The sequence below is a fragment of the Musa acuminata genome, chromosome BXJ2-5 (genome assembly GCF_036884655.1).
Source record: "Musa acuminata AAA Group cultivar baxijiao chromosome BXJ2-5, Cavendish_Baxijiao_AAA, whole genome shotgun sequence".
NCBI lineage: Eukaryota > Viridiplantae > Streptophyta > Magnoliopsida > Zingiberales > Musaceae > Musa > Musa acuminata.
Genome location: NC_088342.1, coordinates 29,044,738 through 29,116,826, shown reverse-complemented (window position 1 = coordinate 29,116,826; position 72,089 = coordinate 29,044,738). Strand labels below are relative to the sequence as shown.

The 72,089-nt window shown below is 36.3% G+C and overlaps 6 protein-coding genes across 14 annotated transcripts in view; 1 reads left to right on the top strand and 5 right to left on the bottom strand.

Annotated features, from left to right (window-relative positions):
• The window catches only part of LOC103985239 (uncharacterized), a 1,323-nt gene extending 1,168 nt beyond the window's left edge, over positions 1-155 (bottom strand). The window contains exon 1 of the mRNA XM_009402882.3: positions 1-155. This exon is cut by the window's left edge and continues 484 nt beyond it. Within this exon, the coding sequence (XP_009401157.3) occupies positions 1-137 (137 nt within the window). The 5' untranslated portion in view covers positions 138-155.
• A 1,124-nt stretch (positions 156-1,279) lies between these two features.
• On the bottom strand, positions 1,280-5,180 carry LOC135583984 (uncharacterized). The gene is made up of 8 exons (XM_009402870.3): positions 4,960-5,180; positions 4,421-4,589; positions 4,075-4,137; positions 3,671-3,737; positions 3,466-3,566; positions 2,985-3,029; positions 2,347-2,796; positions 1,280-1,734 (listed from the first exon to the last, which is right to left on the bottom strand). The coding sequence occupies exons 2-8, from the start codon at positions 4,556-4,558 to the stop codon at positions 1,564-1,566; spliced, it is 1,035 nt and encodes a 344-aa protein (XP_009401145.2). The 5' UTR covers positions 4,559-4,589; positions 4,960-5,180; the 3' UTR covers positions 1,280-1,563.
• A 1,321-nt stretch (positions 5,181-6,501) lies between these two features.
• Positions 6,502-9,711, bottom strand: LOC103985231 (uncharacterized). Of its 3 annotated transcripts, XM_018826018.2 has the most exons (4): positions 9,644-9,711; positions 9,437-9,571; positions 8,435-8,646; positions 6,502-8,327 (listed from the first exon to the last, which is right to left on the bottom strand). In XM_018826018.2, the coding sequence occupies exon 4, from the start codon at positions 8,271-8,273 to the stop codon at positions 7,149-7,151; it is 1,125 nt and encodes a 374-aa protein (XP_018681563.2). In that variant the 5' UTR covers positions 8,274-8,327; positions 8,435-8,646; positions 9,437-9,571; positions 9,644-9,711; the 3' UTR covers positions 6,502-7,148. The 3 variants fall into 3 exon arrangements, with proteins under 3 accessions (XP_018681563.2, XP_064965158.1, XP_009401146.2); XM_065109086.1 differs by having other exon boundaries at positions 8,435-9,571; XM_009402871.3 differs by lacking the exon at positions 9,437-9,571 and having other exon boundaries at positions 9,644-9,708.
• Positions 9,712-17,756: 8,045 nt separating this feature from the next.
• On the top strand, positions 17,757-21,491 carry LOC135612605 (uncharacterized). Of its 5 annotated transcripts, XR_010487014.1 has the most exons (4): positions 17,757-18,356; positions 20,212-20,605; positions 20,840-20,947; positions 21,242-21,491. XR_010487014.1 is itself a non-coding variant. In XM_065109085.1 (2 exons), the coding sequence occupies exons 1-2, from the start codon at positions 17,806-17,808 to the stop codon at positions 20,883-20,885; spliced, it is 597 nt and encodes a 198-aa protein (XP_064965157.1). In that variant the 5' UTR covers positions 17,757-17,805; the 3' UTR covers positions 20,886-21,491. The 5 variants fall into 5 exon arrangements, 2 of the variants coding, with proteins under 2 accessions (XP_064965157.1, XP_064965156.1); XR_010487015.1 differs by lacking the exon at positions 20,212-20,605; XR_010487013.1 differs by having other exon boundaries at positions 20,840-21,491.
• A 13,517-nt stretch (positions 21,492-35,008) lies between these two features.
• On the bottom strand, positions 35,009-40,458 carry LOC103985234 (pentatricopeptide repeat-containing protein At1g06710, mitochondrial). Of its 2 annotated transcripts, XM_018825892.2 has the most exons (4): positions 37,242-40,458; positions 35,967-36,163; positions 35,775-35,882; positions 35,009-35,445 (listed from the first exon to the last, which is right to left on the bottom strand). In XM_018825892.2, exons 1-2 carry the CDS (start codon positions 40,254-40,256, stop codon positions 36,122-36,124), a joined length of 3,057 nt encoding a protein of 1,018 aa, XP_018681437.2. In that variant the 5' UTR covers positions 40,257-40,458; the 3' UTR covers positions 35,009-35,445; positions 35,775-35,882; positions 35,967-36,121. The 2 variants fall into 2 exon arrangements, with proteins under 2 accessions (XP_018681437.2, XP_009401150.2); XM_009402875.3 differs by having other exon boundaries at positions 35,775-36,163.
• A 4,023-nt stretch (positions 40,459-44,481) lies between these two features.
• Positions 44,482-49,104, bottom strand: LOC103985235 (dolichol-phosphate mannose synthase subunit 3). 2 transcript variants are annotated; one of them, XM_065109083.1, is made up of 4 exons: positions 48,999-49,104; positions 47,273-47,408; positions 47,074-47,181; positions 44,482-44,882 (listed from the first exon to the last, which is right to left on the bottom strand). In XM_065109083.1, the coding sequence occupies exons 2-4, from the start codon at positions 47,372-47,374 to the stop codon at positions 44,823-44,825; spliced, it is 270 nt and encodes an 89-aa protein (XP_064965155.1). In that variant the 5' UTR covers positions 47,375-47,408; positions 48,999-49,104; the 3' UTR covers positions 44,482-44,822. The 2 variants fall into 2 exon arrangements, with proteins under 2 accessions (XP_064965155.1, XP_064965154.1); XM_065109082.1 differs by lacking the exon at positions 44,482-44,882 and adding an exon at positions 44,910-46,048 and having other exon boundaries at positions 47,273-47,406; positions 48,999-49,092.
• Positions 49,105-72,089: the final 22,985 nt, after the last annotated feature.

Below are 72,089 nucleotides of genomic sequence, written 5' to 3'. Positions count from 1 at the left end.
AGCCCAACAAAGGAGCAACTGCTCCCGTAAGTGGAGAGATTGGGAACACCGGGGTTGCTTCTCCTACTGCTCTCGCGACAATGAGGCAAAGGAGCTGAAGCATCCATGTGCTGCTGCTTCTCTTCGTCTGCAGTCATGCATACTTCGACGCCTGCGTCCATGGCCTGATATCTTTCTCGAACGGGAAGCAAAGCTAAAATTTAGTGGTAGAAGAAGAAAGGATTGGGGAGTTGGACCCCGAGGAACACGGCAACGTCAAATCCCCCGCGCCATATCCCGAGCAGGATATCCTCACTGTTCACGTAAGAGGAGAGGAGGGCGCACGAGGCTTCGTGCGGACGAGTCATCAGACGTCCGTACGGGGAGAGGGGATCTTTGTGTGGCGGCGAAAGGAAAAGATTTCGCGGCGGCGGCGAATCCGGGTCGGATCCTGCCGCGGCCGCACGGACGATGCCGTCGGAGGTCCTTTTGACGTCCTCCCCACCCTGAAAACGAGACCGCGGAGGACAGTGAGCCGGCGATCAGGCGGACGTTGATTCTGACCGTGGCCTCACACCGTTGACCAATTTTTCTAATCTTTTTTCTTTCTTCTAATGATTATTAATTTTTATTTAACGAAATACAAAGATCAATACAAGCTTAAAACTTGAATGGGAATAAATGCATTTGATGAGGTGATGGCACAAATTATGCACAGGAGAATGCCCACTCCACTGAAAGACTTTTTAGAATAGCTTATCCATGGATGTTGGAGAGGTGTGGGAAGAACACAAGACAGACTCTCTCTCTCTCTCTCTCTCTCTCTCTCTCTCTCTCCCCAAAAGTAGGGAAGTTTTAGAATGGAAGGGGAAGGGTTCTGATTGATCCTAATTCGGTAGAAGTGGTCTTTCCTTGCTTGAAAGATAATGCGCAAGTAAAATAAAAAAAATAACAACTTTATTGGCACTGTAGATTGGATAATTAATAGGAAATTTTGACCACATAAATCAACATAAGCATCATCTAATGCGAGACTAATTGGAATGCAAACACAAAGATACAATCACGACTTAGTAACTTTATACTGGAAAAGTAGATGGGTGCCTCATTGCCTCCCAAACAACACCAAAATTGTGATGCTGGTCGGAGAATGCATGATGCAAACAGAGATTTGGCCGAGGGAATCATGACAGGGAATAGATGAATAGCGGAAAAAAATCTATGTTCTGATCATTGATGAAAACAACTGCAATGTTGATATGGACGGCTCATCATGAAAGACATTACATACGCAGATGAATGGCGTAGTTACGTTGGACTGATTCGACAGTAGATTTCATCAGACAATACAGAAAAGAAGTCTTGCATACAAATACTGAACTTGAATGACAAAAAAATCCCTGTATACTACGTACCATCTACAAAATAGCAGCACTCCAAGCTCAGGTCCCATACTTTTGGACCTTTATTTTGGTGATGAAGCAAAAGAAGAATACGCTCAGTTCGATGTACATAAGTGACAGGCGGTGCCAAACAACGGATACCTTACTATGAAGAACAAGATCTTTATCTTCTCGAGCACGCTCACTTGAAAAAGAATTTCCATATCTCCCGATCCACCAATTCTGTAACCATGTGGACACCATAAACACCCTCCTCGTCCACCATGGCCCTTAGCTGCCGTGCTCCACCACTCGAACCTACAAAGTTCTTCTTCACAGCCAAATACATAACTCCGTATGGTGGCCGTAGACACTGCATTATAAAGAATCCAATCAGATTTGGTTGTCAATTCTCGGTCATAGTATCGAAGCAAAAGGCAAGTATATGTGGTAATCTCTGAAGCTAGGCCAACTGAGAGATTCTTCAAAGCCATCTTTCAAGTGAAGACTTAAACTGGTAATGGTTCTGTCATACCATGGTCCGTATTGGTTGGACTACTGCTCTTACACAATATAACAACAATAACAGAACACCCACATAATCGGATAAAAAAATGGAAAAATAACTTTCACACTCACAATATAGAATGCGGTCAAAGAAGATCTACATATTAAGTTTGAGAAGTCAGGCCTTTAATTGAGTCAGCATTGACATAGAATGGTCCTGGGGAACACATTTGCGACCTTCTTCATAAAGCAGAAAGATCAAGATCTAACAGAGTAGTGAAAGCATGGTTTAAAAGCTGTTAACAAATTTCAAATAAGAGATTAACTAGGGAGGACTGGCAAGTTTATGAGGTTCTTCATCATAATGGTTTACAATCAATCTTTATTTGTATACAATATCAATAAATATTTTGTTGGGCAAATATCAAAAATATCAATGAGTAATTTAAAGAATATAGAGAATAAAAATCCAGCTAACCTTTGATATCAGGTCATATAGCTTCCTCAGAGAATTCATTGAGTGCGGAATTTCAGTAATCAAAATGACATCATAGCCACCATCTCCAGCGTCTCCGTCGCTGGCCCTTTCCCAGGCACGGCTTCCAGAGAGCTTCCTTGACTGCCTCGAACAAGTTTCATGAGCAATAATACTTCCATCGTGACTGCTACATCCATCCATAAAATCATCCTCGGAGAAGCTGAGGCTAGCATCCATCCTCACCACAGATAGGACAGTACAAAGCTCCTCCCAGTCTCCAGCATAAAAATGGACATCAGAAGCAGACTGCTGCCGAGATGGAGTGAAGGGACTCTCTGGTTGGTGACTCTGCTTGTCCCGAGCCTGCTCAAGATTTGCAAGGACATTGGGCATGGTTGTGCATCTAATTGTTTCTGCATTCAGATCATGGAAATGAACTGTGGAAGCACCCTAGAACAAAATTGCATGGAAAATTAAGCAAGAACCACACGATGAAAAATGATATGGTTTTGGATCAATGGTGACAATTTACGTACTGTTAAAATTAAGCAAAATAACAATTATTCAATGAGTTCATGTTGAATTTGAATATCCCCACTAAGAAATGGAGCTTTTTGCAAACAAAGACAAATGAATACCTTCAGACAAGCAAAAGTCCCTGCTAGACCATAACCGCAACCAAGCTGCAGCAATTATCAAACAAATTAAAACAAATATATTGTTTCATCTGCACAAAAAAAAAAAAAATCAAACATCATACATTTTCTATCTACAGAGAAAAGTCAACAATGTATATCTTATGATAGAATTTTTTTTACAGCAAGAAGAAATTACACCTGAAGACAGAAATACAGAAATACATTCAGATATAATTGGAAAGAGGAAAAAATTCAAAAGAAGTGGCAAGCAAGAAGGAGGCAGTGACAGATGAAGAAGCTTAACACCATTAAGCAAAGTTCAGTCATAAGTTTAGCATTAATCAGATTCAACTGAATACAATATGCTATGAACTATTAATCCAACTAAGTCCACACATGCCAAGAGTGGAAAGAAAAGAAATATAGTGTAGGAACTGACAAACGGAAAATAAAAAGGAAAGGGCTTTGAGAATGTAGGTACCTCAAGAATCCTTTTTCCCCTAAAACTCAGCTGCCCATCACGAATCTCAAGCTTAAGAGCACTTAATAGATCAGCTGAACTCTCCCAAGATTTCAATGATCCTACAAGTTGAGAAAGTAAACCTAAAAGGTAAACTTCTTTTCTACAAAGCAACCCAATTTACATGACCAACCATTAAAGAAATTCTTATCTCTTATATGCTCACCATCAAACTTGGATGACAGCATCTCTGAATTTGAAAACCCGATTATGTCAGCCATGCTAACCCTTCCCTGGGAATCAAATAATAAAAATAGACATAGATAAGTTGAAAAAGGAAAATGTAGATACATATATGTATATGTATATACATATATGTATATGTATATACATATATATATATATATATACATATATATATGTACATATGAATATATAAATAGATATGCATATATACACATATCTATAGACATATACATATGTATATGTATATGTACATTTGTATATATAAATAGATATGTATATACATACATATCTATATGCATATACATATGTTCATACATGTTCATATGTACATATGTATATGTATGTATGTGTGTGCGCGCAGGCGTGCGCTAAGTAACTTGGTACCTTAAAAATTTTGAGACCTTGCAGGTCAACATTTTCTCCAGCATACTTGTATGGGTGAGCATTCTGTAAAACAGCCAAAGAAGAAAAGAGCACTTGGTGGTCACAAGAACAAAATATGAGCTAGTCAATCAAATCATTTAGACATAATCTCTTCATGTCCACAGCAGCAAATTTTCCAAATTGCGATTCTTTGGTATAAGAAAACCAAAAAACTAATGGTCCATCGCAGCAACTGAAGCACTTGACACTACAGGTGCACGTAATAACTTGCGTGATTTTTTCAAACATAAACAAGGCTTAGCACCCAAACAGGTAAAGATATGAGCTCAAAAGTTGGAAGACGTACCTTGGAAGGAACAATCTCGACAGCCGGTGAGGGAAGATGCAAATCCCTTTCGGATGCTATGGAAACACCAGCATGACTGTCCTTGTCATGGGGCATCAACCCCAGCCAGCATTGAACAAGAAGCGACGGTGCCCTCATCTGTCCCGTCTCTCAAAGTCTAGTAAGAGCTCTGCCACCGTCAGCAAACACATCAGAAGCGGAAGATGATCATATTCGCAAAAAACCAATACTTATGAAACCTTCAATTTCACATACACATGATATGACGCATCAGATTCCAGGGTTTTATCTGAAATAAACGCATGCTTCGATACGTTGAAGTATCAAAAACAAGCTCAAAAAGAATTTTGATTCGAATCACAGGATAAAAAACCCTAGTGCCTAAACAAACAATTTCCCAGAAAAATCCCATCTTTCACACACAAAAGTCATCTTCCAAGACAAAGGTACGATCTTTCGAACTCCCACGACGAAAGCAACCGAACTATAATCCAGAAAAGCCAAATCAATAAAGGAGCAAGAGGAGTCGAAAACGGCACCTCGAAGAAGAAGACGTCAGAAGAGTCGCGATCCTGGGGAGGGAAGTCGGGAATCCGAACTCTTTGGGGCCATCGATTAAACCCCGAGACGCGACCAAGTAATGGCAACAGCTTCGACGAAGAATCCTAAACCCTAGTCAGAAGAGCGTAACGTCCGGAATCGCAGCCATCCGAGCCGGAAACCGCGTGGGAAGGGTTTCTAATGTTCCGAGAATATCCCGTCCCTTGTGATTTCGAATATGGCCCCCTTACATCAAATAATATATATATATATATATATATATTTATCTCTTTTTCTGACTTGTATAAGATATGGGACATGCGTTTGGGTTTGAGTCATTTGGACATATCAGTCCTTCCATAGGGTCAGTCATATTGACGATTGTGTGGTTGAAAATAACTACTGCTCGGTGGGGCAAAAGACAAAAATTAGTTTATTGTCCCCACCTGGTCACAATGTCCGCTTTCATACACCAAAGTCGTGGTTCCATGGTCAACATCCATGCTGAATAATTTCAAGGCCCGACTTTGCCTTGGAACTTAAGTCTGGGTGGGTGGATCACTGGATCAAATTTGAAAATGGATCATATCTCCATTGGAAGGGATAAGAGGAAGAATTTATTGTGAAAGTTTTAAGGATTTTATAAAGAGAAGACAAAGAACGGAAGAAGTTTCTTTTCTCTTTTGAAGTAAAAACCGAAAAGTTTGTGCTAAGATTTTGCCTTCATGCAATAGATAAAGCGAATCACCCCATACATGGTTCTAAGCTGTGTATGATCAAACTCATAGCAACCGATATCACATCACAGCACACATTCTGTGAAGAATGAATGGGTCAGAGACAAGGGTGTAGTAACCACGGTGCGAAACAAGGCTGCCACTAGGAGAAGTTCAGCTTCCCATCACAACCAATGCTGTATTATCAATTTAGTATGTATATTGGATCAACATTCATTAGTCAGACATGTTCTGAGTTGATTCATATATGTATGCTGTTCTTGTTCGGAATTGTCCAGAGTCTATAACCAGAGTTGGATTGAAATTTCTAAAACATTGAGAATTTCTATAATGCATCATGCTTTGGTCGGTCACTGCCAGCTTCAAGCCAATGAGTGAGTTGTGGATCAGTTGTGCACCTTCACTGTGTCAGACCAACATTTCTCTCCACACAAGCAAGTCTTGGGAACATGATATCAAGTGTTTGCAACTTTCAAGGATTCAAATTGACCTAGAAATGAGTTTTCTCAAAGCAACATAAAATGCAACAGAGTTCTCTTAAAGTATGTCTTATGGAATGAAAACCTAATCATCAAAGATATTGTGAGTTGAAACATCTTAGGAGAAATTCTGGATAGTTTGAGAGGGAACCATGACCAAGTTTTCCTATGTTCAGATGAAAATATCTAATGCCAAGCAGCTTATAGTTATGTGCATTATCTGTATTCAACCACCAATTCTCCTTTTGCATGGAGTTTAAGGGTAAAAAATTAGCTTAACCATCAAGGATGAATCGCAATAACATACACATATTGTACATCTAAATTCATATAAAGTAATGTATAACTCCAGAGATTAAAATGTTTGTAAAATACATCTACGATGCCGGTCGAGAGACTTGCACACCTCACTAGAGCACAACAGGGCCACATAGACACTGCTCATCTGAGAAAAGCCATATCGACTTAGAAATCACTATTGTTTCAGATGATGCTTTTCTTTCAAAACAAGCATCAAACTCATGCTCAATGGTGGTAAGAGACATGGGAAGCAGATTACACTATTAGACTGTGGACTTATGAATGTAATAATGACTAATTAATGCACCGCTCCTTCGCTACATACAGGAAAGTTGCCTTTTGACTTTACTAACTGAGAGTTTGACTACTGCCGTTCTTTTGTTTAACTATTACTTAAAATGATGAGTAATCACCTCAAATGCTGTTCCTGTGTGATCAATCACCGACACATTCAATGCACCAGTGTGTTGCTCCAAATTTCAGTGATGTACTGAAGCAAAATAAACTAGAACGGCTGTTGCTATCCAGAATGCTTCATAGAATCGTGTGAAGGAGACCATTACATCTGTTATTGAATGCAGTTTTCACAAACTTCAACATGCTTAATGAAAACACCATCTAGAATAAGGTCGATCTTACACGGCTCAGAACCTAAAAGTTGCACCCTTGTAATCAACACTGTCCTCTGACACACTCGATGGTTTTCAAAGGAATTAATCCCCTATAAGGAGATGATTGAAGAATAAACTGTTCCTCGCAATCCACATTGATGCCTTCATGGCCATCAAATTCATTCAGGCCAACAATTTTTTCAATTGAATTCCCTTCAAAGACTGAATCATGTAATTCAAGTTCCTTCAGAGGTTGATTCAACAACTCAGTGCTGCTACCACCATGTTTCCCGACACTTATCTTTAACTGAGGCCTTCCTCTTCTCTTGGAGATATTCCATGGATGCTGATAGGAAGGAGTTTTGAATGATCTGCTCAACCTTGATGACATCAGAGCCGACCTCTGAGCACCGTTGCCCGCATCTCTTGTTTCATGTTCAGCGGTAACAGCCTTTGGTTTCGGGCTAATTGTAATCCTTCTTCCAATTCTTTGACTGTCCTTCCTGTCAACTTGTAGTCTGTTCTGATGGAGTCTCAACCTGGTTAATTTTGAACCAGGAAATCCTGCAATGCCAATGTTCCTTGCATCCTTACAAGGTGATGGGCATAAAAATTTCTCAAAATCCAGACCATTGTACAAGTTGTGGTTAAATGGCCAATAAAGAGGTTCATCTGAATCCGTAGTAGTGTTTTTGAATTTTTCTTCTTGACCACCAGAAATTAGAGATCTAGAACCCAAAGACCAAATTTGCAGATGTCCCATTGCACCGAAAGAAGGGCTGGGAAAATCAGAAATAAAAATGTCAAACTCTTCTTCTCTATCCTTTAGTAGCTCAGAGTCTTCTCTCTCCAGATCCAATGAAGATACCCATATGTCTGTTCTATCAAGATCCCATGGTGTATCCACATATGTACTAGGAAATGCACATAAACTGTTGCTGATTGATGTGTCCTCACGTAGAGGACAGTGAGAAGTAAGGCACTCTGGATGGGCAACTGAAGAATCTTTTTCTTGGCTTCCAACATCTCCTTGTATTAATTCCTCCACATCTTTTACCTCGATGGCCAATTGTCTGCCGAGAACTAAGGAAATTTCATTTATAGGGATAGACTTTGACCCATTATAAACAAAAGCTTCATTGCTCTTGTCTGAAGTAACATCAGAACTTCCAGGCAATGATGACATTGAAGATAACTGACCTTTCAGAGACCAATTCAAGCAATCAGACTCCCAGATATCCTGCAAGTCGTCAGAGCTTATCAAAAAGCTATCCAAAGATAACCACATGTAATCACTATCCTCAGACAATGTATCAACAAAACTAATTTGATCCTCTGCATCAACACCTTTTTATTTCTGAATCTGGGAAACTAGAAGCTGCTTGATCCAAGCCTGCCTGATTGACTCCCAAATCAGTTTCATTTTGGAGAGCTTGAACCACACCTGCCTGCTTAAATCTCAAATCATTTTTCAACTGATTTTTTGATTGATTATGGATGATGCTTGTTGAGAATAGCAATTGCTGAATCTCATTTCATAAAGTCAGACACCAAGCTATCTGCGTATATAAAGATTATTCATTAAGAGGAAAAGGAAGAAACTCAAATCATATATCAATCCAATAGGTCTGTTAAGACTAGAAAACTTAAGGGAGAAAAACCAAGCTATATGCTAGAAATATACAAAAAGAGACTGTTTCATGAATACAGATGAGATCTCTAAACAAAAACAAGAAACAGAATGGTTCTAATAGCATTAAATAAACCAAATCTGCAGACTTGGAGTTCAGTAAACCACTAAGCTTGTCGATTATTAGGGTTGTGAGATGAAGTCCACAGGAAATCTGTAAAAATTTAGAGCTCAATCAGCACAATGATCATCTAGTTGGTCAATCTAACAGTTGAACCTCTGGTAAATCAACCATAAGCCAATGCATAACCACCTCAGAATCTTCTTTTTCTTTTTTTTCGGAAAGTAACCAATTCAGAACCTCCTAAATCCAAATTCATCTAAAAATTAAATTCTCCAGAAGTAAAATGCAAGTAGGAACACTAGAAAACACAGCTTTCTATTTATTATCTCAGAATAGAATCTACTACTTAGCTTTAACCACGTTGTGCAAAAGCAAGATTTTCTCATGTAAATCGCAAAAAAAAAAAAAAAAGCCAGAAAAGAAGGATTTGTCAGCCAATAGCCACGAACATAAGTAAATTCAACCTAGAAAACAGAACTAAAGAGAAAATATAACAAATTTCCTGCAAGTCGATATTTAACCACAATCGACGCCAACATAAAACCAAAGATATTAGCCAAATCTCGATGGCTCCAAAGTCACAACACGGACACACCCACGCATGCACATAAATTACAAGAAAAGACATCGATTTCCTTCAGCTGCTGTGGCAGACTGTCTTCCTTTCCCATAGAAACTAAAAAAGACCACCTTTTTCTCCCAAAAAATCGAGTACAAAACATAGAGAAACCTGGATCAAACCAAATGAATATAATCAAAATCGATCTTAATGAGTAATACTATCCACAAAAAGAATTACTACCCGGGAGGAGGATTCCTCCAGAAGCGATGTGTCGAGACGACACCGAGAGAGGGTTACGGTTCCTCCGCCGGTTAGAGTTCGTGCGTGAAAGACGGAGACGTATAAAATAGACTTGGTCGGAACGAGAACATATAATTACATAAATACCCTTTCGCGGCAATATTTTGATGCGCCTCATCACAATCTGATCGCTCCGATGCTGATCGGGCGGTGGAAAATGGTATTAGCGCAGTGGTGGAATGGTCATTCTGGAGGCCTCGGAAGAGGAAAGAGCAAACCGCGGAGTGCCAAGTTTTCAGCGTTAGATCTTGATCCGACGTACGATAGGTGTTAACAGGACCAGGTCTCGCATTAATTGCTGAAGTGCCACCAGAGAGCAGCGCTTGTGACGTGGGAGTCGACTTTCTGCTGCGTCCCGACTCGAGCCATACTTCTTTTACGTGTTCGAACCTGCCCGCTAAATTACCTGTCTTATAAAAGAAGAAACTGTGGGGCTCACGTGGGGTCCACGTAGAGGAAAGTTTTCTCCCATTAGAGCGGGGAAAATCATTTCTTAGCGTTGGGTATGTTTCGACCCAAACCACGCATTTGTGGCACATTCCGCTGGGGTCCATCGAATTAGAAGTTACAGATTGATCGGAGCCATAAATGGGCGTTTGATCACGTTCCTAGCCACCGTGATAGATGGCGTTCGTTGCCTGGGCTTGGTTGAATGGTTGGCTTCTAATGTGACCGTCTGAATGCGTCGTCGGCTAAGGTCAACATTTCTGGGTTGACTAGTAAAAATATATATCAACATAGCTTAACATGATTTAAATCTTCATATAAGTCAAGGTAATATAAAGGTGTGTCATCCAAATTTTGGTCCTCTGAAGGCAAAATGTCTCGACGAAGTTGATGATGCATAAGGCAATCATTGAATTCTCGATGAACTCGCGATACATCGTCTAAATCTTCATAATATCGTTCGATTTTGACTCCGACCCAATATCTACTTTATATCTTATCTATTATCATAATTAATCTTGTAACATTTATCTCAACACATGAATTAAATCATTAATTTATCAATTGATTTCATTATCAAATTTCGATATTCAACAATCTTCTAAATTTTTTTATTATGACGACTAATTGATGACGGAGTTAACCTTAACTCCATTTATATACATCCCACATATTGAGATAATGCAAATTTGAATTTATAAGGAATCACGAATTCAAGTTAAACACTTTCGATCATAGTGATTAAATGCAACAACATGCATTGTTGCTTCACAATTCAAATAGTTTTATCTATAAAAAAAAATTAAGTGATTTTGCTTCAAGAATAATTAAAAAAATTAAGATATTAGTCTGATGAAGATGAAAAATAGTCTCATCCGTTTAAGCCTGAACAATGTTAAGACTTGGAATAGTTATTGTTGCTTAATAAACTCAATGTGAAAAAATCTCAAGTTGCTTAAGTGATTTTTCTTTAAAAATATTTGTAAAAGAAAATAAAATATTTGTAAGGCGGAGATTTGAACTCATTTCTTTTGTTTTACACGGATGTTGCAAATATTACTTTCTGAAACCAAAGTAGAGAAAGAAGTCTGCAACTAAGAAGTTGTTGCAGAAAGAAGTTGTTGAAAAGATATTACCTTCTCTAAAAAGAAAGCACTAAACGATGGGATATAAAGCGGAATAACTTTTGTATATAAACAAATACTAATAGGTCATGATATGCAGTGGAATTAAATAAAATCATAATCAAATAGAACACTAAGATATACGTGGAAAACCCCTCCAATATGAATAGTAAAAATCACGGGATAAACTAGAGATAATCCACTATGAGAATAATGAATATACAAATCTCAATCTCTTACTCTAAACCCTAGCAACAATCACAAGAGAATAACTAGGATACAAGGATCACGTCCACAATATCTTAAACCTCCCCAAGTAATCACAGCAAGAGTCTACTGTAGATTTGATCTAACCTGAGATGAGAACACTGCTATATGATTGAGAACAGTCTCTCTACGTTGTCCTTGTTTTCTTCCCTCTCTTTTTCTTATTTTTCTACCTTTTTCTTCACATCTTTTCTACTGCGAAGATCTCTAATATTGTTGCCCTCGTTGCTACCCTATTTATAGAGTTTTTGATAGCCACCATACCTCCTAATGTTAATTAGGGTTAGGTTAAGAAAGAGTGAGATGTGGGCTGATAAATCTCACATTGGGCTAAATATGGGCTGTCAGCCCAACAACCTCCCCCTTCAGCCCATAAGGGAGGCTATCCCATAACTCCTCAATGTGAAGACATGCCGACCAGCTGTCAGCATGTCTTTGTCAACATGTCTGCTCCATTGTCATCTGTGTGAATTTTCTGAAGCTGCAACTACTTCTCTTCAAATACATTTCGAATCTAGTGGTATTTGACATCTATATGCTTTGACTTGGAATGAAACATCAGGTTCTTACACAAATGGATGACACTCTAGCTGTTACAATGCACCACATAATTTTTCTATTTTAGCCTAAATTCTTGTAAGAATTTTTCATCCATAATATTTCTTTGCATACCTCTGTAGCAGCAATATATTCTGCTTCTGTGGTGGAGAGAGTAATACACCTTTGCAACCTGGATTGCCATGACACAACTCCCCTTGTAAAAGTAAGTACATAACCTGAAGTAGACTTTCTCGTATCTATATCTCTTGTCATATTTGTATCTATGTAACCTGTCAATACATATGGTCCACCTCCAAAGCTTAAACAAACCTTAGAGCTCCCTATGAGATATCTAAAAATCCACTTCACTACTGTCTAGTGCTCTTTGCCTTGGATTTGTAAGAAATCTGTTAGTAACACCAACTGCATATGCGATGTCTAGCCTCATACATATCATTGCATATATTAAACTTCCAACTACTGAAGCATAAGGACCAAGAGAAGAACCAACTGGTTTTGCGTTGCTCATACAGAATCTTTCCAATACCTTCTCGATGTATTTCTCCTGTGATAACCAAATTTTCTTATTTTTCCTATCACGAAAAATCTTCATATCCAGTATTTGCTTTGCTGGTCCCATGTCCTTCATTGCAAAAGACTCACTCAATTCCTTCTTCAATCTGTCAATTTTAGATATATCTTTCCCAAGAATAAATATGTCATCAACATAAAGTAAGAGAATAATAAAATCCTCACCAAATCATTTGATATACACACAATGATCTGAAGTCGTTCTTTTGTATCTATTTTCTGTCATAAATGAATCAAACTTTTTGTACCACTATCTTGGAGCTTGCTTTAACTCATACAAGCTCTTCTTCAATTTGCAGACAAAGTTCTCTTTACCTTTGACTTTGAAGCCTTCTGGTTGCTCTATATAAATTTCCTCCTCCAAATCTCCATAAAGGAAAGCTGTCTTCACATCTAACAGCTCAACCTCCAAGTCTTGGCTAGCAGCAATACCAAGAGCAACACGAATATAAGACATTTTAACAACGGGAGAAAAAATCTCTTCAAAGTCAATACATTTCTTTTGATCAAAGCCTTTCACAACTAATCTAGCTTTGTACTTTGGTTGAGAACAATATTCTTGAGTCTTCAACTTGAAAACTCACTTGTTCTTTAAGGCCTTCATTCCATTTGGTAGTAGCACCAAATCATAAGTGTGGTTCTTTTGAAGAGTATTCATCTCTTTCTGCATAGTAACTAACATCTTCTCTTTCTGTTCACTTTCAACTGCTTTCTGGTAACTCTCTGGTTTACTTGCATCAGTAAGTATCACATACTCATTCGTAGAGTATTTTCTATAAGGTTGACGTTGTCTAGAATATCTTCTCAATTGAGGTTCTGCGGGAAGTTGCTCTCCAACTTCTTCTTGCTCAACATGTCTTGTAGGTAGATCAACATCAGACTCTACACTATCTTCCTGCACATCTCCCCCATCACCCTGGAGGAGTAACTAGGTCACAATCTGCTAATCCTTCTATAGAAGTATTGGCTGATGCCTTCTTCTTCAAATCTTCAAAAGTTTGATCCTCAAAAAAGACTGTCTCTGCTTCTAAACACCTTCTGCTTTTTTGAATCTCAAAGCCTGTAACCAAAATGATCATGTGAGTAGCTAAGAAAAATACATTCTTTAGTCTTACCATCCAGCTTGGACCTCTCATTGTCTAGAATATATGCAAATGCACGACAACCAAACACTCTCAAATGCCTGTAGGAAATATTTTTCCCTGACCATACATGCTCTGCAACATCACCATTTAGGGTTATACATAGTGATAAGTTGATCACATTAACTGCAGTCCTCAAAGTCTTATCCCCAAACCTTTTGAGTAGCTTGGCATGTGAAAGCATACATCTGATCTTTTCCATGATTGTGCGGTTCATCCTCTCTGCAATTGCATTATGCTGAGGTGTACCAAGAACTGTCATCTCATGTTGGATCTCATGTGACCTACAATAATCATTAAATAATCCTGTATACTCACCACATCTTATGCATTTCAATTGCCTTTCTGTCTCCCTTTCAACCCTAGCATAAAACTCTTTAAAGATATTAATAACCTGATCTTTGGTCTTCGAAGCATAGGCTCAAACTTTTTTAGAAAAATCATCTATAAAAGTGACAAAATAAAGTGCACCACTTATACCAAGAACATCAATAGATCCACTAGGAGTTTTTGTCCTCAAAGGACCACATACAACTGTATAAACACGGTCTAAGGCATGTATTTTTCTAGACAAAACAGGACTATCAAATGAAACTCTGTGTTGTTTACTAGCCAAACAATCAATATAATAGTTCATATGTATACCTCTGAGGTCTAGCAATACCTCTCTCTTGGAAAGAGCTTGCAACCCCTTCTCGCTCATGTGTCCCAATCGCCTATGCCACAACTCCATGCTGAAGTATTTTTTCTGTAGCATTTAATTGCTCACTATAAGCTTTAGCCTACAACCTGAACAAAATATGACATTTCTTTCCATTAGCTATAACAAGAGAACCTTTATTGAGCTTCCATTGCCCTATGTGAAATCTGCTATCATAGTCTTCATTATCTAGTCTTCCAACTGAAATTAAATTCAGCCTCAAGTCAACCACATGCCTCACATCCTTAAGCACCAACTTGCAGCCAAGGTTGGTCTTTAAATGGATATCACCCATGCCTATGATGTCTGCTGTGTCATAGTTGCCCATCTTGACAACACCAAAATTTCTAGACCAGTATATAGCAAAAAACTCCCTTCATAGTGTAGCATGATAAGAAGCACCTGTGTCAATCACCCACTCAAGATCTTGACACACACAAGAAAAAATATTATTAAAATGAGATAAAATCAAATAATCACCACCCTGTACTGTAGTTGTGATATTATCCTTTGACTCTATAAACTCCACTTCTTTCCCCTTTTTCTTGCTCTTCTTAGGTTGTTTATATTGGTTTTTGTAATATCCTTTCTCACCACAGTTATAGCAAACAATATCTTTCTTGATCTTGACTTACTTCTACCCATGCATGAACTGCTTCTAGACTTTGACATTCCTCTGTTCTCTGAGATAAGTGCTTGTGAATCATTCTGAGATATTACTGAACTCTTTCTTCTCAACTCCTCATTCAACAAACTGCTTGTTACTTGACTCATAGTGATAACACCATCTGGTGTAGAATTATTGAGGGAAACCACTAGTGTCTCCCAACTTTCTGATAATAAACTGAAAAGTAACAATGCCTGCAACTCATCATCAAGAGACATTTTTATAGAGGATAATTGGTTAGTAATACTTTGCATTTCATTCAAATGCTCAGCAATAGAAGCACCCTCTCTGTATTTTAGGTTCACAAGTTTTCTGATCAAAAAAGCTTTGTTGCTAGTTGTTTTTCTTTCATAGAGACTTTCTAACTTTTTCCAAAGAGAATATACAGAAATTTCAATAGAAACATGGTGAAAGACATTATTATCAAGCCACTGTCGAATAAACCTAATTGTTTTTCGATTTAACCTCTTTCACTCATCATCTGTCATAGTTGTGGGTTTTGCACTATCCGCCTGCAAAGGTCCATACAAATCTTTGCAATACAAGAGATCTTCCATTCTTGGTTTCCATATCATCCAATTATTTTCATTTAAACTAATCATGCGAGAAATATTACTGGCCTCCATGTTGATACCAGTTGATGGGATATAACGCGGAATAACCTTTGTATATGAACAAATACTAGTAGGCCATGATATACAGTGGAATTAAATGAAATCACAATCAAATAGAACACCAAGATATACATGGAAAACCCCTCCAATGTGAAGGGTAAAAACCACGGGGCAAACTAGAGATAATCCACTATGAGAATAATGAATATACAAATCTCAATCTCTTGCTCTAAACCCTAACAACAATCACAAGAGAATAACTAGGATACAAGGATCACGTTATTGTCCACAATATCTAAAACCTCCCCAAGTAATCACAGTAAGTGTCTACTACAGATTTGATCTAACATGAGATGAGAACACTATTAGATGATTAAGAATAGTCTCTCTACGTTGTCTTGTTTTCTTCCCTTTCTTTCTTTTATTTTTCTGCCTTTTTCTTCACCTCTTTTCTGCTGCGAAGATATCTAATATTGCTGCCCTCGTTGTTGCTCTCGTTGCTAGATGATTGAGTTTTTGACAGCCACCACATCCCTTAATGTTAATTAGGATTAGGTTAAGAAGGGGTGAGATATGGCTTGATAAAACCCATATTGGGCTGGTTGAATATGGGCTGTCAGCCCAACATGCAAAGAAGTCTTCTGTGTCTGGTGGTAGATTTGCCTACTGAGTGGAAGGAAGAAAACCAGGATGTCATAGGCTTGTACTAATGGAAGAGGCCCAAAGCCTTCAGTTCATGCAATGTATTAAGTGTGAGGAGATCGACATGGAAATCATTCTCGCTTCTGTATGTCTCTACAGAATGCAGATTTGATATGCTTCGTTTTATGAGAGGACCAACAGAAAACTTTGAGACCATATGCCCAGTAACTCTTTTTGTCACCGAGGGGTCTCTCTCGGTGTTTCCATGACATTGAGAGGCCACTTGCATTACCCACCTTACATATTGAAGTGAAATATGATTTTGATTAACATATCCTTTGAGGTTATTTTAATGTGACATTTCTTTCCATACAATTAACTCAATTGATTTTAACATGAGATGAGATGGTTTTAAGATGCTATTTCTGAATTGTTTTTGGATGAATTTTTTAAAATATTTCTGAATTTCTAACATAACTTTTAAAATTACTTGTAGAATATTATTTTTTTTTCATAAATGATCATTTTATCTATCGAACCAATTGTCGGTCACTATCCTTGTTGAGCTCGTCCACAGTTTTCATGTGAAAAAGAAGAGGATGCTATCTCGTGTAAAACAGAAAGATACGATTATATTTCGATTTAAGATTATGAGTAATGACAATAAACAAAATATGCAAGACTATGAGGGATAACGATAATTCTATTTTTTTCATGTAAGGGTTACGAGTGAGATGTGCAGGGTTGAGACGGGTGGAGTAATAAAAACAAAAGGCAACAACCGATAAAAATAGGGATAGAATAATTTTTTCATGTATTAATGTTTTATAAAAAAATTTCAAAATTAAAACGTGTTGTGAGAAATTCTAAAAAGTCGGAGACTTTATAAGGGAATTCGTCCCCACCTTAATATATATATATATATATATATATATTTGGTACATGATGAATTATTCCACAGGTTTTTCTTTTTTTCCAATGGCTACATAAATACGGTTTTCGGTGTACCAATAATCGGACTCTCCTGCGGGCCCCGACACGGCAGGCAGGGGAAGGAGCAGTGAAGGAGGGTGTGGTGTCGGTGGAGGCATGAGACGCGTATCCGAACTCGCAATAGGGTCTTGATGACGTAGTCGAAGACAAAAGTGGGACCCTTGAAAAGATTTTTCTAAGCATTAAAAATGAAAAAAAAGTGAAGAGACAAAATAAATATTAAAAAAAGAAAAATCCCCAGCCAAACCTAACATTTGGACCGTCCGATCTCCATCACGCGCTGTATAAATCCGACACCCGTCTCTCTCGTTCTGTGTCTCCCACACTCTCTCACACAGTCTCAAGCAGGTGAAGGAAGAAGAGGGAAGAGGAGCGATGGGCTCCGCGAGAGAGGCCAAAGTGCAGAGGAGGGAGGAGTCAAAGCCTAACCCTTGCCCGACCCGTTGGCCGGCCGTCGGCACGGTGGAGGCGCCGGAAGCTGGCCCCTCCGCCGTCACCGTCGACGGCGCCGGCGAGGACCAGTGCCTCCGCCGATCGGACGCGCTCTCCCGGGAGGAAGTCCTCCGCCGCCGCTCCCGCCGGGTGAGGCAGCTCGCTCGGTGCTACCGTCGACAGTACTGGGCCCTGATGGAGGAGGTCCGGGTGAAGCATCGAAACTACTACTGGGAGTACGGGGCCTGCCCCTTCGAGGTGGACGATGGCGGTGGTGCTGATGGGAGGGGCCGGGGGGCGGACGGGAAGAAGGGGAACGGGAGGGCGGGGGCCCGGGATGGGGAGGGTGGTGGAGGGAAGGCGGGGGAGAGGAAGCGGTGCGCGTTTGCAGGGTGTAAGTCTAAGGCGATGCCCATGACGAGGTTTTGCCATCCACACATATTGGCGGACAGGGAGCAGACGCTTTACAAGGCGTGCAGTTATGTGACAAAGAGGTATGGGTATGGGCTAGGAAATCTGTTAGATTTAATTATGTGCTCTCCTTTTTGTTTGAATTGAATGTGAGATTGTTATATATATATATATATATATATATATATATATATATATATATATATATATATATATATACACACATATATATATATATACACACATATATATATATATACACACATATATATATATATACAAATATATATATATATATATACATATGTGGATCTCTGTGGAGGGTGTATTAGTTCTTGTGGTGGATGTAGTCCATTAGAAACACCAAAAAATTGAATTGATAGAAAACACATATATAATGGCTGGGTTTTCCTTTTTTGTTTTTGATCGTCTCTAGCGAGTATCATATGCGGGTTTTAGGGAACTTAATTTAATGCACAATGAGTTCATTTCAAAAAAGGAACTTGTAAGTTGCATTCATATGAATAATGGAAGGAATTCCTATGCTATAAAAGAAAACATATATTGAACATTTAAAATTAACAAACTAGTAACACATCACGGTCTCCTAGAGTTAGTATGATGAGGACAATTTATGTGGTTAACTTGAATGTTGGCTTTTTTAATTGTGGTGAACACTGATGCTTGTCTTTGATAACATTTGATTGTTAACCTTTGAAATTGATATCTTCACATATTTGAGAATGATCTTTATATATGTTTCTCAAGTGTAGTGGGGATATAGCTCACACGAACGAGATTGATTGTTCTTTTAGCGTAGAGCACATGATTCGTGAGTAAAATGATGTGTTTGTATGTGCCATTTTATATGGTTTGTGGCAGTACTTGGTAGCATGGTTAGGTGATAAGTACATACTCTTGTAGTGTATTATCATGTTCTTGTTTTATTGGATCTCATATAAGATGTGATCTGGAGCTCTTTAGCACTTGTTTAGCTTAACCGTCAGCCTTCACCTAAAATGTTGTTCAAAAATTGCCACTAATCAAGCATCGCTTGTGCTATTTAGAGACAGTTCTATGAACCAACGCTAGCTAACTAATACTAAAGCTATCTTTGGTAATAATTCAAGCTTCTCCAGATCCTTGTGCATGAAAGTCTATGCATTTTACCCATCGTTAAAATGGTTTAAGCATTGACCTGCGTGCTTGCACAGACTAAGATGTTCACGCAGGCTAGCTAGGTTACCCAAACATGATCCATTCAATCATCATTAGCATTCTCATTCATCAGTGGTCTAAAAGCTCTTTTCCTGAATTTCTCAAGTCCTGTTTCTCAGACCTTTGCTTTTTAAATCTTTGCTGTAGCTGTCTCCACCCAAGATTCCAGATAGTACAAGTGTCGGTATGGTTCTCTTTCACCAACGTATGTGATAGTTGCAAAAACATATACACTTAGCTTATGTTAGCATTCTTTGTAGCTATTGCTGCTGAAATGGTTGGCTGGTCACAGACCTGCAGTTGCTAAATGCCCTTGATCAGTTTATGTTACTATGAATATATATATTTAGAGCAGATTGGACGGTCTATTTCTAGCATTAATCATTTCATCTTGTATTTAAAGTCCACTGTTTTTGCTGCTCACAGAAACATGTGGAGACACATCCACCAATGTGGCTACTTTTTCTTTCTTCTGCATGCTTTTAGAAGAATCAATCAACTGTTTGATCTATTTTTTGTACAACAAAGTAGCATTCTGGCTAGTAGAATTTGTCATTTCTACTGCATAATAATTTGACAGAAATATGCCTTAAAATATGCTTAATTTATAGTTGCATCGAGCAATTGCTCCTTTTAATTGCACATTTAAATGCAAGGCTGTTGATTGAATGGACGACCACTTGATGGTTTCTCATGTTTTGGTTACCCCTTAAATTACAGCTGTGGGCAAAGTGGTCCAGTTACATGTGGGAAGCCAGTTTTGAGAGCAACTGTACCTTCTCTCTGCCATGTCCACTCTCAGAAGGCGCAAAGAAGCATTTTGCAAGCCTTGAAAAGAGCTGGACTGAATTTAGCCTCTTCCAGCAGGCCTGCCCCTAAATTTAGTGTTTTACTTGCTGAATGTGTTAATCAGATTCAAGCCAGAAGAAAAGAGTTGGATGCGGCTGTGAATGATGTTGATTATATTGATGAGGAAGTTTGTTGATGCATGATATGGTTCATAATTGCCTTGAGCCTCTGGTGGTGGCAGCGAACCTCATTGACCTGATCTGGTCATCATCTTGATGGAAAATGCAGTTCTGTTCATGGATATGTATTTCGAGTATGACTGAAGGTGTGCCCATACTTGTCTTTGTCTGCAGAACTTGTATACCTTCGCTGTTCCTTGTGTGAATTATTTATAGGAATAATTTATTTAGTGTTTTATGAAGTTTGTTCTCCTTTATAGCCAATGTCTTGGTCTTTACCACCCTGTTTTGTTTTAGGTAGATGGTCATAGATCTAATATATAATAATCGGTTGCTTCATGTCTTCCACCTTAACTTGTTTTGTTTCACACACACTGCAGGCTTGTTATGGGAGCAGGATATGAAGATAGATGGTCTTGGATATAATTGGTGTAGAGACAAATTTGTTGCATGGATATAATGATTGACTACATACACTGATCATCATGGTATTCTTTGTATCCTTGGATACATTTGGTTTCTTATTGTATTTTGGTCGATCTAATGTCAGCACAACTCCAATCATGGATCCTCCGCCAGATTATCGTATTGCACCATTCTAGAATCAAGATTCTATGCGACTTTATTGAAAATTCGTGTCAAATATTATTCAGTCATCACAATCGCCTCTAGCCTTTTCTGGTTCAAACAATGAAGCTGGATTACTGCTAACATGGTCACAGCTTTTACACACTAAATCGGTTTTTGTTGTTCCTGAGGTGCTGAAGTGTTGATTTGATTAGGTTTTTGTCTCATCGGAAGGCTTTCTAATACCAAGCTGAAGGATTAGAGCTCAATAACAAGATGTTGTGCTTCCGTTGGTTGAGATTTGCAGCCTTCTACTATCCTATTTTATTGATATCACATTTCTGACAGGTGTGTGGCGCAATTCATGGAACCAGGTACATTTGTCATATGGAATTGAATTGTATATATACTTGGTAACATTGAAAACAAGACATGGTAATAATGTGTTTTTAGTTGATATCATCAGTTCAATCTCTTTATGCTGTGTTGTTCTCTTTATATCCATCTTTCTAGCAAAGCCATTATTGTTTTACTTTGACTATAGTTATAAAAATCGAGACTAGATGGTCAAATATTGGTCCTCGATCAATTTGGTTCATTTATCATGATGTTGGGTTGAATCATATCGTACTAAAAGTGGATTGAAGTTTGCTTTTATTTTGTAATAATTTAAAGATAATTAAAATGTATCATATTTCTGCCTCTTCAATTGCTATTGGTTATACTATTGCTTGCTTTTCTCAATTTGTTTTTTTAGAATTTGCAAAAAACTTTGTAAGGCTTTATGTAATTTGATAGTTAGTTTTCATGATTAATTGATCAAAAACAGTGAAATTATTGATGATAGTTGTTAACCAGACAATAGTAGTCAGCAGTGCCAAGACCTAAGGATGCAGCAGCTATTAGGGAAGATTTTTTAAATATAGAACATTAAAAGATAGATATACTTTTCATTATGATATGATATGATAATTCTTTCCAATACGAAAGTTGATGGGATGGATGAACCAAAGAGTTACATGGATTTTTGCTGAGGGCGTACACTTCGTGGGTCATTCAATTGGCCAATTCTTTTTTGTTTGTGGATATTTTATTTCAACCTTAAGTCTCAAATTTAATGAAAAGTTAAAAAGGGATCATCGGATTAATGAATGGCTCCATCCATCCATTAACTGGTCACGTGTCGATGAGATGGGAGTGATGCACTTGTGGATTCTACTACTCTGTTACCACGTCATCTCGAAATCAAATCGGCTTCCTTTCACATGCTAATGTTGTGATTCATATGCTTTGGGACGAAGTAAGTTTATGTTTGGGAACCGACTATTTGAACCCAGACGTGAATCGCTAGTTTATCTTCCTCCTACCTTCTCTTTGGTACTACTACTACTACTATAATATCCAAAACTATAGTCCATATTATGGACTGTCATAAACGTATGCGAGAGACATCGGATAAAGTGAGGCACAAAATTTTGAATTAAGAAACAAATTTTTTTTTTTAATTAATTATATTTTAGCTTCACGAAGACAAAAGAATAATAACACAAAAATTTTCTTGCCAATTTTCTTTATTGCTTTCAGAATAAAATAAAATTACAGTATATCAATAAATCCAATTGACGCAAACACATATTGATCTGACATAACCAAACCCAAAATATAAACCTCCGTAAAGGGTAGATAGCGATCAAAGCTCAAGAATTGATGTGGCATAACATGAAAATTTATTCTATTTCTTATAATGAAAGACTACAAGGCAACTGAGTTGAGCAGCTCTTCAAGTGATAGTTCTTAATTGGTCTCGAGAAGAGAATGCAGCAAAGTGTCGCTTAAAAACCTTTGGTTTTCTACATTTGATCTCCTGTTTGCACTCACAAGATCCTGATTTACGTACACTTCAAACTTCTTAAAGAATCGATTATGAGAAATGGCTATAGAAATCTAAACGCCCTTTCTCATTGATTCTTAGCTTGTGAGCAAGGAGGAATCATGCTTGCAAATCTAATAACGAAGAAAAGAAAAATCTTTCAAAAAATATATTTCCTCTCAAATTTAAAGAAGATTGTTCGAGCGAAGACTAAGTGTTTATGATGAAAAACATGACACTCCTTATGAAAAGATTCAAAAAATTTATAATGAAAAATAAGATAAATCTAACAAGAGAGAAGCAAAGATCAAAAGTAAATTAATTAAAGATGCAGCCATATACTATGAATATAAAAAGTGATGATACTTCAAAAAAAAGAATGCTCACTGTTAAGAATAAGTTATCATCCCAAAAGAATTAAAAGAAAGTATTTAAAAAAAACATAAGATGAAACAAGTGATTAGGAAGTGGAAGAATAAATAAACGAAGAAGAAATAACAAATTATACCTTAATGACTTTTGACAATAAGGTATGTTTTTAAACTAAAGCTAGAAGCAAAAGATACTCAAGGTATATAATTGAATATCCTACGAACTTAAAAAAAAAATCACTAGTCGAGATGAAGGATAAATCAAACCTTTTGGTTTGAAACATAACTTAATAAGTAATAGTCAACTTTGTGATAAGGGATATAAAATTAAATTTGAATATCATGTTTGTATCTGTTGGGAAAAACTATTATAGTGAAATAATTCTTTTCCCTCTTTATGTATCAAAATGGATTCCTCATCAAAATACCAACTTGTTACCAAAAGCAAATATTAACCAAAGCAGCATAAAAAGTACAACAATGAATTAATCACAAAGTGAGATACAAATTTTTTACGTAAAAAACCTAATGCGGGAAAAACCACAGGACCGTAGTCCACTTCAAACTTGTACTATCATTAATAATGATAACAGGTTTATAATAAGTCTTCTCCCGAAGAACTAGAGGATCACAATAATATCAAGAATATAAATCTTAGCTCAACAATAATATATCATCATCACCGTAAATGAATTTCATGAAAGAAAAATTTTAGGTCTCATCAAGTAGTTATAGCAAAAAAAGCATTTTAGAGAGGATAAACTACATATTAGTATCGTTAAGATTGTAGAGCTTGTTGCTTCTTTATATAAAATTTGAGTCAAAATTGACGAAGTTTAGTCAATTGATCATCTAGCAAAATCCTTAAAACCTTCACTTTCTCTCCCCTCTTCTCCCTCTGTTCTTTTTCTGCGTATGCTTCTTTCACCCATGCATGTCTCCACTTCCCTATTTCTTTCTTTTCCTTTTTTTTAATACATCAGATTTGGGCTTAATGCCCAAATTAATCTGTCCAAGCCCACCTATCGATTGAACCCAATAATTCTTCCCCTCCAACTCATATGGTAGGTTGTACTAAGCCCTCCCTTCACCTATATGCTTCAAGCTTATCTTTAGGCAGACTTTGTCAACATGTCTGATCCATTTTCATTGGTATACACATTTTCTAAGTGTAATTCTTTCATCTCAAACACATCATGAATCCAATAATATCTTATATTAATATGTTTGGATCTAGAACGGTATGTTGAATTCTTAGAGAGGTGAACGACACTCTGACTGTCACAATAAATAGTATATCCTTCTTGTTTCAAGCTCAATTCCTATAGAAACTTTTTCATCTATAAAGTTTCCTTGTAGGCTTTAGTAATTGTTATGTATTATGCTTCTATGGTTGATAGAGCAACACAATTCTGTAACTTAGACTGCCAAGAGATTGCTCTCTGTACAAACGTCATCAAGAACCCTGAAGTGGACTTCTTAGAATCAGTATCACCTGTCATGTCTTCATTTGTGTACCCCTTTAACACATGTTCACCGCTTCCAAAATATAAACACAACCTAAATTCAACTAATAACTCTAATTGCATAAGATATATCTAGCATAGTACAAATCATAGCATACATCAAACTATCTATCGTAGATGAGTAAGACACTTTGGACATTTCTTCTTTTTCTTTCTCACTGGTAGGATATTGTTTCGAATTAAGCTTGAAATGACATGCAAGTAGATAACAAATTACTTTAGCATTACTCATGTTGAATCTTTCAAGAACCTTTTCAATATAAGTGTCTTGAGATAGCCAAATCTTATCATTCTTCCTATCATGAAGAATCTTCATACTAAGTATTTGTTTTGTTGATCCTAAGTCTTTCATGGCAAAAGACTTATTTAGCTCTCTTTTAAGTTTCTCAATTTTATTAGCATCATAGCTAACAATCAGTATATCATCAACATGTAGCAGAAGAATAATGAAATCATCATCTGAAAATTTCTTCATAAACACACAATGATCAGATGTGATTCTATCATACGCTTGGCTCATCATAAACGAATCAAACTTCTTGTACCACTGTCTACGTGCCTGTTTTAGTCCATATAAGCTTTTCCTAAGCTTACACACTAGATATTCTTTTCCCTTGACTTTGAAACCTTCTTATTGCTCAATGCAAATTTTTTATTCTAAGTCACCATGAAAAATTATTGTTTTCACATCAAGTTGCTCAACTTCTAAATTCAAGCGGGTAGCCAAACGAAGAATAACTCGGATAGAGGACATTTTCACCACAAGAGAAAATATTTCTTTAAAATCAATACCCTTCTTCCGATTGAATCCTTTCACAACTAGTCGTGCCTTGTATCTTTATTGTGAGTTATTATTTTCAGTATTCAATTTGAAAACCCACTTATTCTTTAGAGCTTTCTTTTCTTTAGGCAACTTTACTAAGTTATATGTGTGGTTTTCAAAAAAGGATCTCATTTCTTCTTGCATAGATTTAACCCACTCATTCTTATGCTCATGTAGAATAGCTTCTTGGTAAGTCTCTAGCTCTCCCCTACCAGTAAGCATAACATACTCATGTAGTGGATATCTGGTAGATGGTTGTCGCCTTCTAGTGGATCTTCTCAATGGAGTCTCAACTGGTGGTGGAGGTGCTTGTTCAGTTAATTCAGCATCATCAATTGTAGGAGTATCATCACTTACATTCCCACCATAATCTTCTTGTTCATCTCTCTCATGATCATCATGAACTACAGGTGATACTTTGAAAATATTTCTTTAAAGTCAATATCCTTCTTCTGACTGAATCCTTTCACAAATAGTCATGCCTTGTATCTTTGTTGTGAGCTATTATTTTCAGTCTTCAATTTATAAACTCACTTATTCTTGAGAGCTTTCTTCTCTTTAGGCAACTTTACCAAGTCATATGTGTGGTTCTCAAGCAAGGATCTTATTTTTCTTGCATTACTTTAACCCACTTATTCTTATGCTCATGTAGTTCTTGGTAAGTTTCTGACTTTCCCCTATTAGTAACCATAATATACTCATGTCAAAGATGTCTTATAAATTATTGTCGCTCTCTTGTGGATATTCTCAATGGAATCTCAACTGATGGTGGAGGTGCTTATTCAAATTGTTCAGTTAGTTCAACATTATCAATTGTAGGAGCATCATCACTAATATTCTCATCATAATATTTTTGTTCACCTCTCCCATGATCATCATGAATTATAGGTGGAGGAACTAGACCCAAACTCCATGAAATATAAACAAAGATGTTTGGTTTCTCAATATTATCACCATCATCAAATAATTGGTCTTTAAGAAATATAACATCTTTGCTTCTAATAATCTTCTTATTCATTGGATCCCATAATCTGTACCCAAACTCTTCATAATCATACCCTAAGAAAATATATAATTTTGCCTTATTATCAAAGTTGGCCTCTCATATTTGGGAATATAAATAAATACTTTACACTTAAAGACTCTCAAGTAATTATAAGATATATCTTTTCCTTTTCATATTTTTTGTGGAACATAACCTTTCAGAGGAACTGATGGAAAAAGATTTATCAAGTTAATTGTAGTTCTCGTAGCCTTCCCTTAAAATGACTTAGGTAATTTAGCATGGGAAAGCATACACGTAATTCTTTCTTTAATAGTTTTATTCATTATTTCTACCACACCATTTTGTTGAGGGGTTTTACGAACTATTTTCTTAAGCTTGATACCATGAAACCTACAATAATTCTTAAAAAAGTCCCTTGTACTTGTCACTATTATCTGCTCGAACACACTTTAGTTTTCTACTAGTTTCTCTTTCAATGCTGATATAAAATTCTCTGAAAATATCGAGTACTTGATTTTTAGATTTCAAAGCAAAAACTGAAACTTTTCTAGAATGATCATAAATGAAAGTAACAAAATAAAGAGCACTTCCAAGAGTTCTAGTTTGCATAGTATAGACATCAGTGTGAATTAAATCAATAACATTTGATCTTCTAGATTATCGATAAGTATGAAAGACAACTCTATGTATTTTTCCAACTAAGTAATGATCACAAGATTTAAGAGATTTACCTTGCAACTCTAGTAAAAACTACTTTCTAGCAAGAGTTTGAAGTCCATTCTTGCTGATATGACCAAAACTCTTATACCAAAGATCTATGCCTTCATATTTTTGCATTATATTAATCTCTTTTTTTTTGTAGCTTCACTTCCATGACATAGAAAGAGTTTAGCTTCTTTCCTCTCGCCATAATTAGAGAACCTTTAGTGAGCTTCCATTTGCTTTCATCAAAATAGTATGTAAATCTCTCATCATCAGGTTTGCTAGTAGATATTAAGTTAAGACGAATATCTGAAATATGTCTAACATCTTTGAGTATCAATTTGCTCCCAATACTGGTCTTCAAGCAAATATCTTTAATGCCCACAATCTTAGATATACCATTATTTCCCATTTTGACATTGTCAAACTCACCAGTAATGTAAGATATAAAGAAATCACTATAAAAAGTAATATGAAATGAAGCACTAGAGTTAATTACTCAGATAGTTACTATCCTAAGCTGCAAGACTGACACATCCATCATTACAAACAATAACGATATCACATTCAATGGCAACTGTATTAGTCTCTTTATCATTTTTCTTCCTTTAATTTTGTTTACGCTTCCAAAACCTATACTTTTTGTTTGTATGACTTAGTATGTTATAATAGAAACATTGATATCTCTTCTAGACTTGGATCTTCTTCTATAACAATGTGGATTTCTACTATGACTTCTTTCATGTCTTTCTTGTTTTTCAATAACAAGTGTACCAGAAGAAGATTCTTCCTGTTATTTTCTTCTGATATCTTCATTTAGTAAACTGTCTTAACCATATCTATAACTAGAGTCTCCTCTGGCATGGAGTTACAAATTTTCACCACATACGTTTCTCAACTTCCTAGTAAAGAGCTGAGAAATAATAATCCTTGCATCTCATCATTTATATTCATTTTCATAGCAACCGGCTTATTTGCATGACTCTAATATAGGCTTATGGGCTCAATAATATTACCACCATCTTTATACTTAAAATTGATAAACCTTTTGAGGAGAGAAATTCTATTTTCCACTGTTTTTTTCATAAAGAGATTTTCTAATCTTTGTCAAACAACATCGGCTCTAGTTTCACGAAATATGCTTATGTAAATTTACATCTATCCATCTTCTAATATAGGCAATAGCTTTTCTATATTGAACCTCTCATTCTCCATCTTTCATAGTAGAAGGTTTGTCTCGATGGATATATATAAATATTTGCAATAGTATAAACTTTTTATCATACACCTTCAAGTGGAATAATTTGATAAGTTCAATTTAGTCATACCATCTGACTCTTTCATTTCAATTACATAAAAAAAAAATTAGCACCAAACAACCTGGTGCTCTGATACCACTTATTGAAAAAAACTATTATAGTGGAATAATTCTTTTCTCTTTTTGTGTATCAAAATATGTTACTCATCAAAACATCAACTTGTTACCAAAAGTAAATATTAACTAAAGTAGCATAAATATTAGAACAATGAATCAATCACAAAGTGAGACACTAAATTTTTTACATGGAAAACCCAATGCGGGAAAAACCATGGGACCATAGTCTACTTCAAACTTCTACTTTCACCAATAATGATAATATGTTTATAATAAGTCTTCTCCATAAGAACTAGAGGATCATAATAATATCAAGAACATAAATCTTGGCTCAATAATAACATATTATCATTACCATAGATGAATTTTACGAAAGAAAAATTTTAGGTCTCACCAAGTGGGTATAGTAGAAAAGTATTTTAGAGATAATAAATTATAGATCGGTACCATTAAGATTATAGAGCTTGTTGTAAAAATTTTTTATATAAAATTTAAGCCAAAACTGATAAAGTTTAACCGTTTGATCATCTAGTAAAAACCTCAAAACCTTTACTTTCTCTCCCCTCCTCTCTCTATTCTTTTTCTGCGTCACCGTAGTTTCCACCGTTCGCACGATTCTTTCACCCATGCATGGCTCCACTTCCCTATTTTTTTTCTTTTTTTTTAAATACATCAGATTTGGGCTAAATGCCCAAATCGATCGGTCCAATCCCACCTATTGGTTGGACCCAATAGTATCATATACTAAATAAGAATAAATATTTGATAGCTTTAAGTATACTTTAATCTTTATGACTTTTGTGATGTAATTTATTTTTTGATTTTAAATATTGATGTATGACTTTGACATACAAAACTAGGACATGTAGTACAAAATTGATTTATTAAATTGGAACTAAAAAACCTATAAGAAGAATGCCTAAAATTAAATTTGTTAAAACTAAAATTTATGAAATATGTCAATCAGGAAAATATATAAAGAGTAGCTTCAAACCTAAAAATCAAGTACCTCTAGACTCTTATAACTAATTTATATGAATTTATTTGAACCCATTAATATCATAAATCTAGGAGATAGTCAATATATTTTTATGATTATTGATGACTATGGTAGATATACTTAGACATATTTCTTTGTATACAAAAATAATTATTTTAAATATTTTATAAATAAGTCTTAAATAAAAAAAGTTTTATGATTTCTTCTATTCATAGTGATTATAATGGTGAATTTAAAAATTATAATTTTAAAAATTTATTGATTTAAATGGTATGGCTATAATTATTTCACTTTAAGAAATTCATAAAAAAAAAAGAGTTATTGAGAGAAAGAATATGAGTGTAAAAGAGATGACAAGGATCATGCTTAATAAATATAACTTATTCAAACATTTTTAAGTCAAAGTCGCTAACATAATGCTATGCCATGAATAAGATTCTCTTTATCAATCTTAAACTCTTTATGAATTGTGGAATAATAAAATACTTAACATTTTATATTTTAAAAATTTTAATGATTTCTTAAAAAAACTTGATATAAAGTCTGATGAAAATTTTTTTCTTGGATATTCTTCTATCTCTAAAGCTTATCGAGTTTTTGATAAAAGATATTTAGTTATTAAAAAATTATATATATTATTTTCGAAGAATATCTTTAAGTTACAAAAAATAATTTTAAACTAGATAAATTAAAATTATATGATTATTGTTACTTCGCAAAGCGACTTGGACACATCTACTTCATAGGAAACCTTACCCAAAGAATAAAAGTCTATAAATTCACATCATGAGGAGCTAATTATTAAGGATAAATTAAAAGGTATTTAAACTTATTCTTCTTTAAAAAAATATTTGTGTAAATACTGCTTCCTTTTAAGTATCTAATTTTTTTTTTCTACTTTATAGAGAGATTGTTTGGGATTAAACTAAACTCATGCACAAAATCTAACACTAAATATTATATTAGATCTAGTTGCAGTAAAGTATAGTAAATTATTTATCATGCCTCTATATGTCTTTTGATCAAATCAATTTCCTTCATTTTATATATCTAATTTGGTAGAGATACTCATTTGTGTGTTGATAGCTATAGCATTATCTAAGAATAAATATTTGATAGCTTTAAGTATACTTTGATCTTTTTGACTTTTGTGATGTAATTTATTTTTTGGTTTTGAATATTAATATATGGCTTTGACATAGAAGACTAGAACATATGATGTAAAATTGATTTCTTAAATTGGAACTAAAATACTTGTAAGAGGACTACCTAAAATCAAATTTGTTGAAAATAAAATATGTAATGGATGTCAATTAAGAAAATATATAAGAGTAGCTTCAAATACAAAAACTAAGTATGTACCTTTAGACCCCTATAACTAATTTACATGGATTTATTTGGACCCATTGATATCATAATTTTCAGAGATGGTCAATATGTTTTTATGATTTTTGATGACTATGGTAGATATACTCATACATATTTTTTGTAATATAAAAATAATTATTTTAAATATTTTATCAAGTATTATAAATAAGTTTAAAATAAAAAAAAATGATTTATTCTATTCATAGTAATCATAATGATGAATTTAAAAATTATAATTTTTAAAAATTTATTGATTTAAATGATATGACCAAAATTTTACTTTAAGAAATTCATAAAAAAAATTATTGAGAGAAAGAATAGGAACTTAATAAACATAACTTACTCAAATATTTTTGGGCTAAAGTTGTTAACACTATACTAGGCCATGAATAAGGTCCTCCTCATCTATCGAAATTATTTCTGAATTATGAAATGATAAAAGACCTAATAATTTATATTTAAAATTTTTAATTATAAATATTTTATTTTAAATGACAAGGATACCTTAGAAAATTTTGATATAAAGTTCAATGAAGATATTTTTCTTAGATATCCTTCTATCTCTAAAGCTTATCAAGTTTTCAATAAAATATCTTTAGTTATTAAAAAACTATCCATATTATTTTCAAAGAATCTCTTTAAGTTAAGAAAAATAATTTTAATAATATTTTTGAGCTTGATAAATTAAATTTATATGATTATTGTTACTCTCCAAAGTGACTTGGACACATCTACTTCCAAGGAAACTTTACCCAAGGAATAAAAGATTGTACATGCAAATCTTAAGGAGCTAATATTGAGGATATATTAAAAGGTATATAAAATTATTTTTCTTTAAAAAATATTTATATAAATACTACTTCCTTTTAAGTATCTAAAACTTCTTTTTATTATTTTATAGAGAGATTATTTGAGATAAAATGAACTCTTGCACAAAGTTTAACACTAAATATCATATTAGGTCTAGTTGTAGTGAGATATAGTAAACTATCTATCATGTCTCTATATATCTTTTGATCAAATCATTCATTGTACATATCTAATTTAATAAACATGCTTATTGTGTGTTGATAGTCATAGCATTATCCGAGAATAAACATTTGATAGCTTTAAGTATACTTTGATCTTTATGACTTTTGTGATGTAATTTTTATTTCGATTTTGAATGTTGATGTATGGCTTTGGTATAGAAGACTAGAACATGTAATACAAAATTGATTTATTAAATTAAAATTAAAAAACTTGTAAGAGGAATGCCTAAAATTAAATTTGTTAAAAATAAAATTTATGATGCATGACAATCATGAAAATATATAAAAAGTAGTTTCAAATCCAAAAACTAAATATGTATCTTTAGACCCCTAAAACTAATTCATATGGACTTATTTGAAATTATTAATATCATAATTTTAAGAGGTAGTGAATATGTTTTTGTGATTGTTGATGACTATGGTAGATATATTTGGACATATTTCTCGATATATAAAAATAATTATTTTAAATATTTTATCAAGTATTATAAATAAGTCCAAAATAAAAAAAGTTTTGTGATTTTTTTTTATTTGTAGTGATCATAATAATGAAATTTAAAATTATGATTTTCAAGACTTTATTGATTTGAATGGTATGACTATAATTTCTCCACTTTAAGAAATGTTGAGAGAAAGAATAAGATTTTACAAGAAATAATAAGGATCATGCTTAATAAACATAGCTTAATTAAATATTTTTAAGTCAAAACCATTAACATGATATGCTATACCATGAATAGGGCTCTTCTCATCTAGTCTTTAGGAATAAGCAAAGTGTTGTAGTTTAAGACTAGAATAATGGTCAAAGATTTTGACTAAGAAGAAAGTATAGATTATGATTTACTTTTATAGTTAGACTCGAAGCTATAAGAATACTTTTTGACTATGCATATTTTAAAAATATTTAAATTATTTTAAGTAGATATTGAAAGTATTTTTTAAATTATTTTATTTCTAAAGAAGTTTATGTTGAACAATCATCTAGATTTAGATTTGAAAATAATTTTTTATTATATTTATAAATTATATAAGGCTCACTAGAGGTTGAAACAAGCCCCTAAACCTTAGAATAAGATATTTAGCTATTTTTTATTCAAAATATTTTAAAAAAAATCAAGATCTATATTATATTATTTATTAAATATTTTAATAATTATTTTTATTTTAATTTATATTGATGATATTATTTTTGGTTCTACCGATAAATCTTTATGTGAATCATTTATGAAAAGTATAAATTAAGAATTTGAAATAAGCTTAATAGGTAAATTGATATTTTTCTTAAGATTACAAATTAAGTAACTAAATAATAAGATTTTCATCGGTCAAACTGAGTATACACTTATAATGCTAAGACTATCAACAAAAAAATTCGCATATTTAAAATTTGTGCAAGATTTAAATTTACTCTCAAATAGTTTCACTATAAAGTAGTAAAAAAAATTTAAATACTTAAAAAGAACGAAGGCACTAGTAGAGTAAAGGAGTCAAAAATTAATCATTTAGTTCATACTTATGAGTTGTTTCGAATGAAATCGAGTGAGACCATTGGAGACATGTACACCTAATTTACGGATATCGTCAATGGTCTAAAAGGACTTGGTAAAAGTTTTTCGGATTTTGAACTTGTTAATAAAATTTTAAGATCTCTTCTAAAGAGTTGGGACCCTAAGATAACGATCATTCAAGAGGCTAAGGATTTAAATAACTTTCCTCTCGAAGAACTAATCGGGTCACTAATGACCTATGAGATGACTTGTAATGCTCATGAAGAGCTTGAGAATAGCTTTCCAAAGAACATGAAGGATATGATACTTAGAACTCAAAAAGATCACTTGAAAGAAAATTCAAGTGATAAGGACTATGACGATGACTTTGCACTTTTGACAAAAAAAATTTAAAAAATTCATAAAAATGAAATGCTGAGACTTCCCAATATATTGTATACAAATAAATATATGTCTCAGGTATTTGATTTGTAAAATATTTTTTTGAATCTATGGCTATGGTTACTTCTAATTTGTAAAAAAGCACAAATTTGTTATCCTACCGAAACAAAATATTTTCTTAGAACTATAACTATGATTCCTTGTAATTTATACAACAAAACTACAAGTAGTTTAGACTTGGAGCATTAACAAATCAATAATTGATGTTGCACGATAAGTTATTTGCATACCTATGCTTTTGAACTAAGAAAATTAGTGGATACGTCTTTTAGTAATGACGAAAACTAAAAAAATCTAAGATGATATGTCCATCCATTGAAGAATTCAAGCAACTTTAACTAATCTAAGTAGCAATAGCAATTGCCATTGCTGGCTGACACGCCTTGGAAAAGCCACATCAGCAACAAAGTCATCTACCTTTGCCAACATTATATATATCTACCCAAGAATCAGTGGTTTCCTAAAACACACTCATCATGAAAGCAACTGAGGTTCTCGATCTTTGATGCCTTATTTCGATTCATGCTTGGGAATCAAGAAATAAATGTTTTGATTCATACGCTTGGGACACAATAAATTTGGGAACCGAGAGCACAACAATTTGATGTATATATGTTTTTTTCTTCTCTTCCTCCTACCTTCTCTTAGATAACCCATAGCCATAAATAGAATCTTTAATACATACTATAAGAAACATATGCCAAAGATATATTGCCAACATGGACAAAGTGAGGCACAAACTTTTGAATTAAAAGACAAAATTCATTATATTTTAGCTTCACGAGCACAAAATAATAACAGGAAATTTTTCCTATAAATTATATTCATGTCTCCCATATCTTTCACGCTTTCACAATAAAAATTACAGCAGGTCAACAAATCCAATTGATGCAAACACATGATGATCTGGCATAACCAAACCAAGTGTAGTAGCCAAAACCTCTTTAAAGAGTAGATGAGATAAAAGCTCAAAAAATGATATGGCATAACCTATCAATTCTTAATTGGTCTCAAGAACAGAATGCAGCAATATGTCCCTCAAAAAACTTCACTTTTCTACAATTGATCTCCTGTCTGCACTCACAATATCTTGATTTATGTACACCTCAACCTTCTCAGAGAATTGAATCCAAGAAGCGATGATACAAGCCTAAACGCCCTTATTCATTAAGTTCTTAGCTCGAGAGCGGCAACGAATCATCTTCCTACAAGAATAAGATAGAATATAGTCTTGGATACTATTGGCTTTTGCTCGAAGCTCACAGATGTCTTCCCATAGTAAGAACTAGGAATGAATCGCATACATGTCAGCTAACATAGAAATGATTTGTTCCCTCTCAGCAAGGACACTGACATGATTTCGAGTAGATGATACATCGTCGTATGGCACATCACCACCTGCAATAAGCCAATTTAGACACTGCCAGATCATGCAATTTCAAACAAATATAGATGATAACTCAAAAAGGGCAGAGACAGCTTGCTCAATCCATGAGCCTTTTTGGATGTTAATAGAACTGTCACAAGGAATGTTCCAGGAATCTAAGGTCCAACCGTCACTATGACTATGTCAACCCCTGCTAACTGATAGGTAAGGTAGTGTCCAGGTGACAGAAGTCGAGAAACATCTACAAATAGTTCTGTTACTGGAGACAGAGTTACTTGACAGATGTGTTTATGATGTATATATGCAGAGAGAGATACAGAGAGTGATTGAACGAACTTACCGACTTATAGCTGAAATGTTCTTGTACTGTTCAAAAGCAAATGGACCTTAATCACACCCATGGCACGGTGCAGGAAGGGTGCGCAGAAGAGGACAGAATTTGTGAATGCTGCATCAAATCGCAAACCTTTGTTCTGATATTCCCCAACATTGATACTCATAAAAGAATGTGGGAAGCAGAAAAGGAACATACGTCTCTTACGTAGCAGCAAGCATCCCCAAAGATCCCTTTTATTGTGATCAATGCAAATGCTTTAAGTTAAAAATGCCACAAGAAATCATTGACTATACCACGAAATGCAACTCGTTATCATAAGTTGGAAAAAGAAGGCATGGAAAGAGACATGTCTAGTTCCCTTCAGATGTTTCTTCATTATGCCATTCTATACCCTGTTGCAAATGACAAATAAAATCAGCAACAGTAACTGGAATGAAAAAATAGCTTCATGTAAAAAAGAAAAAGAGAAAATGCTTACATCTCTTTAATTGATTATCAAGTAGGAGCATAATGATACTGGTCCAAGAGAAAAAAAACACCATAGTCTAAACAAAAGTATGTAACACCTTCATGACTAGAGGCACATGTTTACTTTGGCTTTGCAAAGGTTCAGACACTAAATATGAAGAGATACAGTTCAATGAATCCATAAATGTCCTAAGAACTATTTGAAGAATATATCAAATGTTTCTGTTCCTTTTTGTACAGACCGACTCTATTGTCTTCCTTCTCTATGTTATGTTACTGGCTTTGCAAAAATTAAGGCACCACATGAGAAGACAAGCAATGAATTCATAGTACCCTAAAAACTATCTGAAAATTATTATTACAGGAATTTTATTTTTTTGTATGGATCAACACAACTTTTTTCATTCCTACCTCAAACTATATTATCAAACAAGACTGGGAAACACTAGGCAACTTAACTTCAATCTAGGAATATTCTTGGCATCATAGGTATCTCAATCTACAAAGATATGTATTAATCTTTCAGTATTCTTTGGGTATGTTTGTCAAACAGGATTCACAAGCATCAAATACACTTGGCACCTTACCGTATTGTCTCTCCGGTTCTTAAAGACAAAAGAAGAACCAAATTAATTTTCACTTAAAGAAGAACCTGGTGGCAGGAACATCATCAATACATTATATGAGGCTAATGATTCTGTTATTTGATAGACACAAAATTATATAAGAAGTATTTTCTTTGAGGAAAATGAAAACTACCCAACAGTTTTTTTTAAGAATCAAAAGTTCATATTATCAATTTTGGTAATGTAACTGACATATCACAAAGTTCAATCTTCAAAACATTAATATAAAACCAACCAACTCTATCAGTTGTTCTAGCATTTTTCATAACTTTTACCAGACAGCACGAACCTACATGCACCATCGAATAATAAGAAGAATCAAAAGAAAGAAATTGTATGCACCACTGCATAATGAGAAGAATAAAGAGAAACTAACCATGTTGTATGTGGTGTACAAAAGCTGGAGTGCTTCATCCCACTTATTAACCCTGAGGAGTCCCTTGATGAGGCAAAAGAAAATTATCAATTCTGGCACATATCCTTTCCTTAGCATCTGACTATACAATTCAATGGCTTTCTCAACCTTTGATGCTAAACAAAGACCCTGAATTATTGAAAAGTACATGTTACTGTTTGCAACACTTGAACATGACAAATAACCCTCTATCTCTCTGTGCAACTCCAAAGCTATTTCCAGCTGACCAGCACTAGAAAAACTATTTATTAGAATGATGTAAGCAGGAGCAATCGGTACCACATTGTAGTGTGTTATCTCATCTAAAAGGCCAAGTGAACTAATAAACTTCTTACTAAATCCTTGGATGATGTTGCGGTGGCCCGATATGTGTCTTGGCCAACAAGTTTGCTTCATCTCCTCCAAAATTTTGTGGGCCTTATCCAGAAGGCCAGCAGTGCAACAATGGTTTATCAATACATTATATGTGATAAAATTTGGGGCACAACCCTTTTCAGTCATTTGCCTAAAAAGCTCCAGACACATATCAACTTTAGAGGCTTTACCATATCCATCTATCAAGGCAGTATAAGTTACAACATTCGGATTACATCCTTTTTCTTCCATCATCATAAGAAGCTTGTAAGCCTCATCTGTCTTACCTACCTTACAGAGCCCATCAATCATCTCAGTATATGTGATTACATTTGGAGCACAAGAGTTCTCTAACATTTTTGAGAGAACTTTAAGAGCAAGATCAAGCCTTTTATCCTTAAACAACCTGTCAATTAAGGAGCTGTATGTATACACATTAGGAGTGTAACCATGCGCAGACATTCTGACAAATACCTCCTGTGCATCATCAAGCTTGCCAACCTTGCAAAACCCATCGATAAGAGCATCATAGACTATGTGATTTGGCTCGCAACCAGCTGACATCATTGCATTCAATAAATCACGAGCTTCAACTACTTTATGAGCTTTACATAAGCCATCAACCAATGCACCATATGTGAAAACATTTGGCTGTGCGACCTCGTTACTACCACCTTCAAAGTAATTACTGCCAACTGTATCCTCACAAATTCCCCTCATCTTTGCATAGATATGGCAAGCCTCTTCAATCTCTCCAGCTTTGCAAAGGCCATCAATCAATGCAGTATAGGTGACAACATTAGGAACACAATCCATACTAATCATGCTCTTGAAAAGTTCATTTGCCTTGGAAAGTCGCTTTGCTTTCAAGTAAGCATGTATTAGTGCAGTATAGGTCACAACATTCGGAAGACAACCTTCTCTCTCCATTTCTTTAAACCATCTCCAAGCCTGTTCGATAAGCCCAACCTTACAAAAACTGTCTATCAAAATCGTATATGTATAAACATCAGGAACAACATCATTCTTCTTCATTTCCTGAAATAGAAGGAAAGCCTTTTCCACCATACTCACCTGACAAAGAAGACCAATCACCTTCGCATAGGTGCTAGTATCAGGAACAAATCCCTTCTTCATCATCTCGTTTATAATCTGAAATGCCTTATCAAATTTCCCCATGTGACAAAGGGATTGAGCAAAGTTGCCAACATTTATTTTGTTTAGTACAAATCCAGCATCCAGCATCTCCTCATAGGCTTTTTCCACCAGATCCAACATGTCAGAACTTGGCAATTCTTTATTTCCACAGATTCCTCCAATAAATATGTTGTAAGTCACATAACCAGGTCGACAACCACAAGCATTCATCTTCTTTAACAGCTTATATGCATAAGCATAGTCTCCAGTGCTGCAATATCCATGCATCAGAGAATTAAACAATGATGGGCTAGGATTGCAACCCTCTATAATCATCATGTTAAGAATTCTCTTACACCAACCAAGTTGTTTCTTACTTAAAAACCCCGAAAGCAATGTCCTATATGTCACAACATTTGGAACACATGAATTGGACCTCATCCTATGAAGAAAAGACATGGCTTCCTCGAAAAGAGAAGCTTCCAACAATCCACTAATCATTTGAGTACATAAAACAGTATCTAGTGTGAAGTCTTCTGCCTTTATAATGTTGAGAGCTTCTACCCACTGTCCTGCTTTACACAGAGCATGCGCAAAACAGCCCATCGTGAACCTGTCCATACAAAATCCCGATTCAGACATTTCTCTGTGAACCAAAACAGCTGAATCTAGTCGATCAGCACTCAGAAGAACCCGAACCAACACGTTATATGTCACCTTGGACGGCTTGTAACCAAAGTCCTTAAGCCGCCCGAGCTCTTCCAGAGCCTCATTCCAAAAACCACTATGACAACACTTCCGCACGAGCACATTTAACAATCTCCCAAGCACTTCTCTATCCTCCTGTCCAATTTCTATAAGAAAATGCTGAGGGACTCTACTCTTCTTATCAAAGCCTAAAATTTCAATCAATGCGTCGTAAGTCTGACCCGTATGGCTATAGCCAATCTGCTGACCGGCCCAGATGAAGAATCTGAGCGCCAAATCTGGAATACTTACTAATCTTAACGCGTCAATCACCAGCGATTCATTCAAGTTTCCCCTGAATCGCCTCAGTATCTTCTCGGTATTGTCATCGAAATTACTTCCACTTGCCCTGACCACCTTTGCGATCAGAACGGCCTCCTTTGACGATTTTCCTGCATCAAGAGGCTTTGCAGCGAGTGTCTCACGGTCTTCGACTGCGGCTTCTTGCAAAAAGGTGAAGTCTTTCATCGAGACCGAGGCTTCCTGACGATTCTCTCGATCATGGGACGCGCCATCCCACGGAACAACGAACCCTGGATCGTTCAACTCTCTCAAATCGTCGTCGGGCGAGGAACAGCTACTGCCGCTGCTGAAGAGAGAAAGGCGGGGTCTTTTGAAGGGATTATGGCGGGAAATCGAGATCAGGCATTGGGACGGAGGGAAGCAGCGATTGGTCGAAAAGAAGGAGGCGACGGCGGGCGACCGCGAGAGAACCACCGCCGCTGCCCGTCGGCTCATGCTGCGGCGGACAGGAAATCGGGGATTTCAGGGCAACGGTCCTCAAGACCCAATATTGATGACAGAATTACGAATGCCAAAAGATCAGATCTTGGCTGGCTTTCGGGGTAGGAAGGAGGTGGGATTCAATCGCCATTCTCGGAGGAATTGAATGGCGTTTCCATAAACCCTAGCAGAGGAGAGGGGAGGAGAATTTAGGCTTGAAAGGGTATTTCTGGAAATTTCCATTCCTCTTAAAACCTCAGTCCATACATAATGATAGAGCCAAAATAAATTATTATATAGTATATCAACATTATTCCAGGCAAAGATTTTATAGTTTATTGTAAGCTCCTTTCCTCCTTGAATCCTGTTTTTATCATTTTTTAATCTTTGAAAAAACATATTATCTTTTATTACTGAATTATGTTATATGAATACTATTTCTTTTCACCACAATACCGTATTTTCTCAATAGCACAATTTTACAAATATTGTACGATGACGTAGAATATAGACACTTTCTTCGATGTTATGACCATCGACCAAATATGAACCTATTACACAACAAGTCTCTTTTTAATCCAAAATATATAGAATAATTTATTAAAAAAATTAATAATGAGGTTTTATGACACTTAGTCTATGCCTCTCTAACTCTCCTAATGCACTTAGTTGAGATCAAAAATTATTTTTTTTTCATATTATGATCAAAATATCTTTTATCAAAAAATACTTAATAAAAAAAATTAAGTATTTGATTTATTCTTTTTCAATCTTGAATTATCATTCTTTTTTCTCTGTATTATCTTTCTACCCTCCTCCTCAAATTATCCTCATCTCATTCACCGCTACTCTGTCTTCTCCTCCTCCCTCCACTCCACCTCTATAAACTCCTCGTCGCCTCCTCTCTCTTATCGTTGTTTCTTCATTCGCGCCCTCTCACTTGATTTTCTCCTCCCACTCCACTTCTGCATGCTCTTCCTCTTCCCACTTTATCTTTGCATTCCCTTCCTCTACCCACTTTACCGTCACCTCCTTCCCCTCCCTCTTCCCCTTGACTTCCTCCTCCTCTCCCTCTCCTTCATCCACCTCCCTCACTCAACTCCTTCTTTTCCTCACCTCTTTCTCTCTTATCGTTGTTTCTTCATTCGTACCCTCTAACTTGATTTTCTCCTCCCACTCCACTTCTGCATGCTTTTCCTCTTTCCACTTTATCTTTGCATTCCCTTCCTCCACCCACTTTACCGTCACCTCCTTCCCATATTTCTTCCCATTGACTTCCTCCTCCTCTCCCTCTCCTTCATCCACCTCTCTCACTCAGCTCCTTCTTTTCCTCCCCTCTCTCTCCCTCTCCCTCTCCCTCTCCCTCATCCACCTCCTTCACCCTCTTTTCCTCCTTTTTTTTTTCTCTTTTTCTTTTTTTCTCTTCTACTTCTACACTAGATTAATCATTATACTCAAATTTACTCAATAGCAAAAAATATTAATTTCTATATAAAAATATTCTAAACTTATAATAAAACTAAAAAACTTAAATTATCCTAAAGATATATTAATTTTTATATAAAATTATCCTAAATTATCTAAAAAATAATTATATTTGGGTTACACTCGAATTATACTTATTCATAAAATATATTAATTTTTATATAAAATTATCTTCAATCCATCACAAATAGAAAAAATTATGCTAAATATCTTATAATAATATGCTAGTAGTTCGGGAGAAATTTAGATTGGTTTATTAAAAGTTAACTCGAGTTATACTTAATTGTATATTTAACTTAAAAAATATCCTATTTGAAAAGTTAATGATTCTAAACTCATAAAATTTTTTTTGAAAAATGTATATATGTTAGAATCAAGTGCTAGTAATTTTGAAAACGTTTAGATTGGCTCAATAAAAATTAATTAAATTACACTCGAATTGTGCTCGATCATAACTTCAACATAAAATATCATATTTCAAAAATAATCACCCTAAATTTATATAGAAATGAAAATATGATGATAAACATATTAACATCTTATTATAGTAGCTTCGGAGAAGTCTAGACATGTTTGATAAAAATTCAAAGAGTTACACTTCATCGTATTCAACCAAAAAAAAATATTATTTTTAAAATTAATTATCCTAAATTTATACAAAAATTAAAAAAATAATAATAAACATATTATCATCCCACCTTGATAGTTCCCGAAAAAAGGATAGGTTTGACAAAAATTCTTACACTCAATCATAAATTTAACATAAAAATATCTTATTTAAAAAATTAATCATCCTAAATTCATATAAAAATAAAAAAGAATGATAATAAACGTATTAGCTTCTCACCCTATTAGTACAAGTGAAGTTTGGATAGGTTCGGTAAAAATCCAAAAAGTTACACTCAAATCATATATTCAAACCAAAAATATCTTATTTAAAAAATTAATTATTCTAAATTCATATTCTAACATATTAGCATCTTATCTTAAAAGTTCTAGAGAAGTTTAGATAGATTTGATAAAAAAATTTAATAGGTTACACTTCATCATCATCGATGCAACTCAGAAAATATTCTTTTTAAAAATTTATTCATCATAAAATCATAAGAAATTAGAATAAATGATAGTAAATATTTTAAAATGATATGTTAGTAGTTGTATAGAAGTTTAAATTAGTTTAATAAAAAAATTTATTATACTTGAGTTACACTCAGACTACACTCAATCACAAATTCAATAAAGTCCAATCCAATACATTGCAATCAAACTCAACCTGATTCAAAGTGATTCGATCTGAATCACTTAGACCGAACCAACCTAACTCATGGATTTGTGACTTCGAATAGCATGATTTAAAGACATTATTAAGATTTTAAAAAAATACCCCTTAATAAAAATTGAATATAGGGGTGTCATATATTAAATTGATAGAATTATTTGTACCATAAAAAAGAAAGAAATAATTTTAATTGATCGGCTCCTTAAAATGATTTAAAAGATAAAAATAAAATGTTAAGGTCTATTTTAGCCCTTGTTGTTTTGGTCATTAACATCTTAAACTCTTATGGTTTATTCATGTATAAAATAACACATATATTTTTAAAAACATAGCATATAAGTCCCCGACATAAAGTTTGAGTTAAAATACGTGAAAGTCTACTTACATAGAATGCTGACTAATAATAAATTATTAATATAATAACACATATAATTTATGGTTAAGATTCATTTTAGCCTATATAATTTTGGCCATGGACCTTTTAAGTTGGCTTACTTGTGCTTAAAATAACCCATATATTTTAAAAAACGTAACATATATGTCTCTTTTGTCAAGTTTGAGTTAACAAATATTAAAGTCTATTTATATAGCATATTGACTCACAATAAACAATTAATATAATGATACATATAATTGAAGTAAAAAAATTAAGACCATCAATGATGGGAAAAGGCGTTGTCGTGGAAGTGACCACCAACTATAGTACTGAGCTGCTACTGCCTAGTAGAGCATCACACGCACGTAGCCTTTCTCGCACTTACGATAAACTCAAGAGTTTTCGACGTCTTGCTAAGTAGTAGCAGCTCGGTGCTGTTGTTGGTAGTTGCTTCCATAACAATGCCTCCTCCTACATTGATGAGGGTCTCAATTTTTTTTAACCTTAAATACATATATCATTATATTAATGATTTATTAAGAATCAATATACCCTAACATCTACTAATTTAGATTTAACGAAAAAGACTTATATACTATATTTTTAAAAATCTAATGATTATTTTATACACAAATAAATCATGAGGGGGCTAAAATGAACCTTAACAAAAAAAAAAAAAAATCTTTTCATTTCACTTGTTATAATAACTTCCTTTTTACTAAAAGGAAAATTATCCTAACAATCCATATTATACCCAAAAGAAACTTTTTTAACTTTGAAAATATGCATGAAATAATTAATATTCTTAATCCAAATAGCTAATTTCAACTTAATTACATCTAAACTAGGGTTTTAATTTAGATCTAAATAATCTGATCTTTAAGGTTAAAATAAAGGATATGTTGAATTGCTAGAATATTTTATTAAGAGTTAGAATTGTATTAATTGAGAATAAAACAAAGAAGAAAGAGGAAGAACGAACGATGAGCAAAAATTAGTGACACCATACTGATTAGGTATATCTGAACACAATGCTTCGCAAGTCATTCAAATGCTGGCTTTTCATAATTGGATTTAGCTAACCTGATATTGTAAGAAAATAATAATAATAATGTTCAAACAAAATTAACAAAATTTCAAGAGATACAAGTGTCCAATTAATAAAATAAATGGAAATTTCCCCAAATGCCAGATCCATAAACCGGCAGATCACAAAGGTCATCAAAATTTCTGGTTCACATTCTGGCATGTAATGTAACAGGAAACGGAAGAAATGACTATTGTCTTCTAACAAAAAGTCCATGGAAGGAACCCAAGCTGCAATCTGTATGCATTGATAAATAGAGGAGAGGGGAGATTTCTGGTTCACTGCTTTTATGAGTCTCATGATTGGATCAGTGATAATTCATGTGGCAAACAACTTCAGAGTATGAAATCCACTTTAATCAGCACCAACATCTACTCCCTTGCTTTTCAAGAATTCTTTGGCCTCAATGATATCCTGCATAGTAAAAGAGAACTAACACTTCTTAATGTAACTACAATATGAACCAAAATCTACAAGCATATATATAAGCAAGCAAATCATGAGACCTTCATTAGTCTCGAAGGATGTTGTGACAATTAATAAGACTAGATGAGTCTTCCATCAAAAATTGAGACTTAAGCATTTTGAGTCATATATTTTATGTTAATCAAGTTACTGAATAGTTTTATCGACTCAGATTTTAAAAGTTAATAGCAAAACAAACCTAGTACTAAAGTGTGTAGGCTCAAGTTGAAAAGTAATCATTTGTGAATGAAGTTGGAGGCATATCACCGCATAAAACCACCACTGAGCTGAATCTCACACACCGCCACTAGCTGATGGTTATAGTTTCTGTATTGGACTTCAGTTTATGAGTAGGGAAGATTGTGTGTGAGATTATAATTTCAGAAGTATAGGAGGTTGTGATACAATTTCCCTTATTGCTCCCACATGAAGTGGAAGGACTTTGAGATGTTTGTAGGCTCATCAAGTTATCATGTCAATTGTCATATTGAACCATATCATATGTTTGTAGACATATAATTAAATTTTTATATATAAGTGTCAATACAAAGTTTAAATCCAAAATTCAATTTCTGCAGAATTATGAACATTGAATTGATTGATATATAATTTTTTTATTCTTTGTCAATAGCTTTATCAAATTCAAGTGAATGTGAAGAATTCAACACTAAAAACCAACAAGCCTCACGCCAAATTGCTAATTAAGGCCTAGCACTGTCATACTACTTCTTTTATCAATCATTTTAATATGGGCCTCTAAACTTTCCAAATAAACTTGTAGGCTTTACACAATTTTGCCAAGATATGTTGATGATTACAAGCGGTAAAAATCATAAAATACCCAAACCCCAATGTGAAAGGTGGAATTGAAATCACACAAATCAAATACGTAGTAAGTATCAACAATGCCCACTGGTGCCCATCCCCCAGCTTGGCAAGTTTGTTTCAAAGAATTTGGCATAAAACCTCACTAGCATAATTTATAACTCAAATAAAATAACATAAACTACAAACATAATGGAACAACCAGTAAACAACTAAAGCCCTGGAAAAAAAATGAGAAAGAAGCTTAAATTGTATAAGCTTGCATCACCATGGTAATACACTAAGGTGCCCTGAAACAGAAAATTCAAGATGTAATAAGAGAAGGCGAAAAGTATTTGAAATAAGGTTCTGTTAATATTTGCTAATATATATAATTAATATAGCATTGGAGTTCATGATGCATGAAAGAAAAGACATAAGGGAATACGATCTTTTTAACTTTTGAGTGAGGAAATTCTTTCAAGATTAGAAGTTTCTCAGAGTAGTTTCTCTCTTTTTCTTTAAATATATCAGTTCTACTCTAGTTCTTAGGAATAAAATGAGGCTATTGCTGGAGTTGATATTTAATTTGACTCCAATAAAAACTTCAACTTTCATAACTTTAATGTTTTTTCTTATGTCAACCAATAGAACCAGCAAATTTTATAGTTAGTAAAGTTATCCAAAAAATGTGGTTCTAACTGAAGAAACCTCCTCGAAACCTCAAAGACTCAACTCACAAGCACATGGAGTCATGAACTATATAATTTGCAAAACTCTCCCAAGAACCAAGATAGAATTTTTTATTGTGTTGAGTCCGTTGACAACAGTGGATGAATATTCAACAATTTTACAGTGACCATTCCCTACACTAACTTCAAGCTATTGCAACAAAAATGACTAAGATGGTTTACCAGTATATGATCATTATATGATCATTAATAGGAAGTATTTACAATTCCTTTATGTGGGTGAAATAGCTGCAGTGAGGAATATGAAGATTGTCATCCGTGATCTTTCATCATTGTGATTGGTAAATGAGTAAACAGGATATCTTCCTATGGCGTAAGTAATGAAGATTCAGAATTTATCATCCAAATAGGAAATAGTAATTGTAGCAGAAAAAAATTCCAAGAGAAAAAAAAAAATCTGTCAACAAAAAAACTACTTGAAGGTTCTTTTTTGCTAGTCTTCATAAAAGACAAGCGATAATTTATGAAATTTGACTATGAAATTTCTTGTAACAGGATAAGCTTGTAGAGGTGTGAAATTAGCCTGAAAAAGCAGGAATTTTAGCACAAAATTGATCAGAAATAAACATTATGACTAATGCAACCTTTTGCAGTAGTGAAGCTTCCTGGGGACATGTTGGAAACAGCATCAAGCCTACTCCGACCATGAGAAGACCATAGCATCCTAATGAAACAACTAGATAAACTGGCAGCTGGAAAATAGAACATAAATGTGTTGATACTTTATAGAGAAGATGATCATTTTAAACTTCAGATAGAAGGAATAAATGGCATGAAACTGACCAACCAAGTGTAGCTACGAGGAACTACTGATGTTTCTAGTAAGCTGATCCAAATGCCAGCAACAGCCACCAGCAAAGCCATGATCTTCAGAATGTGCTTCATTTTCAGTGTAGCATTCAATTCGATGCAGTTACCTCTGTGCAAAGAAACATGATGCAGCCCAGATTTGAGTCAGTCATTTTTTGATGATTTGGTTAGTTTAATTATGTTAGGTTTAGTTTATAGTTTTAAATGAGTCTTTCCTATTTTGATTGAATTTCAAATGTAGCTTGTGTGGTGAATTATCAAGGATAATGAATTAGAGATTACGTTTGTTTTGATTAAAATAAGTTCATAAGTTTCCTAAATCTTTTAGTGTATGTGGAGTTCCTTGAGGCATAAGAAAATTAAAATGAAAAAAGAAAGGAAATCCCTGTCGGTTATACTTACTATTCATCCATGAACAGAAGCTCAACAAACTAAGTATCCCAGGTTTTTAAATAGGCAGTCACAATAATTGTTAAACAGTGAGTGTATTTGGTTTCCAATCAATGTAATCTTAGCTGCTTTGAGGTCTTACAGACGTGGTTTTCATCCCCTTCCCTCCAAATGTTCATCCATAGTCATATTTTTCCCATTATAGTTTCTAAGCCTCAATTTCTTCATTCTTAAATTCCTTGAAGCTGTCATTTACATCCTCTCATGATTCCTTTCACTTCCAAATCCTAAAAAGCCAACCTTTATGTGCTTCCATGTAGGATTATGCCTTCCAAGGACTACTACAAGCCACAATATGGACGGTATGCTTCTCTGAAGATTGGAACTCAAGGTGGCCTCATCCTATCCCTACAAGTTACAATTGACCTGTTGACCTCAAGACTAAGCTTTCTTTCTGTACTCTCCTTTTCATGTCAAAACTAGGAAATTCATCCTTCTCTCTCTCTCCTCCCTCAAAGCTCCTCTTTTCTACGTTTTCTTTATTTGCACTTTCATTTAAACTCTTTTCTTTCCTCTTGCATAACCGATGCCTCCAATGACATTGCAGCTTCGTAACTACATATATGGATTACCGCTTCACATAAGATCTTATTATTTTGGCGGTCACTGAAAAGTCCATACAACTAAGTAGTACTCCCCCAAAATTGTCAGTCCTTCAGGTTTCTTGTTGAACCTATTTCATCTGGCAAGGGCATTTAAGCTACCAATTAGGTCTATTGCAAACCTTTAATTTCATTTTGGCCATATTTTTCTGCTAAAAGGATTAAGATTGAGCTGCTTTAAGAGTTGGTTCGGCACGGTCCGCCGTTTAGGCCCTGCGCAACCACCAACAACTCCATAATTTGTTTGGGTTGTTTTTATATTGCATCAGAACAGCTAAGATGAAGCTAAACAACATAATCATGATTGGAAGACAGCCCTAAGTTAAAGGTCTTATATATGCTTAGAGCTTTAGGCAACCAATGATCATAAAAAGGAAATTTTCTTTCTTTTACGAAGTTTTATTATCAACATAGCATTACTCTTGTCAAAGGCACCCAGAACATCAAATGCCAAACTTCATGAGAAAATCCCTTCTTGCAACTTCACATCCGTCCAGCCTCGTGTCCTTCACTTCCTAGTATGGGTTTCTCCGCAGTCCGATCGGGCGGACGACCGGCTTAGGACGGGTCAGGTATGACCGCATCAGGGCGACCGGATCAGAGTAGGACGAGGAAGAAGAGGAGAGGTTAAAGGAAAGAAGGCCAACCTGCAGCCTGCGGCTCTCGCTGAATCCCGCCAGTAGCGCGCTTGCGGTCGTCGCCGCTCACTGCGATGAAAAGATGAGGGAGGAAGAAGACAGATCTCACGTTCTAGAACCCGGGTATTATGGGCAAATTATATATAAGGAGATTACTATTTATAATTATTATTATTATTATTTACGATATTTAAAAACTCTAAATTATTTTCCTTTTCATTATATTTTCTTTCTTCTCCTCCTTCCTCCTTATTTTCTTAATTGATATAAATTGACTAAAAAATTATAAATAATAAAATAAAAATCAAAGAAGATGAGGTAAAAAAAGTAGTTTTTGATATTTATTATTTTAATTTAATATTTTTAAAATTATAGACATTTTGTAATAGCTCGACAAATGTTATCGATTATATTAGCCCAAAAGAAATTATGTTTCAAACATTTACAAATCGGACTATTATCTTCTAGATATTTATAAAATATTTAAAATATGATATTCTATTTTTTAAAAAAATTTAAAATATATTATCTTCAGGATAATTGTAAAATGATTCCGAGAATGACATCTTCCGAGTTGTCACAGAATGTTTGGATCGATATTTCAAATATTTTAAATGTTAATATCTGGAACTATAATATTAACTATTTTCTCCCACTTTGATTTCCAAGTGTCAGTAGAAAATAATAATTATGTTACAACATGTCAATTATAGATGATAATTGTATACTTTATATTATTCATGCTATATTAGATGCTAAATTCATCTATTTATCTATCTTTCGTAGGTTTTCACAAATAAGAAAGCAAGCATTAATTAGATGGGATGTAGAAGTTAGAAAGAGGCATGGAGTGATAACAGAGAGATTTTCTATGATAAAAGAGAGATATTCTCAACTGCATAGCAGATGAGATTTCCTCAACTACATGAGGAAATCTCTCTGCTCAGTTAAAGAAATATCCTCTTTCACTATGTATAAATAGACTTCACATGATACTACTTGAAGTGTGCCTTTTTGCTTTATCCTTATAATTTCATTCTTTATTCTCTCATTCTATCATGATATGCGTTCTCCTCTTTGAGTCTTTCAACCTCACCCATTAGCTTCACGTCAGGCCATGGAAGCTGTTGCTGCATCATCATCTTCCCACCTTTCATCGCCGCTAGCGTCCCGTCACTGACCCTCTGCTCCAGATCTGCCAGATCTGCTCTGCTTCCACGTGCTGGTCCATCGACTAGCTCCTGGCCTTCTCCCTCCAACGCCTCCGCCACCGCTGTCCTCGACTCCGGCAACATTATCCTCACTGCTTCCGAGAGGACCTTCTAGGTGCAGGCCTCCCAGCAGCCAGCATCCTGCTCTGCCTTCGCAGAGACAAGCAGCCTTCGGTAACTTTCCATGCTGCTGCCTCATTGCCAAGATTCCTCACTGTTGATCTATTGCACACAGATCTGCAGTTGTCTTGCACAAAGCTGATCACGCCACTGGCTGCATCACTGTCCAGAGTCCATCCTATAGAACTGCTGCATAGAAATCTATAGCTTTACACCATCTTGCATAGGTCTTTTCCTTCAACGAAGATCTTATTCTTTCACAGATCTTATTTGCCACCACCTCATGTGACATTGATCTATACCAACACTTCTTTCTCCCTGATCATATCTTCCATATGTCATCATCATCTACCTCTGATGCTCCCATTACTGTTCCCGCGGGGAACCATAGTATCTTCCCACATACAAACCTTATCTCCATAAATGCAGCAACCCTCATCCCCTTCAAATTATCCAACGGTGGTAACTACGCATCATGGCGTGCTCAATTCTCTAATATACTATTTGGCTATGATCTTCTAGGCTATGTCGATGGCTCTCTTCGTTGTCCACCGGCGATGCTCAACATCCCAGGCGCATCCGATCCAGTACCAAATCCGAATCACAAACTATGGTTACGCCAGGATCGCCTCATTCTTCAAGCAATTCAAGCCTCGGTCGCTGGATCCCTTGCCCCACTCATTTCTTCATGTGACACTACTGCCGAAGCTTGGTGCAAGTTGCAAACCACCTTGGCCAATCGTTCTCGCACTCGCATGCTTAGTCTTCTATCCAGCCTCATGAAGATAAAACAAGAGGGAAGTAATATTGCTGATTATCTACATAACATAAAGGTTATCATCGATAACTTGGCCTTGGTAGGTCATTCCCTCAGTGATGAAGAAGTTACTGTTCATATCCTCAATGGCCTCGGAGACGAGTACAAGGAATTGGCAGCAGCAATACGGGCGCGTGATTCACCAATCACATTCGAAGAACTTTTCGACAAGCTGATTGACTTTGAGATATATCTCAAGCGCGAGGACAAATCGCCAGGACCATTCATCACAGCTCAAGTCACTCAAAAAAGGAGGGGCAATTCGTATAACAAGATTGTCAACAAAGGTTTGATCAAGACACCTTCTGAACCTATGAGCTCCAAACCAACTATTCCTCCTCCTCATCCTCAACATTCCAATCACAACAACCAAGGTGGCTTCTTCAATCATCCGCAGTCCTGGCGCCCTCACTACACAAACCAACAAAGAATTGTTTGCCAACTATGTGATAAAGTCGGTCACTCTGCAAAGGTCTATCGATCTCGACCCAGACTTCCTGCTCAATCATATTGGCCTCAAGCAAATCTCACGACTACTCCAACGACTAGTGATCATAATTGGATTGTGGACTCTAGCGCATCCCACCACATCACCTCAGATCTCCAGAACTTGTCCATCCACAACAACTATGGTGGCACTGAGGACATCATCATCGGTGATGGTAAAGGAATTCCTATTACTCATACGGGTTCTACACTGCTTAATTCACCTACCACAACCTTTACACTCGATGATGTTTTATGTGCACCTTACATTAAACGAAATCTCATTTCCGTTTCTCAATTTTGCAAACAAAATAATACCTCCATTGAATTCTTTCCTAACTCTTTTCTTGTTAAGGATTTGAGCACTGTTAGGATCGAGAGCACTAAGAGGGGGGGTGAATTAGTGCAGCGGAAATCTTTCAGCGATTAAAAACGAAAGCTGCGTTCGTTTGATAAAAACTATTTTGATGCAAAAGTCGATTCTAAGATTACTTATGATTAAGTGCAGTTTACGTCTAAACACAGTTTGCGTCTAAACGCAGTTTGCGTCTAAATGCAGATTGCGTCTAAGCGCAATTTGCGTCTAAACACAATTTGCGTCTAAGCGCAGTTTACGTCTAAGCTCAGATTGCGTAAATCATTTGTTTAGATCAAAAGCAGTTTAAGCAGAAGTATAAAGACAGTGTGCTGCTATTGTACAGCTCAAAAAGTAATCTGCAAAAAGCAGATTTATGTCTAAACGCAGATTTACGTCTGAACTTTGAAACTCGTTTGTAGACTCGCAGAAGGCAATATGCAGTTGAAATCAAGACGTAAACGTAAACTGAAATCTGATGATTGTACAAGGAAAGCCGATTTACGTCTAAATGCAGTTTTACGTCTGAATGCAGATTTTCGTCTAAACCTTGAAACTCGTTCGTAAAATTGCAGAAGACAGTTTGCAGTTATAAATAGAATCAAAACGTAAATGTAAACTGCAAAGAAACTCGTTCGTAAAAGCGCAGAAGACAGTTTGCAGTTACAAAACGTAATCGTAAACTGTAATGTATGAAAACACCGATTTACGTCTGAATGCAGATTCGGAAAGATCAGCACTTAGAAACTTATTCGTAAAGGCGCAGAGAGCAGTAGCTATGTAGGAGGTTTGCAGTAATGATAAAGTGCTCAAAATAAACGCAAACCAGAGATTTAGAGTGGTTCGGTCAGTCTTGACCTACTCCACTTTTGGCTTCCTCCACCGACGAGGTCACCGACGTCAACTAGAGGCCTTCCTTCAATAGGCGAAGGCCAACTACCCTCTTACCGATTCACTCCTTTTGACGGGCTTAGGAGACAACCCTTACAAAAGTTTTCTCTCCTCTTTTTACAACTCAAACTTGAAGAATAGAAAGAGGAGAACTAGCAGTTTTGAGCTCTAAGAAACACAGAAAGATAGCAAGATTTCGAGTGTGTGTTCTATGCTTTCAGTGCTGAATGGGTGGGGTATTTATAGGCCCCAACCCAGTTCAAATTTGGAGCTCAAAACGATCAAATCCCGGAATTCCGGGATCAGGCGGTTGCACCTCCTGACTGGAGAGGTTGCACCGCCTGGCAGAGCTCGAGGACTGAGCCCAGGCAGTTGCACCTCTCTGTCAAGGGCGGTTGCACCTCCTGAGTCTGGCTCGGAGACTGAGCCCCAGGCGGTGCCACCTCTTGACTGAGGCGGTTGCACCTCTCTGCCAGAGCTCGAAGACCGAGCTCAGGCGGTGCCACCTCTCTGTCAGGGAGGTTGCACCGCCCAGTCTAGCTCGAAGACTGAGCTCAGGCGGTGCCACCTCCTGGCTGGGGAGGTTGCACCGCCCAATCTCGTTGGGAGGCTTAGCCCAGGCGGTGCCACCTCCTGGCCTAGGCGGTTGCACCTCCTAGTGCAATCAGGGTCCGAATGGTTAGCTCCATTCGGCCCAATTTCAGTCTTTCAGGGGCCCAATTGCCCCAAGATTAAGCTAATGGGATCACCTCCCATTTTCCAACTTAATCAATGTGCTAACTACGATTAGATCTAAGACAATTTCTGTAGCTTTGCTTCGGTGCGTCAATCGCTTCTTCCGGCGAGTTTCCGGCGAACTTCCGTCGATCATCTGATGAACCCTCGGTGATGCTCCTACGGACTTCCGGCAAACTCCTGGACTTTGCGACGATCCACTTGGCGAGTTCCGACGAGCTTCGCTTGGCAAACTTCTGGACTTCTCGGATCTGTTCTCGCAGAACCTCCGACGACTGTCCGAACTTCCGTCGAACTCTCGAACTCCCAACGTGATCATGAACTTGACTCCGGCGCAACTCCTGCTGCTTGTCTAACTTTCATCGTAGTTAATCCTGCACACTTAAAACAAAACTTCGATCAAGACAATTAATCCTAAGCAATTAACCAAGTTGTCCGGCATGTCATTGGTCCCTCGACGCTTCGTCTGATTCTTCGGCGCATCATCCTCTCCTGCGGCCTATTGCCCAATCGGCCAGTTGACTCCGCAACTCCGATATCCTTGGCACAATACCCGCTCTTCTTGGCCCGATGCCCGAGTCCACGGCCCGAAGCCTTCTGTCGATACGTCGACCGATCCACCGGCCCGACGTCCAAGCTTCTGACATGTTCCTCCGGCACAACATGATGTTCCTGCTTTAATTGTCTCATCCTGATCGAAGCACCCTGCGTCACTCAAAACACAGATTAAATCATAAACATATATCAAGTATTTTCATAATCAAAATACGAGATTCAACAAGCACGGGGGCATCATTGGTCCAAGGCCAGAGTAAGGACAATGTTTATGAATGGCCGTCACTTCTACAAATAAAACAGCCCACTGCTTACTCCTCCGTTGTAGCTTCAGTCGATGTGTGGCATCGTCGTCTCAGTCATCCCTCTCTCCCTATCCAAAATAAATTACTTTCTCGTTATTCTCTTCCTACTCTTACAAATAATAGGGTTGTCACTTATTGTGATGCTTGTCTTCATAATAAAAGTCATAGACTTCCTTTCAGTGTTTCCTCTATATCATGTTCTAAACCATTTGAAATTATTTATACTGATGTTTGGGGCCCTTCTCCTGTCACTTCTTTTGACAAGTTTAGCTTTTATGTTATTTTTGTCGACTATTTTACTAAATACACATGACTATATCCTCTTCGTCATAAATCAGAAGTTTCAAAAATCTTTACCAACTTTAAAAGCCTGGTTGAAAACTTCTTTCAGTCTACAATTAAAACAGTCTACTCTGATGGTGGGGGTGAATTTCAAGCCCTCACATCCTACCTCTCAACTTGTGGCATCCAACACCTTAAGTCACCCCCACACACTCCTCAACTAGTTGGCTCTGCTGAACGTAAACATCAACATATCGTAGAAACTGGTCTCACACTTCTACATCAAGCCTCCATGCCACCAACTTTTTAGTCTGTCGCCTTTCAAACTGCTGTCTACCTTATTAATCGTTTGCTCACTCCAGTTCTTCAATACCAGTCTCCATTTGAAAAACTATTTTCCAAATCCCCAAACATTCAAAAACTCAGAATATTTGGTTGTTTATGTTATCCGTGGCTACGTCCCTATGCCCCACACAAGTTAGCGCCAAGATCTAAAGCTTGCATCTTCATAGGATATTCTCTTGAGCATAATGCCTTTCGGTGCTACGAACCACAATCTCAAAAAGTCTTTATTTCACGGCATGTTGTTTTTGTTGAATCTGCCTTTCCATTTCAAAACCATGAATCTCCTACCATTCATACCACTCCGACAAATATTCATTCCTGGAGTATACATTCGATCCCCTCAAACGAACCTTCTCCCACACCATCCAGTCCTATTGTTGAAGATCCACACTCTTTTGTTCTCCCGGTTCAACAACTCTCCACTCCCCCCATTCCTTCTCCCCTTCCTTCTTCACAAGTCTCCCCTACCACTGAAGTCGTATCCTCAGAAACACAACAACTTTCTTTACCTAGTGCCATCGATGTATCTCACCCTCTCTTGCCTCCTGTCGATGCCTCTCCACCACTCTTACCAATAACATAACCTACAGTTCCTAAACATCCAATGACAACACGCTCAAAAAGTGGTATCTTTAAACCACGTCAGGTTCTCGACCTCCATACTATCACCAATTCTTCTCTTGAGACCAGTGAACCCACCACAATTACTCAAGCACAAAAATCTTCACATTGGCGTCAAGCTATGTGTGAAGAATATGATGCTCTTCTACATAACTCCACATGGACTCTTGTACCCTCTCATCCTGCACAAAATATCATCGGGTATAAATGGGTATTCCGAATTAAGCGAAACCCCGACGGGTCCGTTGCTCGATATAAAGCACGATTAGTAGCCAAAGGGTTTCATCAACGACCTGGAGTTGATTTTACAGAGACTTTTAGTCCTGTAGTTAAACCCACAACAATTCGGCTTATTCTAAGTTTGGCCATCTCCAGAGGTTGAAACTTACGACAACTGGACGTTAACAATGCCTTTTTACAGGGGACTCTAACTGAAGATGTCTTTATGCAGCAACCCCCTGGCTTTGTTCATCACCAGTATCCGAGACATGTTTGCAAATTACAAAAAGCCATTTATGATCTCCGTCAAGCTCCCAGAGCTTGGTATACTGAACTTGGATCGTTTCTGATATCAATTGGCTTCATCAACTCCAAGTCTGACACCTCTTTATTCCTCCGACAACATCATGGCAATACAATATATCTTCTAGTTTATGTAGATGATATTATTGTTACAGGCAATGATCCCTTGGAGGTTCAAACATTTTTAAATCAATTGGCTGATCGATTCTCCCTCAAAGACTTAGGACCATCGAGCTACTTTCTGGGAATGGAAGCAACATTTACATCCTCCGGTCTCTTCCTCTCTCAAAGAAAGTATATTCAAGACTTATTATCAAAGACAAATATGCAGGATGCGAAAGTAGTTGCTACTCCTCTCTCTACTAGTGAATCACTCAAATTATGTGATGACAACCCTACCACGGACTCAACTCAATACCGGCAAGTACTTGGCTCCTTACAATACTTGGCTCACCTGTCCAGATATCTCATTTGCAGTCAATAAATTGTCTCAATACATGCACCAACCTTCTGCTATACATTGGTCTGCGGTTAAACGAATTTTGCGATATCTTAAAGGGACCCTTGATTATGGTCTCTTTCTCCGCAAAACCACTCAACTTCATCTCCATGCTTTTACTGATGCTGATTGGGCGGGAAACTTTGATGATAGAACCTCCACGTTAGGGTATGTCATCTTTCTTGGGTCTAATTCAATCAGCTGGAGTTCTAAGAAGCAAAAGATAGTGGCCCGGTCTACAACTGAAGCTGAATATCGTGCTATTGCTACCACTGCTGCTGAACTCAACTGGATCACAAATCTCCTCAAAGAACTCAAAGTTAGCTTTACTCATACTCCCACAATATATTGTGACAATGTTGGAGCTACCTACTTATGTGTCAATCCAGTGTTCCACTCGCGCATGAAACACATCGCCATCGACTTTCACTTCGTGCGAGATCAAGTTGTCAGACATCAACTTCGTGTCTCTCATGTCCATACGGCTGATCAACTTGCAGACTCACTCACGAAGCCTCTAGCCCGCAAACTATTTTTGTTTCATCGATCCAAGATCGGTATCCTTGATAGGAGCTCGATTTTGCGGGGCATGATAACAGAGAGATTTTCTCTGATAAAAGAGAGATATTCTCAACTGCATAGCAGATGAGATTTCCTCAACTGCATGAGGAAATCTCTCTGCTCGGTTAAAGAAATATCCTCTTTCACTATGTATAAATAGACTTTACATGATACTACTTGAAGTGTGCCTTTTTGCTTTATCCTTATAATTTCATTCTTCATTCTCTCGTTCTATCATGCAGTTGTCGATGTTATATATATAGAGCTTAGAATATGAAAAGCATAGAGAAAGGAAACCTAGAATAGAATTCTATAGTGGACGAAGCAAACAAAATCGGGAGTGGACAAATCCAAATGACAAAAGAGAGACGACGACAGTCATCCAGATCTAGGAAATGTGATTGTCCATCTTCACTTGTTGGTGTTAAATTACTAAAGGATTTGAATGGATTATGGATTACAAATACCATCCTCCTGCAAAATAACTTTGCTGAGAGATTCTCAAATAAAGTGAAGGAAATTATTTTCGATATGATAAAAATGAATGGCATGACAAATACTATCGACATTGAAGTAGAAAGATTACAATAATATGAGTAGCACCGTAAGGATGATATATAATGCACGAGAGAAGAAGTATAGGATATTAGAGAAAGTTTAAAGAATGAATATAAATACAACAGTTAATAAAGAAGCTTGCTGGGCACAAATATATTGTAAGTAACGATGAAGATAATATATCATTATCAAATACTTATTTTAGTTGATTTGTTGCATGCTTTTCCACGAGTGTTAATTATAGATTGCACATATAAGAAGACCCAACAGATACCTCTTCTGGAAATAGTGGGTGTTACATTTTCTGTTGCATGTATATGTATACAAATATCATCTGATATATCGACGAGTGTTATTATTAATGATAGAGCTTGTGAGGATGGCAATAGTTGGCGTTGATGAAGGCTATATCATTAGTTTTTTCCAGATGCGAAGAACTATTGCGGATGGCATATGTGGAATAATATGCTAGCTAATTGCAAGAGAAATTTATATCGAGTTGGAACTTTCTTGTGTTATCTTGAATATCATTTGGGAACACTTTGCTTTGGAATTTAAGAAACATCATAAAAGGACTTGAGTATGTTTGGTTGAGTAATTACAAAGAGAGGTCCATTGCTACATGGACTAATAAAATAATGTATCTGGGCAGCCTAACAACTAATAGCTATATTCCCAAACACATATAAATTATAATAGTCTATTCTACGAAGGACATTGCAAATTCATAACATTCGAACCATATAATGATAAGCTTAAGACACATCTTGGTTCTTCACAAGAATATTTAGAGTCATCTTGAAATATTGCGAATAGTTTTTTAGAGTTATAATATATCGAGATCCATGTCTCATTTGAGAGACGCTTAACAAACACTATTTCAAGAATTAAAAGGTGTGAAATACATTAAACATGATATTACGATTGTCATAGATAGTGGAGGACATTGAAGTAGATAAGGACACTTATGGTTGTATTATGAGAGGCACCCATGCACACATGAGATTGCGGAGTATAAGAAGCACAGGTTGCTTTATTCCTTCGCTAGCAATTGATCATCATTGGTTGAAGCTTGACTTTAAGTGAAGTCCTATCGGAGAACTCGCATGTGACCTGAATCTCACACCCAAGTTAGATATATTATGAAAAATGTTCAATGCAAGTGATACAGATGGCAAGATGATTGTAAAACGAAAACTAACCATCTACTATATCATTCATTAGTTCCACCGGTAGAGCTTTTGTAGACGAAATGTCACCCAAGATTGATACTTCAACACAGTGACATCCATCTTTATTTGAGATTATAGAGTCTAACTCACTCAAGATAGGACTTGTCTAACTATTATCACGATGAAGTCGAGTATGAGGTCGAATTTGAAGGTACAACATGCACGATAAGAAGATGATGGAAATTGTTAGAGGGTACAACATGCATGACTATGCACATTGTTTTCCTCTAGATTATTTGGATTGTGGTTGACTTGTTAGAGACGTTGAAACCGATGAAAATTATGGATTTATTGCTATTATTGAGCTATTATTGGGCATGGGTGAGAACAGTTGGCCTCAGATCAAAAGAGATTTAAGAATGAGATGTATCAATACAGAGATTATCGTAAAATTATATTTGTTCTTTTATCAAGGCATCAATCGATAAAGTTTCTTCTTTTAAGATCGACACCTCTCCCGAGGGTTCTCCGTCCGGTCGTAGCTATCGCTTTTGTGAATGATAGTCATTTTATGCACGTATTTACAACTAATTTCATAGGTACTATATAACTTAACATCTTTGTCTACACAGTAATCTATCCTTTCTATGCTGTAGGTACAAATATGACTGTTTACATTGTTGTTGATGCTGTTGCTCTTAGATTGTTTGGATGCTTGTATAGTTTTGATGTATACTGCTGCTAGGATTGAATACTGATGCCATGATTGGATACTTGTGTGTATGGATACTGTTGCCAAGATTATTTACTTTATTTATATATTTTAACCATGAATGGTATTGTCAGAATTAGATATTTATATGTATGGGTACTGGTACCAAGATTAGACACACATAATATCACAACTGACATAATAAATACATGAGGACTAACATTCATAAATTTATATAAAATATAAATTCATATATATATATATATAACTAATGTCCATATATACAAATAATTAATATCCACATATTTAGATATTTAATCCCCACTTTGTTGACAAACATGTAAGAGTATCTCAAGTGGATTATTAGGTGGATGTGCATGAATTAGATAGAGTATGAGATGCGTCCTTTGGTAGATTTGAAATATATACAGCTGCCTCACGTGCCCTAATCAATACATGACAAACATGCATAAAAATAAATCTCCATGATTATATATTTGATATGACATAGTCAAAGCATGATCAATAATTTCAATGACTCTCCATAGGCGCTAAAAAAAATAAAAATCGTAATTAGAATATCTTAATTCATGATAAAAAAAATTAAATTATGAAAAATGATTAAATACATAAATTTTATTAAATCTCATATATTCACGTTTGCATAACAACAAAAGTTATTAATTACTAATAAAATTTATGTGTATATTAGTTATTAACAACCAAAAGTCAAGTACTTAACAAATTGTTTAACACTAACCCGAGATACAAATCCAAGCTATCGATACAAGTATGTAAGATATGCAGCTCCCACATGCATATGTCCCAACTGAATATAATATCTCTCAAAATGTACAGGTTAGTACTAGTGTGCCACTTTTAACATAAAATAATGTGCATCCAAGCAGATACGATAGATATGACCGGGCAACATGCTGAATACCAATCTCATCATGTGTATCATCAACGATAGAAAATATATGTTCTAATCAATCTAATCTAATACTAAGACCATGTCCCTCTTGAATAATTTACGTCCCCGAGTGCATGTCAGTGTAGGAAAAGATATTAAATTACCCGTGATAGGTATCCTCAAAATAGAGCTAATCATTATACAATGTAATAGTCATCTCACCGAATAACATATGAAATGTGTTACTCTCTAGCTGCCACCACTCCGCAAATGATTATAACAGCTTATTGTTAGAATCTTACTGATATTAATAAGGGTGAACTAGTGTAATACTACTTTTTATTGATTTTAAAACTTAGATCAATAAATCATTACTATTGATTTTTTTTTCAACAATGAAAAATCAACTATTCTTGTTATAACTTTTTCTTTTATTAGACTAAGGGGTAACCTTTACGCTCTCTTTTTACACGAGATCTCTCTATCTCCTATAATTTGGTATTATAACTAAACTCAAGAGGCTCAAACTATGCTAAAAAAAAGGCAAGCCAATTTATAGTGATTTGGTCTTTTCAATCTATATCCACTCTCGATTCCTCTTTCCTCGAGGCTATCGACTTTCATGATCGATCCTATTTCCAATGAGCAAAGATCAACTATTCTTAAGTAGAGACTCAAACTATGCTCAAAATGATATTTTAAACTGTGCTCAAAATAAAAGCTTACAACACTTTACGAGCTCAAGAATCTATGCTCCATCAACCAAGTTTAACTAGGGTATTTATATGGCCAAAAGACTTTAAGAATAAAATAAAAATTTAAATCCTCGAAATTTCAAACTATGAGCGATAATACTGCCAACACTAGACGATACTACCATTGCAACTATATTATAAATCTGGACTCTAGTGATACTATTATCGGCCTAAGCAAGAATATCATTGCCATAGGTGGTACCACCATCAGAAAGACTTACAAAGTACAATAGTACTTATCGACTGACTCAAGCAATACTACCACTTAGGTTTGGCGATACCACCGCCTAGGCCTATTTTAAGCCATTGGTTTAATCTTCTAACAAGCACAAATTTACTCGACTTCAAGCCTCATAACTTTTGTGATTAGTGAGCTTTATTTCTCTACCTAATATCGACATATCGATTTGTTAGTTATATGTGCCCTACAAGCCAATCATGAGAGTGATGACACTTGTGACACGCTGCACAGTTTTTTCAATTGTTATTATTATTATAAGATTTTATCACTTTATATTGATAATAAAAATATTCTCGATCATAGGTTACTCTTGAGGGACATCGAGATAACCGGACAGATCGATGTACTATATACCCATCCATATGATGGAGATAGTTGGTCTCAGAGCTACTTGTGTAGAGACAGTAGTGTTAGGATCGGGGTCGACACTAAGAGGGGGGGTGAATTAGTGCAGCGGTAAAATAATGTCGGTTTAAAAACTTTCGTATGATAAAAATCATTTCCGACGAAAAATCGTTTCGTAAAGATAATAACTTTGAAAGCGTATATAGACGTAGTTAAAGCACAGTAAGGAGGAGAGGCAGTTTGCTATAAAAGAAAGTTGCTTAAAGTAAATAAAAACCGAGTTTTAGAGTGGTTCGGTTAACGTGACCTACATCCACTTTAGGCTTCCTCCTCCGACGAAGTCACCGGCGTCCACTAGAGGTCTTCCTTCAATAGGCAAAGACCAACCACCTTTTACACCCCTTTTCTCCTTTTCACGGGTTTAGGAGACAACCCTTACAAGCACTCACACTCCTCTTATAAAATTCTAAACTTAACGTGGAGGAGGAAATTTCTAAAGAGATTGTAGCAGCGTTTTCTCACTTTTGAATACTTTGTGCTTGTGTGCATTAACTAGGGATGAGAGGGGTATTTATAGGCTTCAAGTTGATTCAAACTTGGACCCTAAAACTTTCCCATCCCGGGTTCCCCAGGCACAGGCGGTACCACCGCCTGCGCTGGGCGGTACCATCACTTGGGGGGTGTTGAATCTCGGATTTTGATGATGAAGTCAATTGTCATTTGTTGTCTAATCTATGTGTTGAGATAAGTGTGCAGGATTAACTACGATGAAAGTTAGACAAGCAGCAGGAGTTACGCCGGAGTCAAGTTCATGATCACGTTGGGAGTTCGAGAGTTCGACGGAAGTTCGGACGGTCGTCGGAGGTTCTGCGAGAACAGATCCGAGAAGTCCAGACGCTTGCCAAGCGAAGCTCGTCGGAACTCGCCAAGTGGATCGTCGCAAAGTCCAGGAGTTTGCCGGAAGTCCGCAGGAGCATCACCGAGGGTTCATCGGATGATCGACGGAAGTTCGCCAGAAACTCGCCGGAAGAAGCGATTGACGCACCGAAGCAAAGCTGCAGAAATTGTCTTAGATCTAATCGTAGTTAGCACGTTGATTAAGTTGGAAAATGGGAGGTGATCCCATTAGCTTAATCTTGGGGCAATTGGGCCCCTGAAAGACTGAAATTGGGCCGAATGGAGCTAACCATTCGGACCCTGATTGCACCAGGAGGTGCAACCGCCTAGGCCAGGAGGTGGCACCGCCTGGACTAAGCCTCCCAGCGAGACTAGGCGGTGCAACCGCCCCAGCCAGGAGGTGGCACCGCTTGAGCTCAGTCTTCGAGCTAGACTGGGCGGTGCAACCTCCCTGACAGAGAGGTGGCGTCGCCTGAGCTCGGTCTTCGAGCTTTGGCAGAGAGGTGCAACCGCCTCAGTCAAGAGGTGGCACCGCCTGGGGTTCAGTCTCCGAGCCAGACTCAGGCGGTGCAACCGCCCCTGACGCAGAGGTGCAACCACCTGGACTCAGTCTTCGAGCTCTGCCAGGCGGTGCAACCTCTCCAGTTAGGAGGTGCAACCGCCTGATCCCAGAATTCCGGGATTTGATCGTTTTGAGCTCCAAATTTGAATTGGGTTGGGGCCTATAAATACCCCACCCATTCAGCACTGAAAAGATATAGACCTACACCGAATTCTTGATATTTTCTGTGATTCTAAGAGCTCAAATTTGTGTAAAGTCCTAAAGTTCTCCTCTTTCTGTTCTTCAAGTCTTGAGTTATAAAGAGAGGAGAGAAAGGTCCTGTAAGGGTTGTCTCCTGAGCCCATCAAAAGGAGTGAATCTGTAAAAGGGCAGTTGGCCTTCGCCTATTGAAGGAAGCCCTCTAGTTGACGTCGGTGACCTCGTCGGTGGAGGAAGCCAAAAGTGGAGTAGGTCAAGACTGACCGAACCACTCTAAATCTCTGGTTTGCGTTTATTTTGAGCACTTTATCATTACTGCAAACCTCCTACATAGCTACTGCTCTTTGCGCCTTTATGAACAAGTTTCCTAGTGCTGATCTTTCCGAATATGCATTCAGACGTAAATCGGTGTTTTCATACATTACAGTTTACGTTTACGTTTTGATTCTGCAAAACAGTCTTCTGCGCTTTTACGAACGAAGTTTCTAAGTTCAGATCCCTTTAAAACTGCGTTTAGATGTAAACTGCGCAATCTGTGTTTAGACGTAAAACTGTGTTTTTGACGTAAACTGCGCAAACTGAGTTTAGACGTAAAACTGTGTTTTAGACGTAAACTACTTTTAAACGTAAAACTACGTTTAGACGTAAAACTGCGTTTAGACGCAAACTGCGTTTAGACGTAAAACTACGTTTAGACGTAAAACTGTGTTTAGACGTAAAACTGCGTTTAGACGCAAACTGCACTGCACTTAGACGCAATCTGATCTTAGACGCAAACTGCGCTTAGACGCAAACTACGCTTAGACGCAATCTGCATTTAGACGCAAACTGCGTAAACTGCGCTTAGACGCAAACTGTGTTTAGACATAAACTGCACTTAATCATAAGTATTCTTAGAATCGGCTTTTGAATCAAAATAGTTTTTATCAAACGAACGCAGCTTTCGTTTTTAATCGCTGAAAGATTTCCGCTGCACTAATTCACCCCCCCCCCCCTCTTAGTGCTCTCGATCCTAACAATTGGTATCAGAGCAAGGTTAACTCTCTAACGGATTAAAACCCAAGAGAAATGGCATACGCCGGAAACCAAGAGGGGCATTCTATTACGCGTCCACCCATGTTCAGTGGGACGGACTACACCTACTAGAAGACCCGAATGAGGATCTTTCTTATTTCTATGGATTTTGAACTGTGGAATCTTGTCGAAAACGGATTTTCGAAGTCTTCTCTTCCAATGATCGATTGGAATGATTTGGAGAAGAAGGCTTTCGCTCTTAATGCAAAGGCTATGAATGCCTTATTTTGTGCACTTGATAAAAACGAGTTTAACCGTGTTTCAACTTGTGAAACTGCATTTGATATTTGGCACGCACTCGAAGTGACCCATGAAGGCACAAGTAGAGTAAAAGAGTCAAAAATCAATTTGCTGTTACATTCTTTTGAACTTTTCCGGATGAAACCGAGTGAAACCATTGGCGACATGTTTACCCGTTTCACGGATGTCATCAACGGTCTAAAAGGACTCGGAAAGAGCTTTTCGGATTTTGAGCTTGTTAATAAGATACTAAGATCCCTTCCTAAGAGTTGGGATCCTAAAGTCACGGCTATTCAAGAGGCAAAAGATCTGCGAAATTTCCCTCTTGAAGAACTAATCGGGTCATTAATGACCTACGAAATGACTTGTAAAGCTCATGAAGAGCAAGAAGACATCCTTCCAAAGAACAGGAAGGATATGGCACTCAAAACTTCTGAATGCCACTTGAGAGAAAACTCAAGTGATAAGGACTGTGATGATGACTTGGCACTTCTAACAAGAAAGTTTAAAAAGTTCTTTAAAAGAAACAAGTTTAAGAATGATGCAAAAAATAAACTTGAACCCAAGAAGGACCAAGTAATCTGCTATGAATGCAAAAAGCTGGGACACTACAAGAGTGATTGTCCCCAAGTCAAAAGGAGAACATCAAAGAAGAAGGCGCTTCAAGCAACATGGGATGACTCGAGCGCATCCGAAGAAGAGGAGTCCAACACCGAGCAAGTTGCTCATTACGCCTTAATGGCCATCGAAGATGAGGTAACAAATTCAATAGATGCAGATTTATCATTCGATGAATTATTAAATGCTTTCCATGAATTGTTTGATGAGTGTAAGACTATCAGTAGTAAATACAAATTGCTAAAAAAGGAGCATGATAGTCTTATTTGTAATTTCGATAAGTTAAATGCTGAACATCATGATAGTTTAAGCCCATGCATAAAATGCCATGATCTAGAAACTCTCCAAAAAGAAAACTTGCTACTTAAGGACACCTTGAAGAAATTTGAGGTTGGTAGCAAGTCATTGAACTCGATCCTTACAAACAAGGGTCACATTCCCAAAAGAAGTGGAATTGGATTCGTCAGAAGTCCTCACCAAAATCCAACCACATTCATAAAAGGCTCCATCTTACATATTCGACATCAAGACAAATGTAACTTCTGTTGTAAATTTGGACACAAGACACATTGTTGTCCATTCAAGAAAATAAGTCCAAACAAATTGATTTGGGTTCCTAAAGGAACCATGACAAATTCTATGCAACATGATAAGAAATGTAGATCTATTTGTGAGGCACCCAAAAGCAAATGGGTACCTAAACATCATCCTTTCTTGTAGAAAACTAAACCATCGCAAGCTAGGAGCAAGAGATGGTACCTTGATAGTGGATGCTCAAGGCATATGACCGGAGATCCATCTCAATTCTCTAAGCTCACTAGCATAGACGAAGGATATGTCACCTTCGGAGACAACAACAAGGGTAAAATCATTGGCAAAGGAACCATAGGTAACAAATCCAACTTCTCTATTGAAGATGTTTTGCTAGTTGATGGTTTAAAACATAACCTCTTGAGCATTAGTCAATTATGTGATAAAGGATATATTATAAGATTTGAATCTAATGCTTGCATCATTGAAAACCACACAAAAATATATCTATGATTGCATTGAAACAAAATAACGTATACACTATTGACATCAATGATTTGTGTAATGAAATGTGTTTTTTTGCTTTGAATGAGGATGCTTGGATATGGCATAGAAGATTAGGTCATGCTAGCATGAAACTAATCACTCAAATATCATCCAAAGAACTTGTAAGAGGAATTCCTCATATCAAGTTCATCAAAGATAATGTATGTGATGCTTGCCAATTAGGTAAACAAATTAAGAGTAGCTTCAAATCTAAAAATCAAATAAGCACCTCTAGGCCCTTACAATTGATCCATATGGACTTGTTCGGACCAATCTCCACATCAAGCCTAGGAGGTAGCAAATACGCCTTCGTCATCGTGGATGACTATAGCAGATACACATGGACTTACTTCTTAAAACAGAAAAGTGAGTGCCTTAGATCTTTTACCAAGTTTTGTAAACTTGTTCAGAATGAGAAAGGGTCTATGATTTCATCAATTAGAAGTGATCATGGTGGTGAATTTCAAAACCATGATTTCCAGGAATTTTGTGAACTCAATAGATATAACCATAATTTCTCTACTCCTAGAAATCCTCAACAAAATGGAGTTGTAGAAAGAAAAAATCGAAATTTACAAGAAATGACAATAACCATGTTGAATGAACACAACCTACCCAAATATTTTTGGGCCGAAGCCGTAAATACTGCATGCTACATTATGAATAGAGTTCTAGTAAGACCTCTACTAACCAAAACTCCCTATGAGTTATGGAACAATAAAAAACCCAATGTTTCATATTTTAAAGTCTTTGGGTGTAAGTGTTTTATCTTAAATGAAAAGGACAACTTAGGAAAATTTGATGCTAAATCCGATGAAGGAATCTTTCTTGGTTATTCTACTGTTTCTAAAGCCTTTCGTATCTTCAATAAAAGAACTTTAATTATCGAAGAATCCATTCATGTTGTTTTCAATGAGATTTCCGAAATCACGAAAAATGATCTTGACGAAGATGTTAATTTTGATTCCTTGAATTTAAATGAAACCCCTTCTCCAACTTGGATGCATCCACTCCCGAAATATCCTTACCCAAGGATTGGAAGTATGTAGATGCTCATCCCAAGGAGCTAATCTTAGGAGACACGTCAAAGGGGGTTCAAACACGATCTTCTCTTAAAACTTTTTGTGCAAACGCTGCCTTTCTCTCCCAAATTGAACCCAAATGCATTGACGAAGCCATGAAAGATGATTCATGGATTATCGCAATGCAAGATGAATTGAATCAATTTGAGAGAAATGAGGTGTGGAAGCTTGTTCCTAGGCCAAATGACCATTTAGTTATTGGTACTAAATGGGTTTTCAGAAACAAGCAAGATGAAAATGGTATCGTGGTTAGAAACAAGGCTAGATTAGTGGCCAAAGGTTTCAACCAAGAAGAAGGTATCGATTACGAAGAAACCTTTGCACCTGTGGCTCGATTGGAAGCCATAAGGATGCTCCTTGCCTACGCTAGTAGTAATAATTTTAAGTTATTTCAAATGGATGTTAAAAGCGCTTTTCTAAATGGCTTTATTTCCGAAGAAGTTTATGTTGAACAACCTCCTGGATTTGAAAATAATAGCCTCCCTAATCATGTGTTTAGATTAACTAAAGCTCTCTATGGTTTAAAACAAGCCCCAAGGGCTTGGTATGAGAGACTTAGTTCTTTTCTTATCAAAAATAACTTTACAAAAGGCAAGGTTGATACTACATTGTTTATCAAGAATTTTGAAAATAATTTTCTCATTGTTCAGATTTATGTTGATGATATCATCTTTGGCTCTACAAATGAATCTCTTTGTGAATCTTTTGCTAAAACTATGAGTCTTGAATTCGAAATGAGCTTAATGGGAGAATTAACATTCTTCTTAGGTTTACAAATCAAACAACTAAGCAATGGCATCTTTATTAGTCAAACTAAATATGCCATGAATTTATTAAAAAGGTTTAATATGAACAACTCAAAGGCTAGTAACACTCCTATGAGCACCTCCACTAAGTTAGAAATTGATGAAAGTGGAGAAAGCTTTGATCAAAAAACTTATAGGGGTATGATAGGAAGTTTACTTTACCTCACTGCCACCAGACCAGATATCATGTTTAGTGTAGGACTTTGTGCTAGATTTCAATCAAACCCTAAGATATCTCATCTCAAAGCAGTTAAAAAAATACTTAGATATCTTAATGGAACCACAAATCTAGGATTATGGTACCCAAAATCAGAAAATTTTGAGTTAACAGCTTATGCTGATGCGAACTTCGCTAGCTGTAGACTAGATAGAAAAAGCACATCAGGATCATGTCAATTTTTAGGACATGCCCTTGTTTCCTGGTCATCTAAGAAACAAAGCTCGGTTGCTCTATCAACAACCGAAGCTGAATATATTGCAGCAAGTGCATGCTGTGCACAAGTTGTATGGATGAAAAACACTTTAGAAGATTACAAAGTTAATCTTAAAGATATTCCCATTAAATGTGATAACACGAGTGCAATTTGCTTAACCAAGAATCCAATACAACATTCAAGAACAAAACATATTGATATTAGACATCACTTTATACGAGATCATGTCACTAATCATGACGTAACCATAGAATTCATTGACACTAAACATCAACTAGCTGACATTTTTACAAAACCTCTAAGTGAAGAACAATTTGATTTCATTCGAAGAGAATTAGGAATGTTGATGTGTCCGAATAGATAAATTTGTTAAAATTATTTTTCGGACTATATTGAATGATCAAATCACTTGATTGCCATGTTTCTATGATTATATGTGAAAATCTGCAACAAAATCTTGTCCGAATGCATCTTATTTATTCGAATGCTATAAAACAGTTTTTCTCGTACACTTTCATGAAAAATAAGTTTCTGAAATAGATTTGATGAAGTGATTCATGTGTATGTTTTCCATCCTGCAAAATCTTTACATAGACAATGGATTATAACAAAAAGGGGAAGAAGTATTTAAAGCAATCTATGTAAAATTCCTCTATAAGCTTGCTATTATTATTTTCCTGGTATCATAATTACTATGCTTTTTGTTGATGACAAAGGGGGAGATATATGAATTGATAAACACTGCCATGATTAGAAATACTATGAGTGATGCTATAAACACTGCTATGATTATGCCATCCTTGCATCACCAAGAGATATATGAACATGTGCTAAAGTTTGCATTATGCCCTGAGTTGATATCTTATCATGTGAAGAAAATGCAAAACTTGCTAGAATATTTCAAATGTGTGCATCATGTAATAGTGCTTCACAGCTTTATATGATAATGTTCAAACTACATGATGAATAGTTACAAACACAATAATACAAACTTGATGATGTATGTCAAGCCTTGACATCATCTTTGAAGAGATACATCATGATGAGTATCATGATGGGAGTATTGATAAGTTTAACTGATCTAACTTATCAATACGTCACTTGAATTCTTAGGTCTTGAATTCAAGGTTGACTTATCTCAACTATGGCATATAGACAGGGGGAGTTAAGGATAACTCCATTATCAATTGATTGTCATCATCAAAAAGGGGGAGATTGTTGAATCTCGGATTTTGATGATGAAGTCAATTGTCATTTATTGTCTAATCTATGTGTTGAGATAAGTGTGCAGGATTAACTACGATGAAAGTTAGACAAGCAGCAGGAGTTGCGCCGGAGTCAAGTTCATGATCACGTTGGGAGTTCGAGAGTTCGACGGAAGTTCGGACGGTCGTCGGAGGTTCTGCGAGAACAGATCCGAGAAGTCTAGAAGCTTGCCAAGCGAAGCTCGTCGGAACTCGCCAAGTGGATCGTCGCAAAGTCCAGGAGTTTGCCGGAAGTCCGCAGGAGCATCACCGAGGGTTCATCGGATGATCGACGGAAGTTCGCCGGAAACTCGCCGGAAGAAGCGATTGACGCACCGAAGCAAAGCTGCAGAAATTGTCTTAGATCTAATCGTAGTTAGCACGTTGATTAAGTTGGAAAATGGGAGGTGATCCCATTAGCTTAATCTTGGGGCAATTGGGCCCCTGAAAGACTGAAATTGGGCCGAATGGAGCTAACCATTCGGACCCTGATTGCACCAGGAGGTGCAACCGCCTAGGCCAGGAGGTGGCACCGCCTGGGCTAAGCCTCCCAGCGAGACTAGGCGGTGCAACTGCCCCAGCCAGGAGGTGGCACCGCCTGAGCTCAGTCTTCGAGCTAGACTGGGCGGTGCAACCTCTCTGACAGAGAGGTGGCACCGCCTGAGCTCGGTCTTCGAGCTCTGGCAGAGAGGTGCAACCGCCTCAGTCAAGAGGTGGCACCGCCTGGGGCTCAGTCTCCGAGCCAGACTCAGGCGGTGCAACCGCCCCTGACGCAGAGGTGCAACCGCCTGGGCTCAGTCTTCGAGCTCTGCCAGGCGGTGCAACCGCCTGATCCCGGAATTCCGGGATTTGATCGTTTTGAGCTCCAAATTTGAATTGGGTTGGGGCCTATAAATACCCCACCCATTCAGCACTGAAAAGATACAGACCTACACCAAATTCTTGATCTTTTCTGTGATTCTAAGAGCTCAAATTTGTGTAAAGTCCTAAAGTTCTCCTCTTTCTGTTCTTCAAGTCTTGAGTTGTAAAGAGAGGAGAGAAAGGTCCTGTAAGGGTTGTCTCCTGAGCCCATCAAAAGGAGTGAATCTGTAAAAGGGCAGTTGGCCTTCGCCTATTGAAGGATGGCCTCTAGTTGACGTCGGTGACCTCGTCGGTGGAGGAAGCCAAAAGTGGAGTAGGTCAAGACTGACCGAACCACTCTAAATCTCTGGTTTGAGTTTATTTTGAGCACTTTATCATTACTGCAAAACTCCTACATAGCTACTGCTCTCTGCGCCTTTACGAACAAGTTTCTAAGTGCTGATCTTTCCGAATCTGCATTCAGACGTAAATCGATGTTTTCATACAGTACAGTTTACGTTTACGTTTTGATTCTGCAAAACAGTCTTCTGCGCTTTTACGAACGAAGTTTCTAAGTTCAGATCCCTTTAAAACAGCGTTTAGACGTAAACTGCACAAACTGTGTTTAGACGTAAAACTTTGTTTTTGACGTAAACTGCGCAAACTGAGTTTCGACGTAAAACTGTGTTTTAGACGTAAACTACTTTTAAATGTAAAACTACGTTTAGACGTAAAACTGCGTTTAGACGCAAACTGCGTTTAGACGTAAAACTACGTTTAGACGTAAAACTGTGTTTAGACGTAAAACTACGTTTAGACGCAAACTACACTACGCTTAGACGCAATCTGATCTTAGACGCAAACTGCGCTTAGACGCAAACTGCGCTTAGACGCAATCTGCATTTAGACGCAAACTGCATTTAGACGCAAACTGCGTAAACTGTGCTTAGACGCAAACTGTGTTTAGACATAAACTGCACTTAATCATAAGTATTCTTAGAATCGGCTTTTGCATCAAAATAGTTTT

Coding starts and splice junctions, on each gene's coding strand:
- LOC135583984 (XM_009402870.3), bottom strand. CDS start 4,558: ATGAGGGCACCGTCGCTTCTTGTTCAATGCTGGCTGGGGTTGATGCCC. Junction 4,138..4,420: donor TCGAGATTGTTCCTTCCAAG/GTACGTCTTCCA, acceptor GCTGTTTTACAG/AATGCTCACCCATACAAGTA. Junction 3,738..4,074: donor AAGGTCTCAAAATTTTTAAG/GTACCAAGTTAC, acceptor TTTGATTCCCAG/GGAAGGGTTAGCATGGCTGA.
- LOC103985231 (XM_065109086.1), bottom strand. CDS start 8,273: ATGTCATCATTGCCTGGAAGTTCTGATGTTACTTCAGACAAGAGCAAT.
- LOC135612605 (XM_065109084.1), top strand. CDS start 17,806: ATGGGCTCCGCGAGAGAGGCCAAAGTGCAGAGGAGGGAGGAGTCAAAG. Junction 18,357..20,211: donor TGCAGTTATGTGACAAAGAG/GTATGGGTATGG, acceptor CTTAAATTACAG/CTGTGGGCAAAGTGGTCCAG.
- LOC103985234 (XM_009402875.3), bottom strand. CDS start 40,256: ATGAGCCGACGGGCAGCGGCGGTGGTTCTCTCGCGGTCGCCCGCCGTC. Junction 36,164..37,241: donor TGTACACCACATACAACATG/GTTAGTTTCTCT, acceptor CATTTGCAACAG/GGTATAGAATGGCATAATGA.
- LOC103985235 (XM_065109082.1), bottom strand. CDS start 47,374: ATGAAGCACATTCTGAAGATCATGGCTTTGCTGGTGGCTGTTGCTGGC. Junction 47,182..47,272: donor CTCGTAGCTACACTTGGTTG/GTCAGTTTCATG, acceptor TCTATTTTCCAG/CTGCCAGTTTATCTAGTTGT. Junction 46,049..47,073: donor AAGCTTCACTACTGCAAAAG/GTTGCATTAGTC, acceptor TTTCTGTTTCAG/GGCACCTTAGTGTATTACCA.